Source organism: Mercenaria mercenaria, chromosome 18 (assembly GCF_021730395.1).
Source record: "Mercenaria mercenaria strain notata chromosome 18, MADL_Memer_1, whole genome shotgun sequence".
Taxonomy (NCBI): Eukaryota; Metazoa; Mollusca; class Bivalvia; order Venerida; family Veneridae; genus Mercenaria; species Mercenaria mercenaria.
Window position 1 is genome coordinate 289,402 of NC_069378.1, and position 72,089 is coordinate 361,490.

A 72,089-nucleotide genomic window follows, 5' to 3' on the forward strand; every position below is an offset into this window, starting at 1 on the left:
GAGCTGTAGATTGGAGGGGAAGCACAAAAAATGTACTCTTGGTTCAACAAGAGGCAGAGCAGCCTTCTAGATGACACCCTTGGGTCACTGAACACTATTTATATATAATGTCTTTGTTTTAGATAGTTAATAAATATTTGTCACTGACGTACCGTCATCCTACGAATATAAGACGCACATTTTTTTACGAGATTCTGGTCTCGAAAGACCGATGCGTCCTATATATGGGTATAGAAAAAGACCAAACATTTCCCTCAACTCAAAAATTAATAAGAAAATCGATCTTTGTTTACCCCGCGTACCTCAATATTGAAGAGGATTCAAGGGGAGTCAGTAAATACCAATGACTCGGGCATAGCTAATAGCCGGTATCGGGACCCGGCGTTATAAATTACTTTTGTATAAAATGTAAAATTTAGAGCTCACGTAAAAAAGATAAATAAATGCTGTTTTCATTAAAATATATTTTACAATGCATTTCTATAACTGATTATTAAGTTTTTAACAAGACCTGTGTAAAACTATCCCGGCGCGTTTTCACACATTTTGCATTAAAATACTTGAAACTCCATATCAGCAAAGAGCTGTAAAAATAAATGTGTATTTTTAGTTCTTTGATATCAGTTAGCTCGGAAATCGATTATCTAATCTTCAAACATAATTTTGATAGTTGTCTATAATCCTCTTGTTCATCGAGAAATTCACGCCCGAGGCATTACTTATCTTACACCTACTGTCACAATCTGCAAACAATTAACCGTTTTATTAATCATACCCGGAGGCAATTGTAAAAAGGTGCATGCGAGATTTTAGAATGATCCAATATGATGTTTAAAACAATTTGCAAACCAGTCTTAAAATTACGACATTTTACTGCCACGTGCCAAAGTGTACTTTCGTTTTCACTGGCATCAATATTCATGGAGTGGTCAGATGATGCGGCAGTTTAGTGCTTACACAGAGTTTATGCTTTTTCAATTTAAATACTTGCCACAACATCCAAAAACATCGACAGTGATTAAGCAAAAACCGGCGAGTTCGTAGAAACTGTAGCGAATTTCGGACAAACATAAATTCGGATAAGTGATAAGTGGGTATAAGCATTTTTCCAGAATTCTGCTGATATTTTTTCACTGCGTCCTATACACGAGTGCGACTTATATTCGGCCGTTTACGGTATGTGAAATTGGCTTTCTTTACACTAATAATTTCATTTTATTGGCTTTATTTTAGCTGCATTTCATGTTGAGTGAATTAGGGTTATCAAAGTCTTACTGATTAGACTAGGCTGTAAGTTAAAATTTCAGATTCAGGTCTTGCTAACTGGCCTAGATTTGTTTTCACCATAATATTATTATATCTGCATCACTTGTTTCTTGATGGATAATTGTTCAAAGTAAAATTCGTGTACACCTGTCTTACTTAACCTTTAGCTTACTAAATTTCTAAAATGGATTGGTCCATCATTCAATTTAGGCAGTACCATGGGTTGTTCACCTACCTTACTTAAACACATATAAGCTGCTAATATGTTTTTGCCAGGAGCTGTCAACATTCCAATAAGAATTTGATTCAAAGACTCCAGCTAAATTTGTTTCACTATTTCTGTCTGACACATTGTTGTTTTTTAACAGGAATTTTATTTTCTAGGTTCTGGAGGGGTTGATTTACTAAGAAACTGTACTAGATCTAGATACATTTAAAAAGAAAATGTCTGTCCTGTCTTCAGAAGTTGTATTCCATTGATCTTGTCCAATGAGGGCACATTTTGTCACAAATTGCCATCCAGTTGTCTTTCATGAGCTTTCCATAAACAAATATCCAACTGTGAATTTATGTTTCAAAAGATTTATTTAAGTTTAAATGTGTCTGTTTTGAATTGTTTGTGAGGGGTATACTCATTTGTCCTTGTCCCTCAGTCTGTATTTTGTAAATAGAGGTCATTTTCCTTACCCATGTTTAAGCTGATTTTTCCTAAGGCCAGGGTCACAAAGCATGACTGTTTTTTTATACGCCCGAAGGGACGTATTATGTTATGACGCTGGTGTCCGTCTGTCTGTCTGTCCGTTAGCAATTTCGTGTCCGTTCTGTAACTCTTGAACCCCTTGAAGGATTTCAAGGAAACTTGACACAAATGTTCACCACACTGAGACGACGTGCAGAGCGCATGTTTTGGATGTCTTGCTTCAAGGTCAAGGTCACACTTAGGAGTCAAAGGTCATATCAGTTTGTTTCGTGTCCGCTCTGTAACTCTTGAACCCCTTGAAGGATTTCAAAGAAACTTGACACAAATGTTCACCACACCAAGACAACGTGCAGAGCGCATGTTCCGGACGACTCGCTTCAAGGTCAAGGTCACACTTAGGGGTCAAAAGTCATATCAGTTTGTTTCGTGTCCGCTTTGTAACTCTTGAACTGCTGGAAGGATTTCAAAGAAACTTGGCACAAATGTTCACCACACTGAGACGATGTGCAGAGCGCATGTTCCGGATGACTTGCTTCAAAGTCAAGGTCACACTTAAGGGTCAAAGTGTATATTGCTCTGCATTGCAGTGCTCTTGTTTTTATTTGGCAGATCTCTTTTTTGTTCACTTACAATAATTTTTTTTTGAATTTATTTCCCTTTATGTTACTTATAAATAGCTTATTTTGAAACTTTTTTATTATTGGCCGTAGGAAAAAACCGAGACCACTTTTCTGTGGTACAACATGGATGGTACCTCTAATTTTTAGGTGTATTTTTACATATCTATACCTGATAAGGATTTTTTTGTGGACTTTGAATATTTTTTTGTGGCTTAGATTTGTTTTTTGAGTTTTCCTTTTGTTGTTCCATTCCTTTGGGCTACAGAAGTCAAGTTCTTTAATTTTGCTCCCATCCTATGATGTAATCCTTCGGGCGTATATTGCCCGCTTGGCGAGAGCTCTTGTTTTTGTTGTCTTGGTCATAATTTGATGATATTTTTTTCCATACTAAACATGACATCTGTTACTTATTGTAAAAGGCTGTGAGAATATCATTGCAAGCATAGAGTGCAACAAGCAAAATAATAGCAGACTCAGCTTGATTCAGTTTGTTAATGAGAGGTAATGGAATATACCCCTGCAGAATTCTATTGCATAGTAATGTTAGTACTCCATAATCCCAAATAAGGTTGTTTTAGTCATCTGCACACTAATATAGTTGGTCTAGAATGGACAGACTTCCACAGATTGCTAGTTCTTATAAAGGACCGTCTTTATATAATGTCTGTAACGACTTCTTTTTTAATAACGCTGTTTGCGCTTACACATTATCAAAGAAAAGTGCAAAGACATGTTATTTTTGCAAGAAAAAATATTTAGTCGATAAACACTCATGGTAATGGTGGTGTAGAACCTAAATTATTGTACAACAATTATTTCATGGTGATTATGCCACCTTAATGTCAAACATGGATTTACCTTGAGATGTTTGCAAAATAATGCAGTGAAGGTAAGGAAACTCTGCAGCCCCACCCTTCAAAAAATTATTGAGAATTATTTGCATATATGCATATATATGTATGAGACTTCCATTTGTCCTGCGCTATTTTTCCTGCTTAAAGCAACTGGGTGAAATTTTCACATTGTTATTTCCACCAAGTTTAGCATAGAATATATATGTGACACTGATAAAATTGGTAAAAATAAAAACTTAGATATTGGTAAAATGCAAGAAGAATGTTAAATTTTCTGAATTGTTTCATGACAAAAGTGCTACAATGTTTTACTATCTTCTGCACAATAGTTTTGCTTTATTTATAATAATTAAGGATATTTGCAAAATTCATATGTCAATAGTTTGTACCAGTAGTCACTTTCAGATTACTCACGTTTTATGAATTTTTGAGAAAAATTATTTTTGGCCTAAAATGTGTGGCTCAGTCCCTTTAATGTCTGTATGTATTAGTCTTCACACATTCATTGTAAAGACTGTTACTGAATTTCAAACAAAGAAATCCATTTGTAGAATGAACGTCTTATTCATTCCAGTTGTAACTACCAGGGTCTATGGTTATTAAGGTCTGATGTCATTATCACAGTACAAGAATGGTTCCTAGCCTCAAGTTTTATATACTGAGTTAGGTACTCTGACATTGAATCACCGAGTTGATCTCACATATCTTGCAATTTATGCTTTGAGTGTAACTTATTCAGTATCTTTAAGTATGTTTTGTTAATCCCCCGCCGTGGCGGAGGGATTATAGGAATGGTCTGCGTCCGTCCTTCCGTCCGTCCTTCCGTCCGTAACAAAATCGTGTCCGGTCCATATCTCCTAAACCCCTTGAAGGATTTTCATGAAACTTGGGTCAAATGATCACCTCATCAAGACGATGTGCAGAACCCATGAGTCAGCCTTGTCGGTTCAAGGTCAAGGTCACAACTCAAGGTCAAAGGTTTGAGCCTGCCATTTTGTGTCCGCTCTATATCTCCTAAACCCCTTGAAGGAATTTTATAAAACTTGGGTCAAATGATCACCTCATCAAGACGATGTGCAGAACCCATGAGTCAGCCATGCCGGCTCAAGGTCAAGGTCACAACTCAAGGTCAAAGGTTTGAGCCTTCCATTTTGTGTCCGCTCTATATCTCTTAAACCCCTTGAAGGAATTTTATAAAACTTGGGTCAAATGATCACCTCATCAAGGCGATGTGCAGAACCCATGAGTCAGTCATGCCGGCTCAAGGTCAAGGTCACAACTTAGGGTCAAAGGTTTGAGCCTTCCATTTTGTGTCCGCTCTATATCTCCTAAACCCCCTGAAGGATTTTCATCAAACTTGGGTCAAACGATCACCTCATCAAGGCGATGTGCAGAACTTATGAGTCGGCCATGTCGGCTCAAGGTCAAGGTCACAACTGAAGGTCAAAGGTTTGAGCCTTCCATTTCGTGTCCGCTCTATATCTCCTAAACCCCTTGAAGGAATTTTATAAAACTTGGGTCAAATGATTACCTCATCAGAAAGATGTGCAGAAATTATGAGTCAACCATGCCAGCTCAAGGTCAACGTCACAACTAAGGGTCGAAGGTTTGAGCCTTCCATTTGGTGTCCACTCTGTATCTCCTTAACCCCTTGAAGGATTTTCATCAAACTTGGGTCAAATGATCACCTCATCAAGAACTCATGAGTCAGCCATGTCAACTCAAGGTCAGGGTCACAACTGAAGGTCAAAGGTTTCAGCTCTGTATCTCCTAAACCCCTTGAAGGATTTTCATGAAACTTTGGTCAAATGATCACCTCATCAAGACGTTGTGCAGAATTCATGAGTCAGCCATGTCAGTTCAAGGTCAAGGTCACAGCTAAAATCAAAGGTTTTACCCTTTCACTATCCATAGCAGTGGCGGGGGATTTAGCTGTCATTCAGACTGCCTTGTTTTGATATTTTTATGATTGTGTTCAGAGGAAATAGTTGTACTGCCATGACATATATACTGTGTATAGACTACATTACAGTTTGTGTATTTTAGTTTTAAAGCAATGTGCTGTATTTATTTGAAACTAGATTTTATTAGCTCACCTGTCACATAGTGACAAGGTGAGCTTTTGTGATCACCCTTTGTCCGTCGTCAGTCCGTCCGTCAACAATTTCTTGTCTGCACGATAGAGGTTTCATTTATGATTTTATTTTAACCAAACTTGCACACAACTTGTATCACCATAAGATCTCGGTTCCTTTCTTGAACTGGCCAGATCCCATTATGGGTTCCAGAGTTATGGCCCCTGAAAGGGCCAAAATTAGCTATTTTGACCTTGTCTGCACAATAGCAGCTTTATTTATGATTTGATTTTTACCAAACTGGCACACAACTTGTATCACCATAAGATCTTGGTTCCTTTCTTGAACTGGCCAGATTCCGTTATGGGTTCCAGAGTTATGGCCCCTGAAAGGGCCAGAATTAGCTATTTTGACCTTGTCTGCACAATAGCAGCTTTATTTATGATTTGATTTTTACCAAACTGGCACACAACTTGTATCACCATAAGATCTTGGTTCCTTTCTTGAACTGGCCAGATTCCGTTATGGGTTCCAGAGTTATGGCCCCTGAAAGGGCCAGAATTAGCTATTTTGACCTTGTCTGCACAATAGCAGCTTCATTTATGATTTTATTTTAACCAAACTTGCACACAACTTGTATCGCTATAAGATCTTGGTTCCTTTCTTGAACTGGCTAGATTCCATAATGGGTTCCAGAGTTATGGCCCCTGAAAGGGCCAGAATTAGCTATTTTGACCTTTTCTGCACAATAGCAGCTTCATTTATGATTTAAATTTAATCAAACTTGCACAAAACTTGTGTTGCCATAAGATCTCAGTTCCTTTATTGAACCGGCCAGATCCCCTAATGGGTTCCAGAGTTATGGCCCCTGAAAGGGCCAAAATGAGCTATTTTGACCTTGTCTGCACAATAGCAGCTTCATTTATGATTTGATTTTAACCAAACTTGCACACAACTTGTATCACCACAAGATCTTGCTTCCTTTCTTCAACTGGCCAGATTCCATCATGGGTTCCATAGTTATGGCCCCTTAAAGGTCCAAAATTGGCTATTTTGGCTTTTGCAGCCATATAGAGACTTCATTTATGGTTTTATTTGATACAAACTTCCAAAATATCTTAAACAACAATAAATCCTGGATTCCATGACAAATCAGATCCAATCGTAGGTTCCAGAGTTATTTTATATCTGATTACCTCCCCTGATTGTAATCAAAATGGATTTATATCAGTAAGAACTTATAGGACTTATTTGAAATTTCATTATTGTTATTAGTTGGACTGAGACAATCAGGGTAGGTAACTATGGACTGATTTTATGTCAAATTACCTCCCTTTATTTCAAATTAAAATGGGTATATCTCCATAACTAATGAAGATACTGATCTGAAATATCATTTATGTCAACAGATTTATTTGGCAGATCCGTCTTTTGTTCACTTACAATATTTATTTGTTTTAATTACTTCATTTTTACGTTACTATAAATAGCTTATTTTTAGTAACTTTTTTATTATTGGCCGTAGGGAAAAACCGAGACCACTTTTCTGTGGTACAACATGGATGGTACCTCCAATTTTTAGGTGTATTTTGACATATCTATACCTTGTAAGAATTTTTTTTCTTTTGGGTTAAATTCTTTCCCTTTGTTGTTCCTGTCCTTTGGACTTAGATATTTTTTCCGAGGACCTTCTTGTCCTCAAGTGCAATGATAACAGGTGAGCGATATAGGGCCATCATGGCCCTCTTGTTTTCTGTTATGTTATTGAAGGAGGTTAGATATTTTTGCCAATAAAAAAAGGTATAATTTTAACATTTGATCCACTTCTTCCATAAAAAGGATTTTTCTTGTTGATAATTTTAATTAGAAGACAATGCCATTGATTTTATATTTCATTCTAAAGAACTCTAAAGGTTGTAATAGGTAGTGGTTAATTTTTCAAAATATCTAGATTAGTTGTTTTGATGGGCACATTTTCTTCCCTTGATTTTTTTTTAAAAATCAATTTTTAATTTATTTGTCAGTATTATAATTTTTTCAGGATATCTTAGTATTAAGAATAAAAACAATATTCCCATGCAAAAAAAGAATGTAAAAAGTCTAGAAATAAGTTGTCTTTTCAAAATCATAATTTTGCCTGATTTTGCAATGTGAAAAATACATTTTTTTAACCATAAAACTGACATTATTTAATATAGTTTGGAAATTCCAAAAGATCCTCCTACCGTTTTTACACACCATTAGAATGTTAAATAGTTTCTGTTAGGATGTTTGCAAAAAAAAAAAAAAAAAATTCATGATAAAAACAGATTGGATGGATCACACTGTAAGTTATGTCCAGTTTTAACAATACCGTACAACCTGTAAATCAAGCATCATTAGAAAACAGAGAGATGTTGTTACTTAGTTACACAGAGTCTTCATATATATTTTCTTGTCCATTTGTAATTACAGTCCAACTTCGTTAACTCAAACCCGTCGGGATTGTCAAAATTTGTTTGAGTTGTCGGTAGTTCCAATCATTGAACAATATACACAATACAGGGATTGTGCCGGGAACCGACAGTGAGTTTGAGTATAGGGTGGTATTTGAATTATCCCAGTTCAAGCAAACAAAGTTTGACTGTACATCTGTACTTTTTAAGGTCATATATTTAATGAATATGTAAACTATTGAAGAAACTTTTGGAAACAACATACTACATATAGTTATGGTCTTTTTGAACTGTCTGAATGTCATTTTATCGGGTTTCTCTGTTCAGCAGAAGTAACTGAATATTGGTAAAAATGTTTTGTGAAACTGTTCTGTGAATGTATTTTAAGTTTTAAATGCATACAGAATGAGTATATGTTTTCTTTTAAGGTTGAAAAGCGCTAATGTTTTAGGGTAATAGATTAGCATTAGGTTGTACATGTAGGGTAATATATATATAAGGATAAAGTGGGACAAATGTGTATGTAAGTTTTTTTTTTATAGTCCTGTCTATAAAAAGTATTGCATTTACACTGTTACTTTGGGGGTGCTACGATTATTATACAGGTTCTATAATTATTAATTAAGGCATTAAATACTGTTTTTTAGCTAGACTATTCGAAGAATAGGGGAGCTATCCTACACACCCCGGAGTCGGCGTTAGCGTGGGCGTCACACAAATGTTAAAGTTTGGGTACCACCCCAAATATTTCCAAAGTCCATTGAAATATTGCTTTCATATTTTGCATACTTGTTAACCATCATGACCCCAGTCTGTAAAAAGGAGGAGGCAGCTCTATCAAGCATTTTGACTGAATTATGGCCCCTTTTCGACTTAGAATAAATGTTAAAGTTTGCGTACCACCCCAAATATTTTCAAAGTCCATTGAGATATTACTTTCATATTTTGCATACTTGCTTACCATCATGACCCCAGTCTGTAAAAAGGAGGAGGCAACTATATCAAGCATTTTGAGTTAATTATGGCCCCTTTTTGACTTAAAATATGCTTACTGTAATGTTAAAGTTTTACTCATTGCTTATATTATACTATCAAGCACTGAGAATAGTCGAGCGCGCTGTCCACTGACAGCTGTTGTTATAGAGAAACATTTGAATATATTTTTGTTATTCATGTAAATAAGTGTTTATTATGAGGCTTATTGAATGGGGTATATTTTAATAAATAAATTGTTATTTTCAAACAGTATGACTCTGAAATATGACTAATATGAAATAAAACATTTTCATGAAAAAAAGTGATTTTCTGTTGATAATTCTCTCAAATGGTTGAAAAACATCTTTCTGACTGGTGACAACAGCAAGAATACTTTTTTAGCACAATCTTATTCATTCTTATTTTCAAAATGAAAGAAAAACATGACCATGGCAGTAATATCAAAGATTCAAGAATGTTTAGATGTAGGAAGTGTGCATAACTCACAGTTCCCGATAGTTTCTGAAAATTTTTGCTGTTTTATTTTTATGCCCCTGAAAGTAGGCATATTGACTTGCACCGTCCGTCCGTCCGTGTTAATTCTTGTCTGGGCTGTAACTCTGACATACATAAAGGGATTTTGAAATAACTTGGCATTAATAAATGTTCACCATAATGAGACATCGTGTCCGGGACAAGATCCAGACCCCTAGCTCCAAGGTCAAGGTCACATTTAGAGGCTAAAGGTTAACAGGTCTGTTTCGTGTCCGGTCCATAACTGCCATCATTCAAGGGAGTTTCAAATAACTTGGCATATCATTACTCATTTGAAATGATTTATTTAATTAAACTTTTTTAAACAATAAAGATCAAACACACTTACCTTTCAACATTCTTTAATCTTGTCTTTTGATGACATACATGTCAAGTTTCCCAGATCGTCCGGGAGTCTCACGGATTTTTTGTCCAAGAGCTGTCTGTAAGACAGCGCGCTCGACTTTTCTCAGTGCTTGACTCTGAATTGGAGCTTTGCCAGTAAAAAAAATCCAAGTTAAAAAGGGACATAACTCTGTCAAAATTCAAATCAGAGTTACGAGAATTGTGTGTCCTGGTGTAGACTTTAATAGTAAATAACTATTTTGAGTTTCAAGTCAAAAGCTTTAATAGTAACAGAGATATTTGACTTTATCAAAAAATTTAAACAAAAAATTCTAAGTTAAAAAGGGACATTATTCTGTCAAAATTCAAACAGAGTTATGGGGATTGTTTCTCCTGGTGTAGATTTTGATAGTAAATAACTATTTTGAGTTTCAAGTCAAAAGCATTAATAGTAACAGATATTTGACTTTATCTAAAATTTTAACAAAAAATTCTAAGTCAAAAAGGGGCATAATTCTGTCAAAATTCAAATCAGACTTATGGGGATTGTTTCTCCTGCTGTAGACTTTGATAGTAAATAACTTTTAAGTTTCAAGTCAATAGCTTTGATAGTAACAGAGATATTTGACTTTATCAAAATCTTTAACCAACGGTGATGCCAATGCCGGGGCGAGTACAATAGCTCTACTTTTTCTTTGAAAAGTCAAGCTAAAAACTGACCGGTTTTAATTCTTGACGTAGGGTTATTTAGAGTTTGAGTCATATCTGAATTTTATTGAGCCAAAATTAGCATCTTGAGCATTTGGCTCAAAATGCCCATTTCAGCATTAGCCTTGTATTATTGTTTACATTGCTGCATTGAACGATAGGATTGATCAAAATGAGACAGCAGTGCTGGTAGACGTGTTTTGGAGAAAGAAATTTTTTTTTGCTAATTTCAACTTTTTAAGACTTTTAAGTTGGTTTTATGGGTAACAGTACTGATGTGTCAAATCATAGAAATCTAGGTTTGCTATGACACAGTTACAGTAAAAAGGTGCCAAGTTACTGGAATATCAGTCTGATTACAGTCTGATTAGGGACACAGTTTCTAAATGAACGTTCCAGTTCTACTTTTGAATGGAGGCAAGTCGGTTAGCTAACTAAATGACCAAGCAGCAAAATGGACAAGTGATGTATGATTTACTGTAACAATGTTGTAATGTATTTTATCAATGTGACTGGTAATAATGGCTTTGCGACATCAAGTAATAGTGAGAACTTTATAATTTACCAAATTTCGTTTTTTTTGCTTTTTTGGTTTGTTCTGCTTTAGATTTGTATATCCAATGTTATTTTCAGTGATAATGTGACTGAATCGTTTTAATTTCATGAGGATAAACTTTCATGGTTTTGCATAAGTACAGCTACTTTGCCATTGGAATATAAGTTTGTGAATTCTCATCTTTAAAGGTGGATAATCAGATTTTGGCTAAGTAACGGATTTGTTTTAAACTTTAACATCTGATCATTTACACTCATTTATGTTCAGTTAGCGCTTAATACAAGTTAGGTTTTCACTGGAGATATTTTTAATAATTGGTTTTCCTATTGCAGTTGCCCAACCAAGATCGAGTAATTTTATCATAAGTATAAATGTGATAAACATACTTAACCTAAGAAAATGTATAACTAACCGTTATATTGTATTATATTCGTAAAATAATTGCATTAACAATTACTAATATAGATTGAATTCATTAGAAATGCAAGTTTGAAAAATTATTATTACCTCCCTTTGCCTATCTTGGTTGTGCAACCAAGATAGAATGGAAAAAAAATGAAATTCAGAAGCTACGTGCATTTTAAAACCCACCTTTTGATTCAGATTGTTAAATATTTGGTATATCTATCCAAAGCGAATGTAAAACTCGGAATTATATGGAAATAAAAAGAAATACCAAGCATTTTAAATATTTTCATATTAAAGGGGAGTAATTACAAATTTTTATGAAAATCAATAAAGTATACATTTCTAACAGGGATCTAACTCTAAGTAATGGGTATTTTTGTTTCTTAAATAAAACAGAATATACAAAAAGTAAAAAATGTCACTAAATTTTGCTTAAATGTGATTGACCACCTTTAAATTATAAGATAAGTTGGAATTTTACTGTTTTGTTGGGAGTAAATTTGTGGATTGACACAACTGCAAAAATTAGTGATTCCACAGTATATGCTCTTTTCATTGATAATGCTCTATTTTAAAATGGTTCATTTCGTTAATTTTAGGAAGGGAGACAACTCATGTTGCCTTAACTGGCTTTTTACTATTACTGAGTGACTTCCCTTGAATTATCTCAATGATCCTAAAAAGTTCTCTGTGGGCACATCGAGTAAGCTAAAAAGTTGCAAATAAAATGAGAAAAATACAGTAAAAAATATGTTTGGTTAACTCTACTTATAGTCAGAATTATGAGTAAAAAAAGGTGGTCCGTTAACGAAATTTTGTAATAAACGAAAACAAAATTACATGAACCAAGACACTGAAATACCCCCCACCCCACTCCTAACTATAATTTAGGGATAATACACGTTGTGTGTATTAATGTCTGCATTAAGCAGCTTGGAAGTATGTGACGGAGACCGATGGTCAAGGTCACAACGTATCCAAAGGGCTTCTGCAAACGTTTATACACAAAACAAACGTGTGCTGTCGCTATATTATTTCATAAAAAACATGTGACATGAAGCTGTTAAAAAATGGAATGAATTGGGGGAGAAGCGAGTAAGTACAATGTTTGAAGCAGTGCGTTTTGGGTTGTTAACTGATGCAGCAAAACATACTAGTCTAAGGATTAGATTGCGTTTTTTGTTGTTTTTTTTGCTACAAAAAAAAGCATTTCAAAAATGTGTATTAACAGCATGTGAACTGCCTTGATATCTGGGCAGATTCAAGTGGTTTTTGTACAAAAATAAAAATATATCCAAGTCGCAGGCTATTTGGCGTATCTGAAAATCACTTCCAATGCTGCCAACAGAGAACATTAATTCGAAAACGATGTCATATTCAGTGCAGAAATTTAATGATATTATTGATAAATTTATTTTGTGTACAATTAATGAAGAGCAGTCCCAAAATGTTCTTGTTGATATTTAGGCAGCATTTAGTTGTTAGTACAAATGTTCCGACAGGGACACCGCACTGTGTTATGACATCATTTTAAGCTCGACTATACGAAATATAAGGAGAGCTATCCTACTCACCCCGGCGTCGGCATTGGCGTTTTTCCACGTCCCCACCTTGGTTAAAGTTTTTTAACACTTTCTCTTTTTTCAACTTATCTCTGTAATTACTTAAAAACTTAAAATACTTATTCCTCATCATCATCCACATCATCTGACATACCGGTAAGGGCCATAACTCTGGCACCAATATTTCATGAAGTATCCCCCCTTTTCACTTTGATTTTCAGGTTAAAGTTTTGATGCACTTTCACTCTATCAGACTGTTATTACTGAATGGAGTCGATTCAAACTTAAAATAGTTTAATGAATTATGCCCCTTTTTGCTTAGGGTATACTTCTATAGTGTTTTGATACATTTTATCTTTACCTCTCTTATTACATTAAGTTAATTATTTTGACATAGACTCTTGTGCAATATCTTCATCCACAATTGGAGTCATTTAACACTCCAGTGACAGCTCTAGTTTCCTCAGATGTGCCTAGTTTCACTATCCAGCATCGAAATAGTCGAGCACGCTGTCTCCTGTGACGGCTCTTGTTTTTCGAGCTGTCGCATCGTATTGTCGTGTTATCGCATTGTGTTGTAGTGCTGTCACGGTCGGCAGAACCTCATTAATATCGCACAATAGCCTCGTGTTGAGGTTGACTGTATTAAGGTAGTGCTGCACGTTCGGATCAATATTTTTACTACAATATAGAATTTACACCACTTACTACAAGTGGTATTTTTATGGCTTTATGTTGTTTTTTTTCACTTTCTTCTGTCTTTATAATATTATACTCTTTTCCCTTTCTTTCAGGAATTTTGTTTTTATGATTTTTACCCTTATTTCATGAATCGTATGACAGTAGGAAGAATCAGTACAAATTTAGAATTCACATTGTTAATAGAGTTGTTCCATAAATATTTACTGAGTAAAAATCCGGGCCCAAATTTCATGAAAAAGTTAAAAAAAACTTAAGTTATTACTTAGTTAAGTCTGCTTTCCTTATTTGAGATATTGCTGAAGTTATTGTTATTTAATGTTGATTTTTCCTGTAACAATGTATTTATAGTTAAAAGTATACTATGGTATTAGTATTTGTCAGCAGTAGTTATTCAAGTCACGCAAATATGATATTTCTATTTAAGCACGATATAAGAAACTTAATCCTTACCATGCTAAATTACAATAATGAACTTGTCTATCTTTCACTTTGGAGAGTACTATTAATTATGAAATGGGGTGCATACCAAAAAGTTACTAGCTGAATGGCACAGAGTGCAGATCATGATCAGTCTGCACGGATGTGCAGGCTGATCATTATCTGCACTGATCGCAAAGGAAGAACCAATCGTGTCCTGTATGGTAAGGGTTAAATATTTCCTTCTAAAAGTAGAAGTCTTATTTCTATACTTCTTTTTCTTTAAAGTGACTGGCCTCCAGATCGTTCTACAACAAAAATATACTTTTAAGACATCTTGAAAAAAAAATGCTATATTTCTTATGAAGGCTTCAATACTTAATTACTGACAAACTTTATGTTATGGAAATACATGAGAATTTGCTTTTTTTACTACCTATTACGATGAAAATGGAAAAGCGTTAGTGATTTAGAATTTTGAAAATATTTTAGAAACAAAAGCTCATACTCTAATGTTCATAATCAAAGAAGTATAAAATACATTAAATTTTATAGCTCTTTGTCATAATATGCGAAAGAAAGCACGTATAGAGGAAGTATATACGCTTACTAAATATTTTAGATAACATATTCATATTTCTAAATACTTATTTTATTTACAGACAGTTTCTTGTGCGTAAATATTTCTTTTCTGTACATAGATATATGTAAGCATGATGTTTCATGTACTAAAAAGAAAGTAAATTTATGTGTTCGATGTAGAAAATGTAATGATTTCTAATTATTTTAGATAATATATTCATATTCTGAAATATTACTTTTATTTGACAAATAATAAAGTATTATATAAATTTTCGACTTGTTCTGATTTTCACTTTAATATTATTAAAACTTCATTCAAGTACATCATTTAGCAAACCGCCTGCCTGTAAATGCATCAGATAATGACCAAAGCTGTTAATTATCGATTTTTCCCCACTTGTTACTACAACAACAACAACCTGTGCCACTTTATCGGTTTAGAGAGTTTGTAATGATGTAGCTCTTAGTTGTAAATAAACGCATGACCTATAATGTGGTGAAAATAAATGTATAATGTTCATGTGCTTATCTTTATGATATTTGTCCATGACTGAAGTGAACCACATTTTTCAAGCTAATTTTAAGATATTATATTTGAATTATCTAACATGTTTGGAGTTTAGATGCGAAGGAATTATATCGCGAGGAGCCCAAGTGATATAATAATACGCATCTGAACGACAAACAATGATTTTATTCAAGAGCAAATCACTAAATGAGATATATTATTTTTATTCTAACACGTTACCAAAGATTATAAAGTACATCCTTGACGGCATAAATTGAATATTTGCCCGTTTTCAATCGGTTTCTTTTCCAGCGCGTTGCTATGCTGTTTGACGCTGTGACGTAATAATTGTGACGTCAGAACAATGAATTGTTTAAGAAATAATATATCTCATTTAGAGATTTGTCGCTGAATAAATCCTTGTTTGAAGTTCAGATGCGAAGGAATTATATCACGAGGGCACAGCCCGAGTGATATAATAATACGCATCTGAACGACAATGATTTTATTCAAGAGCAAATAACTAAATGACATATATTATTTCAATTCTTACACGTTACCAAGGACTTTAAAGTACATGCTTGACGGCATTCATTAAATTTTTGCCCGTTTTCAGTTGGTTTCTTTCCCAGTGCGTCGCTATGCCGTTTGACACTATGACGTATAACTGTGATGTCAAAACAGTGAATTGTTGTATAATAATTCACAGTTTTCAGCTTTCTTTGTTTAACAAATAATCAAGGCCTTCGAGTGGTTTATCATCTGATTTATAACGGTTCAGAGTTCAGATGCGTTTAAATTCTGAAGCATCTGAACAATGAACTGTGGTAAATTAGACAATAAATCATAAGAAGGCCTTGATTGTTTTCATTCTGACATGCTCATTGACATATATTAACAAATATTATGCTGGACTTCATTTACCCGAGGAGTATTGTATTGGACGTCATACGGCAATTTGACGTCATAACTGACGTCATAATGCTCTCTTACCGGTCCGCGCGTTAACCGTTGTTTATCGCAGAATATACAGAGCTTGATTTCCTTCTTTGATTAACTGGAAATCAAACAGAGTTATGTTAGAATTAATAGGAAAATGAATCGGATCGTGTTAGAATGTATAATAATTCAGTTTTCAGCCTTCTTTGTTTAATAGGAAAATGAATCGGATCGTGTTAGAATTTCATTTCTATGCGCCGAATCCAGGTTTTATTTAAGAAATAATAGAGCTATATCTCATTTAGTGATTTGTCGCTGAATAAATCATTGTTTGGAGTTCAGATGCGAAGGTATTATATCACGAGGGCTATATACTGAGCCGGATGTAAACAACCCTAGCAGACGTCACACAAGACCCGCATGTTACGTTTCCCACCATTTTGTACATGGTGCACACGAGTGTTCAGGTCATTACATCTGCCGGGAACCAGTTAATAATTGTCATAAAATCAGCTTAACCTCGTTGTTTTGAACGCCTATTCCTTTTGGTTCGATTATACGCACCAGGCAGGCGATTACAGAGGTACAGGCCTGTACGTAAGCTGCCGTCTGCATAAACAAAGAAATGGCGGGAAACGTAATGTGCAAGCTCAACGTAACTTCTGCTACAGTAATTTTTTATCTGGCTCAATATAATAACTCCACACAAACTTTAAAATAGAGGATATTTTATATCATTCGAGTGTCTTTTCATCTTGAATTTATTAATCGTGTTGAATAAAATTATATAATTCGAGATTCTTATTGTATGTTTTTTATAAATTCAATGTAGGTTGTGGCCTGGCAGCCTGAAGTAAGCGGCCAGGTGGTATGATGACCTGGCTTTCTCGGGTATTTATTGTAAAATAATGATGTAGAATTTACGATAAAGAAAACTGTGAATACAAACGTTAGGCCCATTAGTTAGGCCGTCAGGTTATTTTTTTTCAGAATAATTAAATTATTTGATGTATCTCATAGGGCATAAACCAACATGACTTGATTTCTTTGTAGTAAGTCTACTCTGACAGGTTGCGTTCATGATTTAAACAAACTAGGTCGAGTATTACGCAATGTACATCCTATGCACTAAGGTTTAGGCCTTGAGCTTTTAGACTAGAAACTTTTTTAAAGTAGTTATATAATCTGAGGCTATGTAAATATAGTGAACTCCAGGACGGGACCAATTTTGACCACAGGAGTACAATTTGAACAAACATGGCAAATTGGTAACTCGTCCGGGAAATTGATTCTTATCTAGTGCCTAATTGGTACTTCCTTTGCCAAAATATGACTCCTTTGAAGAGGAGAAATGGTACGACCGCTTACACATAGCTTGTAAGTATAAATATAAAACAATATAAAAAAAAAAAACAATCTCGGACAACTGCGTCAGGGAGTCAACGCTTTCGCTCAGTGGTTAATGCATTGGACTTCAAACCCGTGCGACCTGAGCTCGAATCCCGCCTCAGACACTTAGGTTTTTTTCATCATAAAATTCTATCCTCTTCAATTTCTGTTACGCTCTTTAAGTCGTAAGAGCTTACTGACTTTCAAATTAATTAATCTGTAGCTTTTACTTCGACGCTGCACTTCCTACTGCAAAATTTAATTTCATTAGAAGGTCAATGAATGCTCTATTACCATACGGACAGCTCGGTTCAGGGCTGGTATTCATAAAGCTCCTAAGGGAAAATTTTCCTTAATGGACTAAGGGAAAAGTTTCAAAGTGATCTTGTGGACAATCGTCAAGATAATTGGAATGTCTTAACAATATTGTCACATACAGTCTGGCATAGTAATGAAGATTATCAATAAATTTTATAAAGTCTACACTTTTCTTTTGTGCTGTTGTTCAGGAAATTTTACAAAGTTAAGGATTTTCCTAGTTTTCTCCTTAGGAGCTTTATGAATACGGGTCCACCGGTCCAGGTCAACTTTATTAGAAATAAGATTTCGCGAAACCGTCTATCTTTTGAAGACATGAATATTGCCCCTGTACATATGAATATTGCCCTTGTACATATGAATATTGCCCTTGTACGTATGGATATTTAGTATTGCCCTTGTACGCATGAATATTGTCCTAGTACATATGAATATTGCCCTTGTACGTATGGATATTTAGTATTGCCCTTGTATGTATGAATATTTATTATTGCCCTTGTACATATGAATATTGCCCTTGTATGTATGAATATTTAGTATTACCCTTGTACATATGAATATTGCCCTTGTATGTATGAATATTTAGTATTACCCTTGTACACATGAACATTGTCCTAGTACATAAGGAAATAGCCATTTTTCATATGAATATTGCCCCTGTACATGTGAATATTGCCCTTGTACGTATGAATATTTAGTATTGCCCTTGTACATATAAATATTGCCCCTGTACATGTGAATATTGCCCTTGTACGTATTAATATTGTCCTAGTACGTAAGGAAATAGCCTCTTTTCATATGAATATTGCCCTTGTTCAGACGAATATTACCCTTGCTGGATATGTGTAGATACAATAAGGAGTAACCAAATCCTTGGAAAGTGTTTAGTAATAACACAAGTCCAAATTCAGTGACATATTTTAATTATATTCATATATTTATGCAATTTCAATAAATGACTCACACAATTTTTATTTATTATTTATCAGAATATGTGTTACACTGAGAACCTACACTAGGCCATGCATTAAAAAGTTAATGAAATAAAATATTCAAGTATGGACATACACTTCATGAACTATAATTATAGGTTTAAGTTATTAGCTTTGTATCTGGAAATATGCATGAGTTTTTCAGTGGAAATACTGCATGACTCTAGGAGCACAATATTCTTCTGCTAAAGAACGAGTGCATATTTCCCGATACAAAGATAATAATCTTTTTATTACATAAGCATCTACACGTATAAATATAATGTAAATATCATAAATTTGTTCAACAGCCCGACAATACTGAACTTAACAGAAAAAAAACAGTGCAACAACACACACTGAATTATGTCACGCTCCCGATATGAAATTCAGGCGTCAGTGTATGGAAAAATATTGACGTTTCTGGTACCAGTGTAACTTTACGGGAAATAGAAACGAATAAGTAATAATATTTATTATGAAACTGCTTTTGCACAGCCGTGATGAGATAAAACCAATTTATACACTTTCGACAAACCGAAAGAATTCAGTTTATCATAATCATAATGCTTTTTCGTCAGACTGGTCAATACTTGCACTATTTGAAAGCTCAGGTCTGGGTAGCCAAATTATACCTAATGTCTTCATTGCTTATAGTACCAGGATTATAATACTGGAGTCAAAGTAGAGCGTATTTTTTAACTTTTATGTGATAAAACATTCTGATTAAAACTGCCTTTAGTTATAGAACTCGTTGATTAAACAATATTATGCTCGCCAAGTGCTCGAATGCTATCATTCAACTTAACTCGTTCAATAACAACTACTGAAACTGCACCTATTTAAATTGATACTATTTTTATCATTAATATAGACAAAGCAAATATAATGAGCAAACGATTTTCAACGTCAATAAAGCAATATACATAAACAACAATCTTTTATTACAGTATATACAACAGAATGTATGAAATTATATAACTTTATTATTTACCTATAAAACTTCTGTCAAATATATAGAGGATATTTGTTTGTTTTGAGTGAATATGGAATATATCTCACTGAGAAGTGAGAAAATTTCAAATATTTTCACGAGCGCGTAGCGCGAGTGAAAATGTGAAAATTTTCTCAATTCGAGGTGAGATATATTCTATATTCACGAAAAACAAACAAATTTTCTTTTTATTTTATGCTCAATTACGTTGAGATGTGCATTTTGCAACTATTTTAATCTCAGCGCGGGAAACAGACGCGCGTAAACAGACATGACGTCAGACGTGCTGTGACGTTATAAAGACGCATGCAACATAAAGTTCCATTTTGTTTTATTTCTTGCTGCATAACGGTATGAAACTTTCTTTAAGTAAAATAATTTGAATCGAGAAATATACTATAAAGAACAAAGTGCGGCTACAATTTTCATCCTGTTTTAAGCAAATAATTTAAAATTCATACACAATGTAATGAGGGGGCGGAGCTATATCTCTCACAGTGTGAAAATATAGATTTTATATTTTCACAGTGTGAGTGATGAAATATGAAAATATTTAACTGATAGAATACGGTATTTCATTAGCTAGCATAAAATAAATTGCTTGTATTTCACAAGTTAATATGAACAGCCAGAAAAAAATCTGTATTGTACCTTTTGTATTGTATGTTGCCGCAGTACTTTCATTTAATATGCATGACCTGATAGTTAAACAAGAGGGCCAAGATGGCCCTAGGTCGCTCACCTGAGAAACACACTATAATACAACATGTTTGACCTAGTGATTTCACGGAAAAAAATATTCTGACCAATTATCATTAAATTGGAGCAAAAACAAGTATTTTCTTTGATTTGACTTAGTAACCTAGTTTTTGACCCCAGATGACTCATATTCGAACTTTACCTAGATTTTAACAAGGCTATCATTCTAACCAAATTTCATGAAGATCAATTGAAAAATATAGCCTCTATCACATACACATTGAGGCCGACATGGAAGATTGGGCACACCCAAATGTGTAGCCTCTCAAAATAAAGTCGTTATTATTATTATTATACACGGGGGTTTTCTTTGATTTAACCTAGTGACCTACTTTTTGACCCCAGATGACCTATTCAAATTCTACCTAGATTTCATCAAGGCAATCATTCTGACTTACTTTCAGGAAGATCTGTTGAAAAAAAACAGCCTCTATCGCATACACAAGGTTTTTCTTTGATCTGACCTCGTGACCTAGTTTTGACCCCAGATGACCTATTTTGAACTCATCAAGGTTATCATTCTGACCAAAATTCATGAAGATTAATTGAAAAATACAGTTTCTAACACATACACAATGTTTTTCTTTGATTTAACCTAGTGACCTAGTTTTTGACCCCAGATGACATGTTTTCAAACTTTGCTTAGATTTCATCAAGGTTATCATTCTGACCATATTTCATGAAGATCAGTTGAAAAATACAGCCTCTATTGCATACACAAGGTTTTTCTTTGATTTGACCTAGTGACCTAGTTTTTGACCCCAGATGACCCATATTCAAACTTTGCCTAGATTTTATCAAGGTAATGATTCTGACCAAAATTCATGAAGATAAATTGAAAAATACAGCCTCGATCGCATACACAATGTTTTTCTTTGATTTGACCTAGTGACCTAGTTTTTGACTCCAGATGACCCATTTTCAAATTCAGCCAAAATTTTATCAAGGCAATCATTCTCACTAAATTCCATGAAGATCAGTTGAAAAATACAGCCTCTATTGCATACACAAGCTAACTGTTGACAGACAGACGCCGGACATTGAGCGATTTCAAAAACTCACATTGCTCAGGTGAGCTAAAAATAGCAGATATAAAAACTTAACTCCGTTCTATTTTAACGTCAATAAACATTGAAGATTTCGTTCGATAACAAAAAAATAAACAAATTGTTGGATGTATACAATACTAGAAATACATTCTGCATGCCCATAGACAGAATGTCAAGCCCACCAGCACCTTTGGCCTCTAAGTGTGACCTTGACCTTAAACCTAGGGACCTGTTTCTTGCGCATGACACTCAGACTCATAGTGGTTAACATTTGTGTTACATCAAAATCCCTCCATGCATTAGGCAGAAATGCTAAGGACAAAGTTTTTGTTCTTGTATCCTTTGACCTATAAGTGTGACCTTGACCTTAGACCTGGGGACCTGTTTTATGCGCATGTCACACTGTCTCATAACTGTGCGAAATAAAAAAAAATTTCATGCATGAAGAAGAAATGCTCAGGACAAAGTCTTTATTGAATTTGACCTCTGACCTCTAAGTGAGACCTTGACGTTAGACCTAGGGACCTGGTTCTTATGCTTGACACTCCGTCTCATGTTGGTAAACGTCTGTACCAAGTCACATTAAAATCCTTCAATGCATGAAGAAGATACTCTCTAGACAATGTTTGTGGACGCTGACCACCCGCCCACCAGGGGCGTTTCCATAATACGTCGCGTTTTTCAAACGAGTGTATAAAACGGATTGCTTAAATATGCATGATACAAGCTCTACAATGACCTTTGACCCACAAAGTGTGACCTTGACCTTTGAGATAAGCCCGAGGTTTCCATCTTATAGAAGTGAACATTTTATGCCAAAGAAAAACAAGAGTGCCAGGCTGTCACAAAATACGCCCGTCGAAATATTCAGTTATGTAACTTCAAGGGTCATGATCCAAGAGTGTCAGGCGTCACTTGTGCGGCTATCAAACTTGGCCGGGATATACCAGTATTATGCCCAAAACCATTGTTGTCAAGTCTGGTGAAGATCGGATGGAAACTGACTTAGAGGGCGGACAAGGCTAAATTCGCAGTTTTTCGAATAAATCAAGGGCCACAATCCAAGAGTGATTTTGGTGGTTATCGAACTTGGCAGAGATATTCTGCACAAAATGTCAGCAATTTGGTGAAGATCGGACGAAAACTATTCAACTAAGAAAGCACACAAGGCTAAATTGGTAGTTTTTCGAGTAATTCAAGGGCCACAATTCTAGAGAGCCTGGGGCAATTTGGTAGGTTATCGAAATTGGCCGAGACATAATACTCACAAACATTGTCAGCAAGTTTGGTAAAGATTGGATGAGAACTGTTCGACTTAGAGAATGGGCATGCTTTTGGATGCTGCCTGCCCGCCAAGGGTGTTCACATAATACTCCCCGCTCTTTCAGATACGGGCGTATAAAAATAAGTTATTTTACAATAATAAGTATATGCAATTCAAAACTGTGCATAGAAATATAATAAATCTGCTATTTTGTTTTTGTTGCCTAGAGAGTCTATTACAAGTGAAGATTTTGTTGAATTGAACATGTTGAATGTTAGAAATAGAGTTACACAACTAAGATTAAGTCACCTGTATAGAATATTTCACAACAAATATCCACCTTATTTAAATGATAATTTTGTACGAAAGTGCGACAGTATAAAACATAATACAAGATCTAGTGAATGTAATTTTACTGTACCTAGTGTCAACAGCATAAGTAAACAGACTTTTTATTACAGCGGTATAAAGGATTGGAATGAATGAGTTGGGTTTTACGGCGAATCGACACAAAAAGGTCATATATCGCCGAGATGAAGGATTGGAATTCCTTACCTAGTAACATTAAATTAATTGAAAGTTTTCAGAGGTACAAATCTTGGGCCAAAGAGCATCTAATAAAAATCTAGTAGCAGAATGTAACAGTGATTTTGTATACTATTGATCTCTGTTGGAATACATGTGTCTGTGATATTATTTTTTAAGCATACTTTTAATAATTCCGTTTTCCACCTAAGTCTTGACCCCCAGTAATCTGTCCTACATCATTTTATGTGTAAAATGGACCCCATTGGAAATAAGCTCTTAGCTTAATGGGTTATCCATAGGTCCCTAGTATTTTGATAACACATGTAATTTTTAGTAATGACATTTGGTATTATCTTATTGAAAGTACAGTGAAACACCGCTCGCTCGAGGTCGCAAGGGGATGAGCAAAATGCTCGAGTTATCCATGATTTCGAGCGACCCAAACATTGACCAACATACGAAGAAAATTGAAGTTTGTTTTACCAATTGTCATCGAGACCATTTGCAGAGGAAATGGTGACGCGTAATCATAACACACTCGTGACGTTTTCACAAAAACATATTGCAAACGTTATTTATGACAGATCGTAAATGGCACATGTGAAGAAACAGCTAAGACATTTTATTTTCATGTTGTTTTTTATTTTTTTATTTTAAATACTGTAATCGAATTCGCAATTTTCTTCTCCAAATTAAGATCTCATAATTATTGTCTCAATTTTATGAAAAGGCTATCTTATTTCCTTTATTTGCGTGCAAACAACTGTTGATTAAAATATTAAGACCTCATAATTATCCCCTCGATCCCGCAGAAAAAAGTAATAATTAATAACAATTTTGATCAGTAAAATTTTTCTTCCACCTTTCATCAATAATTAATCTCATTATTAGGTCAAATATACCGACAAACATACATTTAAGATAGTCGGGGAATAGACCATGCAATTCTCACGGCGTGCGAAAATTTTAAATTAACCGATACATGGTGTGAAAAAATTTGACACCTCTGCTCGAGTTTGCCATAAGCAACAAAGAGTAAATTAATACACAGGGACCAGGTGTCATGCTCGAGCGATCGAGTTATCGATGCTCGACCCAGCCATGGTTAGTTCACATAGAAAATAGAAGGAAATCGGCCGGGACCACATGAATTGCTCGAGCGAGCCCGGGTGCTCGAGTCATCGATGCTCGAGCGAGCGGTGTTTCACTGTATATGCAAATTGTGATACTGTGCTATTTAATGTAAAGCATTGAGATTTCATTTTAGAAAGTATGTTTTATGAATGACATGTCTGTGATATTTATGTATTGTAATGTGTTCTTTTATGCTGTGACCTAAATGTAAATAAATAAATAAATGAAAACAAAATGGCTGCCATTTTGACCAAATATTTAAATGCTGATAACTTTTTCATTTGAAAATTCTTTCACTTCTTTAAATGATTTAAGAAATCCCAGCAGATAAAATTAACATCAAAACAACATTGCCTTTCATTCTAAATTAAAAGGGGAGATAATCCATTAACAAAGGTGCAAGAGTTATGACCCTTGTATCATATTGTGAGTGATGATGTGGAATAACTATTTTTAGTTTGAATCAAATCCTCTCGATATAAAATTCTACGGATTCATGAAAACTTGCATGCTGCTAGAGTTATGGACCTTGCGTCATAAGGTTCGGGTGATGATGTGGATCAAATATATTATGTTTGAATCAAATCCGTTTATTAATAACTGAGATAGATTGTAAGTAAATAAAAACTTTAACCTGAAATCTGAAGTAAAAGGTGGGGAATAATTCATGAAATATTGATATGAGTGTTTGAGAGCCCTTGATCCATATGATGTAGGTGATGATGTGGAATAACTATTATAATAAGTTTGAAACAAATCAATCAAGTAATTACATAGATAAATATAAAGTGCAATCCTGTTTAAGATTTCGTGTAACCCAGTCCTGAAATCGACTTTTATTTCATAGTGCAAACATTCCAGCAAATGGTTTATGAAATTCAGGTAGAAAATATAGCTTGTACTGTCTTAATTTGGTTTGTCTATGATTTGACATAGTGACCTATTTTTGACCTGAAATAATAGAGTTTCAAATTCTATAGATGAAACAATTTCTGGGAACATTATAAAATAACAAGAGGACCATGATGGTCCTGAATCGATCACCTGTCCCCACATGACCCAGTTTTGAACTGAGTATGACATCGTTTTTTCTATTATTTCACACAGTGACTTAGTTTTTGAGCTCATGTGACCCAGTTTTGAACCTGACCTAGATATCATCAAGAAAAAAATTCTGACCACTTTTCATGAAGATCCATTGAAAAATATGGCCTCTAGAGAGGTCACAAGGTTTTTTATTATTTGACCTACTGACCTAGTTATTGATGACACGTGACCCAGTTTCGAACTTGACCTAGATATCATCAAGGTGAACATTCAGACCAATTTTCATGAAGATCCATTCCAAAGTATGGCCTCTAGAGAGGTCACAAGGTTTTTCTATTTTTAGACCTACTGACCTAGTTTCTGACCACAGCTGACCCAGTTTCGAACTAGATATCATCAAGATGAACATTCAAACCAACTTTCATACAGATCCCATGAAAATATGACCTCTAGCGAGGTCACAAGGTTTTTGTATTATTTGAAGTATGGCTTCTAGAGAGAACACAAGGTTTTTCTATTTTTAGACCTACTGACCTACTGAGTTTTGGATCGCACATGACCCAGTTTCGGACTTGACCTAGATATCATCAAGGTAAACATTCTGACCAATTTTCATGAAGATCCATTCAAAAGTATGGCCTGCAGAGAGGTCACAAGGTTTTTCTATTTTTAGACCTACTGACCTAGTTTCTGACCACAGCTGACCCAGTTTCGAACTTGACCTAGATATCATCAAGATGAACATTCAAACCAACTTTTATACAGATCCCATGAAAAATATGGCCACTAGCGAGGTCACAATGTTTTTGTATTATCTGACCTACTGACCTAGTTATTAAGGACACATAACCCAGTTTTAAACTTGACCTAGATATCATCAAGATAAACATTCTGACCAATTTTCATGAAGATCCATGCACAAGTATGGCTTCTAGAGAGGTCACAAGGTTTTTCTATTTTTAGATCTACTGACCTAGTTTTTGACCGCAGTTGATTCAGTTTCAAACTTGCCCTAGATATCATTAAGATAAACATTCAGACCAACTTTCATACAGATCCCATGAAAAATATGGCCTCTAGAGAGGTCACAAGGTTTTTTTTTAAATTTTTGACCTACTGACCTAGTTTTTGACGGCACATAACCCAGTTTCAAACTTGACCTAGATATCATCACGGTAAACATTCTGACAAACTTTCATAAAGATCCATTGAAAAGTATGGCCTCTAGAGAGGTCACAAGGTTTTTCTATTTTTAGACCTTCTGACAGTTTTGGATCGCATGTGACCCAGTTTCGAACTTTACCTAGATATCATCAAGATGAACATTCTGACCAACTTTCATAAAGATCCCATGAAAAATGTGACCTCTAGAGTGGTCACAAGCAAAAGTTTACGCACGGACGGACAGACGACAGACGCTGCGCGATTACAAAAGCGCACCTTGTCACAAAGTGACATGTGAGCTAAAAATGTGGCCTTTAGAGATTCAACAAGGTTTCCTACGAATCTGACCTAGGTTTATAATTCATATTATAGAGCATTTTTTTAAGGCTATCATTCTGACCAAGTTTCATTGCAACTGTGCCAAAGTTGTTGACGACAGATGAGGACGGGCACAGGACGATCACAAATGCTCACTTGAGCATTTTGTGCTCTCATGTGAGCAAATAACGTGTCATTGTAACAAGGTTACGATCAAAACAGCATTAAATTATTTTGTATTCTGTTCACAAGCAATCAACATAAACATAACTGGTAAAACTCAAAACAGTTCATATATAAAACAAATTACATAAGGCGAACATACCATACATCTACCATAGTCTATCAAATATATATACACTTACTAATTGCTATAATTTAAAAAGGAAAACATTATCTTGCTATAATAGACCTACATGTAATGCAATACTAGTATTTGTAAGCTTATGTTTATTATATAGTCCGTAGTCCCCTTTTCTTGCAATACCAACGTTTGTTGATGAAAAGATTGTTTCTCTTGCAACATCTATTCATTTAATATGTAGAAATAAGTGAAACTTTAGAAATATTTAAGTAGAGATAAAAAAAATTAGTCATTCCATTCATTAAGTAACTCCAATAGTTTTACAACACAACTAGTCTCTACATAGAAAAGTTTCCATCTGTTGTTTAATCAAAGACTGTTTCACAATCATATAAAACAACAAAAGAGGTTACTGTCACAAAATACGCCTGTCAATTCAAGGGCCATAATCTAAGAGTGCCAGGGGCGATTTGGCTGTTCATCGAACTTGGCCGAGATATTATGCCCACAAACATTGTCAGCAAGTTTGGTGAAGATCAGATGAAAACTGTTCGACTTAGAGAGCAGACAAGGCTACATTCACAGATTTTGAGTAATTCAAGGGTCATAATCCAAAAGTGCCCAAGGCGATTTGGCTGGTTATCGAACTTTGCTGATATCTTATGCCCACAAACATTATCTGCAAGTTTGTGGAAGATCGGATTAAAACTGTTCCACTAAAAGAGCGGACAATTTTTTAAGGCTAAATTCGCAGTTTTACGAGTAATTCAAGGGCCATAACCCAAGAGTGCATGAGGCAATTTGGCTGGTTATCGAACTTGGCCGAGATATTATGCCCACAAACATTGTCGCCAAGTTTGGTGAAGATCGGATGAAAACTGACTTAGAGGACAGACAAGGCTAAATTTGCAAATTTCGAGTAATTCAAGGGTCATAATCCAAAAGTGCCCAAGGCGATTTGGCTGGTTATCGAACTTTGCTGATATCTTATGCCCACAAACATTATCTGCAAGTTTGTGGAAGATCGGATTAAAACTGTTCCACTAAAAGAGCGGAAAATTTTTTAAGGCTAAATTCGCAGTTTTACGAGTAATTCAAGGGCCATAACCCAAGAGTGCATGAGGCAATTTGGCTGGTTATCGAACTTGGCAGAGATATTATGCCCACAAACATTGTCGCCAAGTTTGGTGAAGATCGGATGAAAACTGACTAAGAGGACGGACAAGGCTAAATTTGCAAATTTCGAGTAATTCAACGGCCATAACCCAAGAGTGCATGGGGCGATTTTGCTGTTATCGAACTTGGCCGAGATATTATGGCAACAAACATTGTCACCAAGTTTGGATGAAAACTGTTTGACTTAAGAGTGCTTTAGGACACCGACCGCCCACGACGGGTGTTCACATAATACGCCCCGCTTTTTCAGAGACGGGCGTATAAACAAGAGCTGTCCGTAAGACAGCGCGCTCGACTTTTCTCAGTGCTTGACTCTGAATTTGAGCTTCGCCAGTAAAAAAAAAATCCAAGTTAAAAAGGGGCATAACTGTTAAAATTCAAATTATAGTTATGAGAATTGTGTCTCCTGGTGTAGTCTTTGATAGTAAATAACTATTTTGAGTTTTAATAGTAACAGAGATATTAGACTTTATCAAAAATTTTAACAAAAAAATCTAAGTTAAAAGGGGCATAATTCTGTCGAAATTCAATCAGAGTTATGGGGATTGTTTCTCCTGGTGTAGACTTTGATGGTAAATAAGTATTTTAAGTTTCAAGTCAAAAGCTTTAATAGTAACAGAGATATTTGACTTTATCAAAAATTTTAACAAATTTCTAAGTTAAAAAGGGGCATAACAATTCTGTCAAAATTCAATTAAGTGTTATGGGGATTGTTTATCCTGGTGTAGACTTTGATAGTAAATAAGTATTTTAAGTTTCAAGCCAACAGCTTTGATAGTAACAGAGATATTTGACTTTATCAAAAACTTTAACCAAAAATTCTAAGTTAACAAGAGCTCGTCGAACACGAAATGCCCCCATTGATGCATTCAGTAATTGCACAAGGAACAGAAATTATATGCTCACTGTAAACAAAAGTTCTACAATTCTGGTTTAATCTGACCTTGACCTTTAACCTATTAACCTAACAAGAGATTACAGAGCGATCTTGGCGCCATCCACTGAGCCATTTTTTACAGAAATGTGAAAGTAGGTCACTAGGTTAATAACAAGGTCAAAGTTTTTTTCGGTACACAAACCTATGCATGTGGTCCAAATTTGAAGGCTGTAGCTACAGAAATGTGAAAGTAGGTCACTAGGTCAAGATCAAGGTCAACTCATGTCAAGGTTCATCTTGCCACTCAAAACTATACATGTGGTCCAAATTTGAATGATGTAAGTTATGGACATGAAGGTTCTAAGTTTTTCCCTATATAAGTCTATATGAACCATATGACCCCTGGGGCGGGGCTATATTTGACCCTAGAGGGATAATTTGAACAAACTTGGTAGAGAACCACTAAATGATGCTACATTACAAAATACCGAAGCCATAGTCTTTGTGGTTTGGACAAGAAGATTTTCAAAGTTTTTCCCTATATAAGTCTATGTAAACCATGTGACCCCCAGGGCGGAGCCATATTTGACCCTAGGGGAATAATTTGAACAATCTTAGTAGAGGACCACTAGATGATATCAAAGCCCTAGGCCCTGTGGTTTTGGACAAGAGGTTTTTCAAAGTTTTTTCCTATATAAGTCTATATAAACCATGTGACCCCCGGGGTGGGGCCATATTTGACCCCAGGGAAACAATCTGAATAATCTTGGTAGAGGACCACTAGATTTTGCTATATACCAAATATCAAAGCCCTAGGCCCTATGGTATTGGACAAGAAGATCAGAAACCATTTTAACTGTTCCTGGCCAATGTGACCTTGACCTTTGACCTAATGACCTGAAAATCAATAGGGGTCATCTGCTGGTCATGGCCAACCTAACTATCAATTTTCCTGACACTAGGCCCAGGCGTTCTAGAGTTATTGCCTGGATAACCATTTTACTGTTCCTGGTCACTGTGACCTTGACCTTTGACATACTGACCTCAAAATCAATAGGGGTCATCTGCTGGTCATGACCAACCTCCCTATCAACTTTCGTGACCCTAGGCCTAAGCCTTCTTGAGTTATCATCCGGAAACCGTTTTACTGTTCAGGGTCACTGTGACCTTGACCTTTAACATACTGACCTCAAAATCAATAGGGGTCATCTGCTGGTCATTACCAACCTCCCTATCAACTTTCATGATCCTAGGCCCAAGTGTTCTTGAGTTATCATCCGGAAACCGTTTTACTATTCAGGGTCACTGTGACCTTGACCTTTGACATACAGACCTCAAAATCAATAGGGGTCATCTGCTGGTGATGACCAACCTCCCTATCAACTTTCATGAACCTAGGCCCAAGCGTTCTTGAGTTATCATCCGGAAACGGATTGGTCTACATTCCGACCGACCGACCGACAGACCGACCGACATACCGACCGACCGACCTACCGACCGACATCTGCAAAACAATATACCCCTCCTTCTTCGAAGGGGGGCATAAAAAGGGGCATAATTCCGTCAAAATTCAAATCAGAGTTATGGGGATTATTTCTCCTGGTGTAGACTTTGATAGTGAATGAGTATTTTAAGTTTCAAGTCAATAGCTTTGATAGTAACAGAGATATTTGACTTTATCAAAAACTTTAACCAACGACGCCGGGGCGTATGCAATAGCTCTACATTTTCTTCGAAAAGTCGCGCTAAAAAGGGTTCACAGTTTTACTTTTTTATCAAAATTATGAAAAGTCCACTGAGAACTTTACAAGGTTTTCGTACAAATATGTTCTTCTTAGTATAATTTTATTAATATTAATGTCGTCTGCTAGAAACAAATAATTTTCTACAGAGACTACAAGCCAGATCAGATAAGTAGGGATTTTCCCTTTAATAAGAAGACTTATGCATGAAAATATTAAATATTGTAGTATAAGGCTAAGGACTATGCAAACAAATAGTGATTTTGGTGACAACATAAAAACATGTCTCACAATATATTTTTTTTCTTAGAACAAAATGCATTTAATATTTAAACAATTCCATAAAAAAGATTGCAACTTCTTTGCCCTGGTATGTCAAACACAACAAAATTCCTTTGCAACAGGGCCGTTACCATTGCAGGCATTTTAAAACTTTATATCTTAAAATAACACTTAATATTGTTAACATTTAAAATGAAGTCAAATCAAACACTATCTTAAGTTGTCTTTTGACAGCGCGCGTGACTGTTTGAAACCCTTCCAGTTAATACTTACCGTACTTACATACAAAACTTTACTTATTGACTTTTCTTAGTTAGAAAAATGAGCTCAAAGCGATATGTTTATACAAGTGAAAGTCCAACATTTCTTTACCAACTAATTTAAGTAAAACAGTATGATTTGTCCATGGTAATGAAAATTAATAATTCCAAGTAGTTTTTCTCACAGATTTTTGGGTATAATACGATTACAGTCCTGCAAAATTCTTTTGTCTAATTGCCAGAAACAAGCGGTCATGCCATGTATGTAATGGTGGTTGTATTTATGCTGCCTAGCAACCGGAAATACATCTATGCTCTTGAAGTATAAAGGGAAATTGAACCTGAAAAAGACATTGAAAATCATATAATTTACGAGTATTTACAATGATTTGAATGTTTCTCTTACTGCATATAATTATGTAACCACGTAAATAAAAAAAAAAAACTTGACGCAGAGGCCAAAGGTCAAACAATATTCGAAGACGCTAACATGAACCAAGGAAAGCAGCTACAGGAAATATATCTATGGAAACGACAAACACCGGATGTCGACCTAGACGAGAGTTGCCGAAATGTGCCGGACGAGCACTGAACATTGATACAATAGCTATGACTATGCATTAACCGGTACTGAGAAACTGGTGTAGAAACACAATCATGTATTGATTAGTTAATTAAATGTACAGACGATAAATAGTCTCAGTGACGTTTAAATAATGAAACAGATGTGCATTAACTAAAACAATGTTAAGAGATAGATTATACTGAATTAAATCAGTAATTTTCTTAAGAATGGGAAAATCAATTTTGTTGGTAGTAACTGGATTTAACAGAAAGGGTAGTGTTTAAGGTTTTAAATTGTTTTTGAATTTAAACAATCGATCTTTAATGAAATATCTAGAACACCTTAACACGAGATATAAGGTCAGAGAACACTAATTTAAAAAAGGGGAACTTACTGGAAATTAGACCTTTTTAGTGCGTAAAGATCATTTTATTGTAGGGATAACCCATGTTTTTCATAATTATAACATCAGCAGAATCCCAAGGGATTGGTTCAACGGTTGATAACCGAGCCTGTAGGGCTAGGGGTATTCTAAAGATAGTAAAACACGAAAAGAAGATGCGCTAACACTATTCTAACATAAAACACGTAAAAACTGATAAACAATTAAATGTGTGGGAATATCTGTGCTTTTTTTCACGTTCATGTCATTCCCTTTTGAATTATCCGTTTTGGGGCAATAATACGTTTATGCTTTGGGAAGGAACTTGTTTTCTCTCCTGTTAAATCGTCCTTGAAAATTGAAAAGAACAGCAGTTTAATGCCAGAATAATTATACATTTTGACAATATTTGCTACACGTGTTTGGTATTGACAGTTTCATGAAATGGTTTTCACTCTCTATGGCAGGGAATCATACAAATGTATAATTTGAAAGCAAAAAATGCTCAAGTAAAGATTCGCTTCTTAAATGTTCATCGTTCGAGTCTTTTTTAGGTGAAACGTATAGTAAGGCAGCAGCAGCAACGTGATTAAATATATACAGTCATGTTTATATTCATAGAATTTATAATGTTGTAATGTTGAATGGAAGTCTAGGCCGAACACCGCGTGAACGCGGTGACATTTACGTCCATCTTGTTATGTATTGTGGTTTTATAGCAGTAATTCGGTAAAAAATGTGTTTCTGTGGCGTCAAAGACGCCCCTTAATAAATACATCCTATTTCTTTCCATTTTTCGGGCACTTGCACGTTGCTACGCGGTATAGAGCTTGCGCGGTATATACCGTAGCTCACCTGTAAGCTGTATTCGTTGACAATAAAACCGTATATAGCTTACACTGAATATAGCTCACTGTAGATTGTATATGTAGAGATGCTGCATATCCCCGTATATATGGTTCATTTTTAAGCACTTCTTCTCCTTTTACTACTACTACTACTACCACTACTACTACTATTACTGTTGCTGCATTTATTGCTACAACTACTACTACATCTGATACTGCTACTACTGCTTCTACTGTTGCGGCTGCCACTACTACCGCTACTTCTGTTGCTTCTACAACTCCTACTACTGCTACTACTTCTGCTATTGCTCCTGTTGCTGCAACTGCTACTGCTACTTGCTACTACTGCTACAGCTACTTCTACTTCTGCTGCTACTATTACTCCTACTACAGCTACTACTTCTGCTATTGCTTCTGTTGGTGATGCTGCTATTGCTACTGCTATTGTTCTGCTGCTGTCATTACTACTACCACTACGTCTGTTGCTACTACTACTCCTACTGCTACTACTTCTGCAATTGCTTCTGTTGCTGCAGCTGCAGCTGCTACTGTTGCTGCTACTGCTACTACTGCTGCTTCATCTTCCACTCCTGCTACTGTTACTGCAAATACTGCTGCTCCTATCTCTATTACTACTATTGCTACTACGACTGCTTCTCCTACTGCTACTGCTACTACTACAACTACTGCTGCTGCTACGACTGTTCCTACTGCTACTTTTACTACTACTATTCCTACTGCCTCTACTACTGCTGCTGCTACTGCTACTGCTCCTATTGCTTCGACTACTGCTACTGCTGCTGCTGATACTACTTGTCCTACTGCTGCTACTGTTACTACTGCTGCTATTACTACTGCTGCTGCTTCTACTAATAATTCTGCTGCTACTGCAACTACTGCCTCTACTTCTGCTGCTACTGCTACTACTACTACTACTACTTCTGCTGCTACTGCAACTACTTCTACTACTAGTAGTACTCCTGCTGCTACTGCAACTACTACTACTACTTCTACTACTGCTACTGCGACTACTACTACTACTTCTACTCCCTTCTCCTCCCCATCCTCCTCCTCCTACTGCTGCTGCTGCTGCTGCTACTGCTGTTACTGTTTCGACTGCTACTGTTGCTGCTGCTACTAGTCCTACTGCTAATATTGCTGCAGCTGCTCTTACTACTACTATTCCTACCATTACTACTACTGCTGCTACTTCTGCTGCTACTACTACTCCTTCTGCTACTGCTACTACTACAACTACTACAACTACTGCTACTGCTACTACTACTACTGCTACTGCTCCTACTGCTTCTACTGCTCCTACCGCTACTGCTGCTGCTTCTACTACTATTCCTACTGCTACTACTACTGCTGCTACTGCTTCTACATCTGCTGCTACTACTACTACCACTAATTTTACTTCTACTCCTACTACTGCTGCTACTACTACTAAAACTACTACTGCTACAGCTACTACTTCTACTGCTACCAGTACTATTGCTGCTACAACTGCTCCTACTGCTAATACTGTTGCTTCTGCTACTGCTGCTTCATCTTCCACTACTACTGCTGCTACTACTAATATTACTTCTACTCCTACTACTGTTGCTACTACTGCTAAAACTACTACTGCTACTGCTACTACTGCTGCTACTACTAATACTGCTACTGCTTCTACAACTGCTCCTTCTGCTAATACTGCTGCTTCATCTTCCACTACTACTGCTGCTACTACTACTACTTCTCCTACTGCTACTGCTACTACTACTCCTACTGCTACTGCTACAACTGTTCCTACTGCTACTGCTACTATTACTATTCCTACTGCCTCTACTACTACTGCTGCTGCTTCGACTGCTCGTACTGCTACTGCTGCTGCTGATATTATTACTACTATTCCTACTGCGACTACTGCTGCTATTTATTTTGCTGCTGCTTCTACTACTACTTCTGCTGCTACTGCTGCTGTAGCCTGGGAAGCCGTTGATAATAATTGTGCTTTGTCAGAAGAAATAATACATAATATCTATACATTAAAGACCCTACTGCTACTTAAACTACTACTGCTATTGCTACTACTAGTATAAATCTGGTATAACAAGAGCTCGTCGAACACGAAATGCCCCCCTTGATGCATTCAGTAATTGCACAAGGAACAGAAATTATATGCTCACTGTAAACAAAAATTCTACCATTCTGGTTTAATCTGACCTTGACCTTTAACCTATTAACCTAACAAGAGATTACAGATTGATCTTGGCACCATCCACTAAGCCATCCATTTTTGAATGTTCCAAATTTCAAGACTAGCTCAAGGTCAAAATCAAGGTCAACTATGCATGTGGTTCAGATTTGAAGGCTGTAGCTTGAGAAATGTGAAAGTAGGTCACTAGGTCAAAATCAAGGTCAAATTTTATTTCGGAACACAAAACTATGCAAGTCCAAATTTGAAGCCTGTACCTTCAGAAATGTGAAAGTTTTTCCCTATATAAGTCTATATGAACCATTTGACCTCTGAGGCAGGGCCATATTTGACCCGAGAGGGATAACTTGAACAAACTTGGTACAGAACCACTAAATGATGCTAAATTACAAAATACCAAAGCCACAGACTTTGTGGTTTGGACAAGAAGATTTTCAAAGTTTTTCCCTATATAAGTATATGTGAACCATGTGACCCCAAGGGCGGAGCCATATTTGACCCTAGGGGGATAATTTGAATAACCTTAGTAGAGGACCACTAGATGATGTCATATACAAAATATCAAAGCCCTAGGCCCTGTGGTTTTGGACAAGAGGTTTTTCAAAGTTTTTTTCCAATATAAGTCTATATAAACCATGTGACCCTAGGGGTGGGGCCATATTTGACCATAGGGAAATAATCTGAATAATCTTGGTAGAGGACCACTAGATTTTGCTACATACCAAATATCAAAGCAGCCCGCCCGCTTAGCTCAGTAGGTAAGAGCGTTGGTCTACGGATCTCAGGGTCGCGAGTTGTATGTTCTCCGTGACTATTTGATAAACGACATTGTGTCTGAAATCATTAGTCCTCCACCTCTGATTAATCATGTGGGGAAGTTGGCAGTTACTTGCGGAGAACAGGTTTGTACTGGTTCAGAATCCAGGAATACTGGTTAGGTTAACTGCCCGCCGTTACATAACTGAAATACTGTTGAAAAAACGGCGTTAAACCCAAAACAAACAAACAAACAAATATCAAAGCCCTAGGCCCTATGGTTTTGGACAGGAAGATCAGAAACCATTTAACTGTACCTGGCCAATGTGACCTTGACCTCTGACCTAATGACCTCAAAATCAATAGGGGTCATCTGCTGGTCATGGCCAACCTCCCTATCAATTTTCTTGACACTAGGCCCAAGCGTTCTAGAGTTATTGCCTGGAAACCATTTTACTGTTCCTGGTCACTGTGACCTTGACCTTTGACATACTGACCTCAAAATCAATAGGGGTCACCTGCTGGTCATGACCAACCTCCCTATCAACTTTCGTGACCCTAGGCCTAAGCGTTCTTGAGTTAACATCCGGAAACCGTTTTACTGTTCAGGGTCACTGTGACCTTGACCGTTAATATACTGACCTCAAAATCAATAGGGGTCATCCGCTGGTCATTACCAACCTCCCTATCAACTTTCATGACCCTAGGCCCAAGTGTTCTTGAGTTATCATCCGGAAACCGTTTTACTATTCAGGGTCACTGTGACCTTGACCTTTGACATACAGACCTCAAAATCAATAGGGGTCATCTGCTGGTGATGACCAACCTCCCTATCAACTTTCGTGACCCTAGGTCTAAGTGTTCTTGAGTTATCATCCGGAAACCGTTTAACTGTTCAGGGTCACTGTGTCCTTGACCTTCGATATACTGACCTCAAAATCAATAGGGGTCATCCGCTGGTCATTACCAACCTCCCTATCAACTTTCATGATCCTAGGCCCAAGTGTTCTTGAGTTATCACCTGGAAACCGTTTTACTACTCAGGCTCACTGTGACCTTGACCTTTGACATACAGACCTCAAAATCAATAGGGGTCATCTGCTGGTGATGACCAACCTCCCTATCAACTTTCATGATCCTAGGCCCAAGCGTTCTTGAGTTATCATCCGGAAACGGATAGGTCTACATTCCGACCGACCGACCGACCGACCTACCGACCGACATTTGCAAAACAATATACCCCTCCTTTTTCAAAGGGGGGCATAATAATAATAATAAATAATAATACTACCACTGCTGCTGCTACTGCGACTACTACTACTACTACTACTACTTCCACTGCTGCTGCTACTGCTACTACTACTTCTACTACTGCTGCTGCTGCTATTACTACTACTATTCCTACAGCTACTTCTACTGCTTCTTCTTTTGCTGTTACTACTACTCCTACTACATTTACTACTTCTACACCTGCTACTGTGACTACTGCTACTGCTACAGCTGCTGCTACTACTACTGGTTAGACTGCTCCTACTGCTACTGCTGCTGCTACTACTACTAGTCCTACTGCTACTACTGCTGCTGCTGCTGCTGCTATTACTACTACTACTACTGCTTCTACTTCTGCTGCTACTACTATTACTGCTACTACTGCTGCTACTACAACTACTACTCCTGCTACTCCTACTGCTGCTGGTGACTGCTCCTACTGCTAATACTGTTGCGTTTGCTACTACTACTGCTGCTACTGCTACTACTGCACCTATGTGCTGCTAATACGACGATGATGATCGCAAATTTGTTCAATACTGACCATGTTAGCAATATATATCTGAAAATCATGTTAGGGTTATTATAACAGTAGCTCGATCTGTGATGCTGTATTCAGCTCAAGTCGATTTTTACCAGACCTGATTTCAAAAGATTCCAATCAATGGGTAGTTAGTTTCCAGCTAACATATAAAACTTTAACCAAAAATTTCCAAGTCAAAAAAGGGGCATAATTCTGCAAAAAATGCAAAATAGAGTTATGGAACCTGTGCACTGCATGTCAGATCATGACAGTTAACAAGCATGTGAAGTTTCAAAAGAATCAAATTTGTGGGTACTTAGATTCCAGCTTACATACAAAACTTCAACCAAAAATTTCCAAGTCAAAAAAGGGGCATAATTCTGCAAAAAATGCAAAATAGAGTTATGGAACCTGTGCACTGCATGTCAGATCATGACAGTTAACAAGCATGTGAAATTTCAAAAGAATCAAATCAGTGGGTACTTAGATTCCAGCTTACATACAAAACTTTAACCAAAAATTTCTAAGTCACAAAAGGGGCATAATTTTGTAAAACGTGCAAACAGAGTTATAGAACCTATGCAGTGAATGTCAGATAATGACAGTTAACAAGTGTGTGAAGTTTCAAAGCATTCCCATTAAAGGGTACTGAGATTCTAGCAAACCAAATATTTGTGAGTCGAAAAAAATAACTCTGCAAAATACAAAAAAAAAGTTATGGAACCTGTGCACTGTATGTCAGATCATGACAGTTAACAAGCATGTGAAGTTTCAAAAGAATCAAATTTGTGGGTACTTAGATTCCAGCTTACATACAAAACTTTAACCAAAAATTTCTAAGTCAAAAAAGGGGCATAATTTTGTAAAACATGCAAATACAGTTATGGAACCTATGCAGTGAATGTCAGATAATGACAGTTAACAAGTGTGTGAAGTTTCAAAGCATTCCCTTTAGTGGGTGCTGAGATTCCAGCTTATATGCAAAACTTTTACCAAAAATTTCTAAGTCGAAAAAAGAGGCCTAATTCTGTAAAAATGCAAAAAGAGTTATGGAACATGTGCACTGCATGTCAAATCATGACAGTAAACACGTGTGTGAAGTTTCAAAACATTCCCATCAGTGGGTTACACTCAGATTCAAGCTTATATACAAAACTTTAACCAAAATTTTCTACAAGAAGTGTGACGGACGGACGGACGAACGGACAAGGCGGCGACTATATGCTCTCAACCCCACTCCCCATCCGCCTTCTTCCCAACCCTACAGGGAGCATAAACACTCATTCTGTCATTAAACTACACAGGATTTGAGAGTAACCAGGCTGGTAACATTGCCCGATCGGGCTTATGACACAAAAAGTAATATTTCTTGAAAAATAATGAAGATATTTCTTTCAAACTTGGTCCATTTATTAAGCATAACAAATGATACAAATTAGAATAAAAATAACTTGGTTGCCTTCAGATTTGGTATGAATTATTTCCCCTTTTCAGATTTTCATGACGCATAATCTTTGAAGTCCAAAACAACAATGTTCTAATGCTAAGTTTAAAACAAAAAAGGGTTAAATGGCTTTCTAATGCTCTAAATTATTGCGCTAGTACATGGATGTATACATTTTTTACTCTGCTTTCACTAACAATATTATAGAGAAATGTTAGTTCTAAAAAAGTTGCTCATACATCTGCACTAGAAACAAAGTATTTACCCTAAATATATAGAATAAAGGTATTGGCGCACAAGTTTAGAGCAATAGAAAGCCATTTAACCCTTTTCTGTTTTAAACATTGCATTAAAACATTTTTTTTTTGGACTTCAAAAATTATGCATCTTAAAAATCTGAAAAAGGGAAGTAATTCTAACTAAACTGAAGGCAACAAAGTTATTTCTATCTTGATAAGCATTATATGTAATGCTTAATAACTCATCATTTTTTTTCAAAAAATCAGATGAGCTAATAAATGGACCAAGTTTTAAAGAAATATCTTCATTATTTGTCAAGAAATATTACTTTTTGTGTCATAAGCCCGATCGGGCAATGTTACCAGCCTGGTAACTGTGGTCAATTTGGAGACAGAGCTCAATTAACCTTTTTAATGAAACATTTTACAAAGATGGCCCTTTTTAACATGACGTGGCTCAATTCTATAAAATTGTTTTATAATATGAAATAAAGTTTAGAATATAATAAATAAAAGCAAATAAAATGACTTACTTGAGTATAAATCCATGTTATAAGAACGTCCATTTTTTCCTCCAAGAATTCATCCATGTTTATTTTATCACGCGCGACTGTCACTACTCCTGATAATTATACACACGTGTATATACATGTTACACATATGTTATATGTCATCGTGTAATGATTTATAGTAACACATTTTGAATGAATAATGTTTATATACATTGACACTATCAGTCTGAGTTTATTTAGTAACTTAACTTTCAACTTTTGTTCCAAACACAAACCACGAGCTATAATCCTGCGATATAACTCGGAAATTCTGAGATGAGTGTATATATTGTTTAACGTGTTCAAACTCTGTTCTCGGTTCTATCTTATACGACCTGTCTATTGCTACTTTGACTTTGTGTGAAAGTTTCTCCACTACCTTAACGAGATCACGCAATGTTGAAGCAGACATGTTTACATACGACAAATAAACATGTTTGATATTTCCCATTTCAGAAGGCAGCGACATTTCACCTAGATTGATACTCTCCAACTCCACGTGTTCCACTTGACTATTAACTTTCAATTGTGACACTTTAGGTATCCTGTCCAATACTAACGTCCTTAGATCTGAATGCTGACTAAAATCTAAACTGTAACTACACGACATCCAGTGCTCGGTACAAAGTAAGCGCTGCAATCTAATCTCCGTCATTGTTTTTCTGTTTATAATATAATTCAGAAACTCATTCAGTACATCGTGGCTCATCTCGAAATCGTCGATATAAATTGCTTGTAACAGAGAATTATTCTGTAATGTTTCCAACATTTCACGGCTCCAAGAATCACCCTGCGATGTAACAGTGAGACATCTCGGCGACTTGTTAAACAGTTCAGAACGTAGCGTCTGTTCACCGCGACCCCGGCAGTATATTTTATTGATCTGGAACAGTTCGTGCAATGCACAACAACCGATAAATTCACGTAAAAACGACTATAGTATGTGTCGATATTTATTGACGCCATGTTTGTTTTATTGTGTCCCGCGAGCCGTGCTAGATGCTTAAAGTATTTTTCTTCTCCAAAATCTTCACTAAAGAAAAAATCTTGACAGCAAATTTTGAGTTCCTTATCGCTCGTGTTTGCTTTCATACAAGAAATGTACATGTCTTGTATGTCTTTCAGAGGTTCACAGCCCGAACTAAAAATCTCACCAGTCGTAGTTCTGTATTCGCTCGTTCTCGTATCTTCACTGATCACTGACATGAAATTACGAGATATTGAAGAAATGGTCTCTGCATTCATTCCGCTGATGAAAACTAGCACTGTCGACATGTCTAGAATACTTTGCAAACTTTTACATTCCTTCAGAAAGATTTCTTTGACATCACTTTCATTTTGACAGCTAATGTACAATGCACAAAAAAATTCTTGTATTGTTTTGTGCGAGAACGAACATTTAGAAATTTGTTTTGTTAGTGTCTTTTCTGTACTTTGTGTTAATATTCCCGAGTCAAGACTTAATTTCAAATAATTTGGTGACAGATACTTATCAGCCACTGACTTACTGAAAACAAGAGTGCTCTCCTTTGTTTCACTGAATAATGTTTCAAATGCTAATTTTCCTAAAGCTTTCAGATATATGCTGTATTTAGTACAAAGTTCATGTTCACTGAAGCATTGTGGGATATCACTCTGGGAGGGTTCGCACGTTAGTTCCACTTCGGGATGTTTGCTTATCGTTCTTGACAGCAGGAGTTCAATAATGCTTGCATATAGTCCGCACTTTGACTGTCCTAGTGGAATATTGTCACACCATAAACAAATGAGATACATCGTAAGAAGGGGAACGGATTCCAAATCCTCGAGTTTATTTTCTTTGACTTTTTTATTCAACTGTTTGGCCAGGAGTTTTGCTTCAGCAATATCCAGATTCTTTATTTTTGAAATCGCCCTTTCCTCTAATGTCTGTGCTGACTCAGAGGTTAGTTTTACTAGTTCCACTTTCTTACCTATTTCACTAGTTTTAAGATTCAACACACCTAATTTCCAAGGTCTTGTCGTGGTTAGGATTACACATGTTTCACGTGCATTACGATGAGGGTTCGTTTTGGGCACTTTTGCACATTTCTTTTCGGGATGAATCCACTCGTCTAAACCATCTAATATTACAAGATGTCGTTCGCGATGCAAAATCTCCTGAAGTAAATCTTTTGTCACTGCAAAATCCCGAGACAAATTTTGCATAATTTGGTTCATTATCAAATCATCAATGCTACAATCATCAGAAGAATCCCGCAATAACACAAGAAACAAAAACTCAAAACCAAGCATGGCCTTTATCACATCTTCGTTGAAGTACTTTGTGCATTTAGTTTCGGGTCGACGAGCCTGGCACCACGTGATAGCAAGATATTTTGAAAATGCAGTTTTCCCAAATCCAGCATCTGCGGATAAATATATTTCAGAAATTTTTGCAGACTGGAATAAGTCCGACAACGATTTAACTGGAGTTTTAGTCTCTTCCCCAGCTGGCTTTTTCTTTTCAATGAAATTCATTTCAGGCAAAATGTAAAAATCTGCAAGTGGAATGTCGTGCTCCTCGAATAGCGGTGACAGTGGTATTGTACTGTATCTGTTTGAGTAGAAGGTTGCCAAATCGTCTTTCAGCTCTGAAATACAGGGAAAAAACATTTAACATTACAGTAAAACACATTTAAGCTTACATAGTCAATATCTGTAGTAATTACGTGACCGTTCATAAAATTCGGGTCATAGATTTGCCATGTATAAACGGTCTATATTGCACACATGTTAACCGAGTTATAAGAAAATAAATAGAAATTACTGTTAGATATAATTTCTGATGGCATGTTATTGTCCATAAGTATTGACCTGTCACTCATTAATTTTCCTTTTATTTCCGTAAATTAATTCTCGGTGTCCGAACATGAATAGTCATTTTTATGTAATGTAATGCTATCGATGCCTGTTTTATTGTTCATTATTTTATGCATCATATTTTTATGAATTTTGATTGTTTCTCTTGTTGTATTTATTTTCTAGAAACGCTGGTGACAAGTATTTTGTATTTTTGTATATCAAAGATACTTCTAAAACAATTTTTTCCACTTTTTCTACAACGGTTGAATATGATAACATTCGGTAAATGGACCATAAAAAGCAAGACACGTTTGATCCGATAAATGGTTAGTTTGCATAAAAAACTGACTATAAAAAAATCCGGTCAGACGTAGCACTCAAACCCACAACCCTGAGATTTGCAGCTAAACGCTTTGTCCGCACAGCCGTCTGCACATGTGACAAGGAATTATATAATGTGATTTCGAACCCGTGGTAACATGCTGGGAAGTCAGAAACTTTACCACTGCGCAATCGTGTCATCTGTTAACTGTATCTGTTACTTAAGTAATATAGATATTTTCAGAATACAAGTATTGCGTAAATTAACGAAAACGTCCGAAAATATTGGCGAAGATTAATGAGTGCCAGGTCAATACTTACGGACAATATACAACATTTGAATAACAAAAATATTTGTCCTCAGCCTTCGCACTTCTGGCAGTACCTTTGATAACTAATAAATTATATCAGTATGAATACTGCACTTTGATTGGAAGAAAAACTAAACGAAAGTGGCCATACAAAATCAGGTAACTTTATTAAGACTTAAGAAGTAAATTTTTAGCTTTGATTTATAATTATTGCAAAGAAACTAGTATTCAATATAGCCAGTGCACATAGCAAAATCTATGGACCAGTGTTATGTAATAATAAACGTATATCAATCAAGGACAGTGTAGTAAATTTTTGTTTTGTTAAAAAATCACGATCGTATTCATATATAATTATATATATATATATATATATATATTATATGTTATCACAATTAATCAATATCGAATCACATTTTCAGGTGCTGGTTTGTGAGCTTATCCTTACGTATTACATAAAATGTGCGCACTTGTTAGCGTGCATTAGTTTGATTATAACTGTCTTCCGTTTAAGTGTGCAGTGGATTAAACTATTCCGGGAAGGAAATTGACTATTGACCTACATCCAGAACCTATGGACCGAGCCGAAGTCATTTTCCGAGGCTAATTTAGTCTAATTAATTGACCACATTAAAAGTATATACATGTTTTATTATATCAACAAACAGTACGTGATAAAAGTTTTACTGGTGGAAAGTTGAACGTTATCCTGTGATGTCACGCTTTTTTGCAAGTTGACGTAACGTCATTTACGTTTATCATTTAGTTTACCTGACAAAAATGTTACAAGTACTTTAAATCCGTGTTTGATGACATTCACTTTAACTAAAAATACATACAAGAAACGCGGCAATGCCACGAAACCAGGTTTTCAACACTTTTCATAAGAATAAACAAGAGTGCCAGAATGTCACAATATACGCCCGTCATAGCAAATTTCTTTACTCTAGCACCTGTATTTGCAGATGTAATTTTAATTTTGTGGTTGTTTAGTAATCATTGTAATACACCTCAAAATTGGATGTAACATGCATGTTGTACTACAGAAAAGTGGTCTCGATTTTTCCCTACGTCTAGTAATGAAAAAGTTACAATATAAGCTATTTACAGTAACAACAAAGGGAAGTAATTCTAAAGAAGGGAACTGCGCAAGACACTTCGTCTCATGATGGTGTATAATTGTGCCAAGTTACATCAAAATCCCTCTATGCATGAAGAAGATATGCTCCGGACAAAGTTTTCATTCTTGTATCCTTTGACCTCCAAGTGTGACCTTGACCTTAGAACTAGGGACCTGGTTCTTGCGCATGACACTCCGTCTCATGATGGTGAACAATTGTGCCAACTTTCATCAAAATCCCTCAATGCATGTAGAAGATATGCTAACCCTAACCCTAACCTAACCCTAACCCTATTTTTAGTAACAATGACCTTGACCTTGATCCCAGAAACCCCAAAATCAATCCCAAGCTACAACTTTATATAAGTTTTCTATACACCAAGTTTCATCATGATAGCTCATTCCTAAGTTAAGTTATTGACCGGAAACCCTTTTTCTATTTTAAGTAACAGTGACCTTGACCTTGACCCCAGAAACCCCAAAATCAATATCAGCCTTTGTCTTGATATAAGCTACATACATATCAAGTTTTATTCAAATATCTTTACCGAAACAAAAGTTATTGACCGGAAACACCAGTTTGACGCCGCCGCCGCCACCGCCGCCCGCCCGCCCGACCGACATCTACCCCAATCTAATAACTCAGGTTTTCGTTGAAAACCTGGTTAAAAACACTAAAATATACACCTTCGTATGTAAATGACAGATAAAACAAGAATGATATCAACAGTGCATGACAGAATGATAAACAAAATCCACAATAGGGCTTAGCTAAAAAAATAATCGGACATGAAAGTTTTGAATGTTTCATTTCAGATAGACTGAAACTGTAGCAGAAGTTATGCTACAAAATACATAAAGGGGCAACAGCTCCAAATAAACAAGAGGACTCAGAACACGAAATTCCCGATAACTGCACAAGGAATAGAAATTATTGTGTCACTGTGTACTAAAAGTTTGACTTATTGACCAAAACTCAAAATTAAGGGTCATTTACCAGTCATACATGTGACCTAGGTGTCATATGTGATCTCGGACCAAAGCATCATTCTCTAGTTATTTGGCAAAAATGTGACATTGACCTTTGACCTACTGACGTGCTGTCCTCAAAATCAATATGGGTTATCTGCTGGTCATGCTAATCCTAGGCCCTAGCATTCTCAAGTTATCGTCGGAAACGGTTTAACTGTTCCGAATCACTGTGACCTTGACCTTTGACCAACTGACCTTAAAATCAACAGGGGTCATCTGCTGGTCATGATCAACCTTCCTCTTAAGTTCCGTGATTCTAGGCCTATGTGTTCTTACGTTATTGTCCGGAATTCGTTTAACTGTTCTGGGTCACTTTGATCTAGACCACTGGCGACCGTTTACTTTTTATGATCCTTCGCCCAAGCTTTCTCAAGTTATCGTCCGGAAATGGTTTAACTTAATTTATGGTCACTATGACCTTGATCTTTGACCTACTAACTTAAAAAGTAAGGGCATTTTGCTGGTCATGATAAGCCTTTCTAATAAGTTTCATGATCCTAGGCTTAAGCGTTCTTGAGTTATTACCCAGAAACTGTTTAACTGTTCCGGGTCAGTGTGACCTTGACCTTTGATATACTGACCTCTAAATCAATAGAGGTCATCTGCTGGTCATTTTCAACGTTCCTATTAACTTTCCTAACTAGGCCAAAGCATTCTTGGGTTATCATCCCGAAAGTGATTAGTCTGCAAAACAGTCATGATTCTTCGAAGGGGGCATAATTGGTCAGATATAAAAGTCACATTTATATGCTCACGTCCACTTTATGTCGATGAGGTGTAAGCAAGTTTCATTTCAAACGGACTGAAACTATAAGAGTTAAGTACACGACTGTAATATGTCAAGGTTCAAAAAGTCCGTATCTCTAAAAAATATCGGACACGAATGTCCCGAAAATATGCACATGTCCGCTTCATGTTGCTGCCGTATCGATATACCAAGTTTCATTACAGTTGTATGAAAACTGTAGGAGAGCACAGAACATTTTGCTGAACTGAAAAAAAGAACAACAAATACTTAATTAAATAGATTAACTCCTGGAGAAAGAATTAGACATATATTTTGTAAAAGTTCCGAAAATATGTGCATGGCCACTTCGTGCTGATAGTGTTTACCAGGTTTTATTTCAATTAGATGGAAACTGCAGGAGTTGAGTACGTCGAAAAGAAAATGTAACGGACGGACTGACGGACGAACAGATCAAACACCATATGTTTCTCCGTGTCTTCGATAAATTGGATATAAAAAGAGGACCAAGAAACATAAAACAAATAATCAAAACGTGTGTTTTCAGTTGTTATCTTTTTAGTCTGCAGCAGCCGACAATCTATTGACACAGCTTTAATCCAAGAAAAAACCTGTATTTTCATAGTAACACAAAGCGAAAAATAAGGTAACTATAGAAGAAATCTACATACCTTTTCTTTTATTTATAGGCATCAAAATTTTATATTTTATTGATATTTCTCTCGTTTATGGCTAAAATGACACACCAACGTACGCTGTAACCAGCGTCTAATGAAAAATACAGCAGTTCTATAAATAGCGTTGAGTGCAAGTGTCACGATATATTATGGAGCCGCACCATGAGAAAACCAACATAGTGGGTTTGCGACCATCATGGATCCAGACCAGCCTGCACCATGCTGTTTGCTTTCAAAGCCTATTGCAATTAGATAAACCGTTAGCGAACAGCATGGATCATGACAAGACTGCGCGGATGCGCAGGCTGGTCTCGCAAACGCACTATGTTGGTTTTCTCATGGCGCAGCTCTCATATATAAAAAGAAATAAATCACTTCCGTACGTTTTCAAGTATCTCAGTCATACGTACAAGGTTTTGAGTCCTATGAACATTTAATGACCTTCTTTATTCTTGTTTATTTATTTATTTTGCTGGGTTAAACGTCGCACCGACACAATTACTTGTCACAATGTCATGGCGACTTTCCAGCTTTGATGGCAGAGGAAGACCCCATGTGCCCCTCCGTGTATTATTTCATCACGAACGGGAACCTGGGTAGAACCACCGACCTTCCGTAAGCCAGCTGGACAGCTTCGTCACATGAAGAATTCAAAGCCCCGATTGAGGCTCGAACCCAAATCGATGAGAGGCAAGTGAGTTATTTGAAGTCATCGGCCTTAACCTCTCGGCCATGGAGGCTTAAATAAACACTCGATATGAAACACAAGAACTCTAAGGATTTTCGCTTGTTGCTATAACGCTTCAATAAAAGCATTTTCTATAACTAGCATGTTAAGACTAACCTTTCAAAGGAAGGACAAAGCGGTCAAGCGGTGAAATGCCAGACTACGGTCATGAGTTCGAACCACTTCTGGACCAATAGGTATACTAAAAAACCTTTGAAGATGTACCGTTCAATCGTGTAATGTGCTTCGGACCTTGTCGTCTGCTGACTACATTGAATAAATTTAAAACAGAACAAAGGCCTGTTTCCAAAAATTTCGTACGCGTTTCGTTCGATTAAAAAAGACTGTTTTTTTTTTTTTCGTACAAATGTTTTTTTTTTTATTTTGCGATTAACAAAAATACAAGTAAAATAAAACAATGAATAAACCCAGACATAATTATTCATTATCGGAATTTTATTATACCTGTATAATTATAATTTTCATGTCCAATATATTAAGTTAGAATTCATTGTACAAGAGATTGTTAGAAACACCTAAAGATCAACATTCAACTTGAAGCAGATACAAAAGACGCTCCAATTTCAGAAGCTTCTTTATCTTTACAAGGTGTAAAGCACCCATACACGTACGGGACTCTTATCCAAATGTTAGCAATTTTAGTTGGAGGAGCGGGGGCTTGAACTCATGACCACTGGTTTCGTCGTCAGACAATGTTACCACTGTACCACTGCGTCCGCTCTGGTAATTGTTGAGAAACCGTGATACAATTACAATAAAACTGTAGAAATTATGTAAAGTGTTAGTCACCGTGACGCATGAAATATCAATATATTTATTAATGATTACACTTTACTTGAAAGTAAAGACACCGCTTTGCGGTAGCATGCCCAGTTTTATGCAACATTATGGAGATATTTCGAGCGACGTGGCTTTCCGTTAAAGCCGAACTTGTAGAAAACAGATACATCAATACTCAAATTTTCGGATGTTTTTTTTCTTCTTTCAAGTCGTAAGTCGGGAGATGACGTTTATAGTGTTAAGACTATGGAGGTTTTATTTCCTTTATAGCCCTTTATAACGGATACGGACAATGTAATCGTACTATGTACTATGGTCAATATCTGGGGATTTTCTCAAAACACAAAAATTGTAACCACAGGATTTCGTTTTTTAAGACATTAAGATAGTGAAAGTTTTCGCGTAATTATAATTATCAAGGCACAACATATCTTTATATCTGCTGCGAATAAATCTTGTCCTCAAGGAGAAGACAGACGAACACTTTATATCTACATATACATCAGATGAAAAAAAATACCATGTTCAGTTTAATCAAACGTCACATACCTGTAATTTTATTTATTGTCTGCCATTTGATAAAATACCATTTTTTACTTTTGAAATTTTTGAGAATTATTTGACAGTCTATCGGCAAGCAACGCGATTACAGCAAATTTCATCGTAGTGGCAGTAAATACATTTTGAATTAAATTCATTGGATGGTAGCTGTTTTTTGTATAGGTAAAACAATTCTGACCTCAACTCAAATAGATCATTGCTAGGTCTTTTCACTCAAATAAGTATAGTTTATGGCAGAATATTATCTATTAATTTAGATACAGCGACTTTGACAGCTGTAATGTAATTGCAAGCTGGTGTTTTTATAACTATGTTATTTCTCATGCTTGGTGATAATATGTCATTCTAAACTCTTGATCGAAAACCATTTTTCTATTTTCAGTAACAAACAAGCAGCTACCCTATATATATCCAAGCCTTTCTATATTGGAAAGCTACCTATAAACAAAGTTTTGTCATAATATCTCGTTGTCAATTACTGTAATTAAGCTCAATCAATTTAAGCGAATAAGGATTTCTATAATATGTACTCACACCGACGTCTGTGTCGGGTTTGCTCTTTGCTCTCGGTTCAAAGTTTGCCACCTTCTAAATTTTTCTACTTACTGCCCCTATAATCATTAAACCTCATATTGTGTATTAGTGTTGGTTCAATGTTTAAGTCAACCTTCTCAGTGCCTTCTTACTACAATCACTATATTAAAAAAGCAACATTTCTTAAGGACTTGTTAAAGGATAAATATCTCATATGCTCCAACTCTTTACGCCTGTACAACTGACAATGGATTCATCTCGTATCTCAAAAGTGCAAATAGGCAAGTAAGAACAAACAGTAAACCACATTATTTATTTTGTAATAAAGTAAGCTTCTCAAATAAATAGGTACTATTTCTGTGAAATACTAATGTTTTACCAACCGGAGCGGAATATATTGCAAAACTTAACTTTCGTTTTGAACAGGCTCTATATCAAAACTCTCAAAAGTGCTAACGTAAAACAGGTAATCTCTGATAATCGATCTTCATAAATGTCAGTTACAGTCATTTGTGATTAGAACTATAGTGCACGTTTAACTGAAATAAGGTTACAAATTGTTAAAGAAAGTAGTCTTTTTGTTTTGCTACTTAGAGCCTCCTCGGAAGTATCATTAGCCCTTTCCTCCACTTACTTTACTAGCCAACAGAAATATGTGGATCCAGTGTTTACAGGCCGTGTTATAGCTGATATTGTTTCTAAATATCTATTTTCCTCCATCCCTCTGACTCTTACACCCTGACTACCAAAACATGAGACAACAAATAAATAAGTTTTATGTTCTTCTAATTTTTAAGTATTCTCCCAAACACCAAGATCCTTAAACCACCCAATTACACTCCTACACCGACCGTTAGTTATCTTTGTAATTTCTATTCATATTCCTTTCTTTTTTAATTCCTTGTGTATCTTTTAATTGTTTTAGAACACCCCATCCTTTCCCAAACAATTACAAATACGTCAAAGATCAGTGTTTTTGTAAGCATGTACAGCATGCAACTTTACAGGGTTAAACTTTACCTCTGCACAATTTAAAGAAAATGCGCTGTAATTATAATTATACATATTCTCGATAACACTAATTACAATAAGTTACCATGATTCCAATAATATGTTTGAGAAAACCCCTCAAATTTGACCGCTGTACAGAGTAAGTTTACATTTACATTTCCATGTCCGTGTCCGTGATAAAGGTCTTATTGTAATTCTCTACATTTGATAAACCGGAAATAATGACATAACGTCACTTATCCGGATAACATATCTAATAAAACACGATGGGTGGTAATAATTTGACAAGGGCATAGTCAAAATGAAATTATATGTACAACGTATTACCACCCGTGTGTATAAATAGTGTTAAAACACAGTTGTTCTATAAATTAGTTCGATTCTAATATGCCCTTAATCTAAAACAGTAGATAAAATATAGAAGCGCTCTTTCTTGGTCGCAACATAAACGTTGACGTTACCGCACGTTAACGTGACGTCATTCTAGCGTAAGTGTGTTTTAACAGAGACAAGAATATTAGAATTTACCATCTGCACTAAAACATTATGTTTCTTTTTCCGTTAAATGACTTTTTTTAAATATAAAGGAACAAAGAGAAACTACCAAGATATTCATTTTTCAAATTACCAACTTTAAGATGTCATCGTCAAAATCTCAAGTTAAGCCACAAAGCAAAAAAAAAATTGGATTGGCGAGAAACACAATGGCATATTTTTACATTGTTGTGAATTAGTCATACCGCTTCTCAAATAGCTACAAGGTCAGAAAAAGATAGAAACTGGTAAAGTTCTGCATGCCGGGCGTCAGTTATAGTTTCCATACGGCGCTATATTCAGATTTACAACAATATAAAAATATTGAATATTTTGCTATTTTGCGAAATAAAATTTGTTTCTTTTACGCTTTCACACTACTGATAGAAATAGAATAACCACCCAAATCGCATCAATACTTTTATATTTGCAAAAAATGTAAATAGCACGTCGGCTTGAGTTTGATCAGTTGAGAATAAGCCCAGTGTCATAAAATGCTCTCTATATATTTTATCAATATCGTTTTGTCTGTCGTTTTGTCTGTCAGTCAGTCTGTCTGTCTGTCTATATATATAATAGTATGTTCGTATGTCATGTACTACAGATGGAATCTGCGATAGATTGTCCTTGAAATGAAAAAAAAAAAATTCTGTAACAACTAGCGGGAGCTAAAAGAAGCAATGTCAGATTGGGACAGATGTTGTATATTAGGCCTATATGCTTGAAATATACCATGTACAAGTCTTTAACAAAATTCTGTCGAGCATTATTTAAAGGTTTGGACCAAATAAGTTCCATATAAGGAAAAATAAAAAAACAACAACAACAAAAACACCATTCTCAAATTTAAAATGTGTTGGTGTGTGTATATAATCAAAGAGTATCCAAACGTTCTGAAAAAAATGGTAAAGCGTGTATATATCTTTGTATATTTTATATGATTACTTCTTCAGGGAAAACACATTTGAAATAGGACTAATTGTTTTATTGTTCCTGTTTATTGGTAAAACATTCGTGAAAATTTGGTATCCTTCTTCTCGGCCTCTTCGAAAAAATGACCGAAAGGAATGTGAACGTGATTTTAAGATAAACATGTATTCAAGTTCATTCTATTCATTATTTATTTGATTGTTGTTGGCGTAGTTCTAGCTAGTTCAATCCATTGCTAATCAATCATAAGTGCAGCAAAATTTGAATTGTGAGACACATTTTCTGTTTCAAGACAATGCCTGGGTACCGTTGTAAAATTGTTTTAAAAATAAATGACTTTAATTCAGTTAAAAGTTCAGAAAGATGTCGGGGTACTGGCAGAGTTATTTTGTTATTGTAATGTTTGAATGAAATTATTACATTCGAATATGCAAATGATCAATTCTAAGCATGGTTCTACATAAACTAGTTCTGCACAATTTTATAAACCGAAAGTAATGAAGTAACCTCATTGTTCTGGATAACATAAAATATAGGCTAGACTCGTCAGAGCCGCGCCATGAGAAAACCAACATAGTGGCTTTGCGACCAGTATGGATCCAGGCCAGCCTGCGCATCCATGCAGTCTGGTCAGAATCCATGCTGTTCGCTTTTAAAGCCTATTGGAATTGGAACAAGAGGACCAAAATGGCCCTCTATCGCTCACCTGTTATCATTGCACTTAAGGACAAGAAGGTAAAAAGATCATAATCAAGATCAATCAAAAGAATTATGAGAGAATATAGTTGAAATTTTCTTAAAGCTACTTCAAATAAAATTATTTTCAAATCAGGCCAGTAGTTTCCCTTTCAGGGGCCATAACTCTGGAACCCATTATGGGATCTGGTTGGTTCAACAAAGGAACCAAGATCTTATGGTGATACAAGTTGTGTGCAAGTTTGGTTAAAATCAAATCTTAAATGAAGCTGCTATTGTGCAGACAAGGTCAAAATAGCTAATTTTGGCTCTTTCAGGGGCCATAACTCTGGAACCCATAATGGAATCTGGTTCAAGAAAGGAACCAAGACCTTATGGTGACATAAGTTTTGTGCAAGTTTGATTAAATTAAATCATAAATGAAGCTGCTATTGTGCAGACAAGGTCAAAAAAACTAATTCTGGTCCTATCAGGGGCCATAACTCTGGAACCTATAAAGGAATCTGGCCAGTTGAAGAAAGAAACCAAGATCTTGTGGGGATACAAGTTGTATGCAAGTTTGGTTAAAATCAGATCATAAATAAAGCTGCTTTTGTACAGACAAGGTCAAAAAAGCTAATTTTGGCCCTTTCAGGGGCCATAACTCTGGAACCCATTCTAGGATCTGGTTGGTTCAATAAAGGAACCAAGATCTTATGGTGACACAAGTTTTGTGCAAGTTTGGTTAAATTCAAATCATAAATGAAGCTGCTATTGTGCAGACAAGGTCAAAATAGCTTATTCTGGCCCTTTCAAGGGCCATAACTCTGAAACCCCAACTGAAATCTGGCCAGTTCAAGAAAGGAACTAAGATCTTATGGTGATACAAGTTGTATGCAAGTATGGTAAAAATCAAATCATAAATAAAACTGCTATTGTGCAGACAAGGTCAAAATAGCCCATTTTGGCTCTTTATGGGCCATAACTCTGGAACCCATGATGGGATCTGGCCAGTTCAAGAAAAAAACAAGATCTTATGGTGATACAAGTTGTGTGCAAGTTTGGTTAAAATGAAATCATAAATGAAACCACTATCGTGCAGACAAGAAATTGTTGACGCACAAAAATGGCAAATTCTGTCCCTTTAAGGGGCAATAACTATATAACCCATGATGGGATCTGGCCATCTTTTGAAAGGAACTGAGATATCATGCTAATAAAAGTTTTGTACAAGTTTGATCAAAATTGCTTGCAAAATGTGGTCTCTATCTTGTTCACAAGAAATTGTGGACGGACGACGTCTGACGGACGGACGACGGACGAAGGGCGATCACAAAAGCTCATCCTGTCAATATGTGACAGGTGAGCTAAAAACTGTTAGCGAACAGCATGGGGCCTGACTAGACTGCGCGGATGTGCAGGCTGGTCTGGATCTATGCTGGTCGCAAACCCACCATGTTGGTTTCTCACGGCACGGCTCATATTATATGATCGAAAATCTATGTATGAATTATTGGTGTTCATGCGTATCATAAATGAAATTGTCACTATTTTTATAAAAATGTAATTGTTAAAATGTTGACAAATGAAATAATTCCAAAAATGTTTTCAAATCAGATTTTATTTTAGACATATATCATAATATCTAAAAAAGCGCATAGATATATACATTTTACTTGGCTATATACATGTATTCCAATTTACATGTACATAATTCAAAACAGTGATAAGAAGTTTTAATAAAATCTGCAAAGCAGAAAGTTTTCTGTTTGCAAAAATGTTAATCGAATATCTTGTGTTTTATTTTGTATACATACTTCAGTCATGTTACAATTTTCTCTGTAAAGGTCACATGTCCTACTGAATAGACCATCTTTAAAAATACTTCATCTATGTTTGGCTATAAATGTATATGCGCATTTTAATACCAAATAAATAATATGTTATGTCACATTTGTGACTGGAAAAGTGGATCTATTGCCGATACGAAAAAACAAACACAAAATATCCTCGAATTTACTGTCTATCGAAATGTCTTTTAAAGGCGAAATTACAATATTAAAACATCGTGTTTTCGCGGTTTCGCCTTTTGCAGTTGAGAGGGCGAAAACGCGAAAACACGATACAAGATCGCGAAAACACGATAAAAAGTTATCGCGTTTTCATGCTATCAATATCGTGTTTTCGCGTTTTCGCCCTACTTACCACGAAGGCGAAAACACGAAAAGACGATTGCAGATCGAGGGCGAAATCGCGAAAACACGATATTAACAGCGCGAAATCGCGATATTTTTTGCATCGTGTTTTCGCGTTAAAGCATCGTGTTTTCGCGTCAAAATATCGTGTTTTCGCGATTTCGCCCTTAGGACGACAACGCAAAACTGCGATGGCCCCAACGGAACACCATAGTTTTCCGTTAAAAAAATTAGGCCTATTACTTTACAAATCTACTATACAGATGTAGTTCGTCATACGTCATTTACTGCACGAGAGTCATCTTTCATCCCAGGGGTAAGATGGAAGTTCCTAGCACCGGTGAAATCACAAGAAATTCTTGTCAGATATGCAAGAAGACTCCTTCTCGTGTGGCGGTAGCTTTTAGTTCGGTGTGTTAGAGGACAACGATCTAAACTTCATACTGGCACATTTCATCAAGTCACACGCATCACGGAAATAGATGAGAAAAACCCCTTTTTTCGAAAACTAGAATATGTGGTCAACGTACAAAGCTCTCTGTAAAATCTCTGCCGCTTTGTTGGATTTTTACGATGATATGTAGAGAACATGCATTTATTTTTTAGATTAAATTATCTTGTGCACGCGGCATCTTATTTCGAGTGCATGACATCTTATCTCGTGCGTACGGCATCTTATCTTGAACGCTCGACATCTTATCTCAACCGTACAACATACCTTGAGCGCCCGACATTATCTCGAGCGTTCGACATCTTATTTCGAGCACACGACATCTTATCTCGATCGCTCGACAGCTTATCTCATGTGCAAGACATCTTATTTAATGTGTACGACATTTTATCTCGGGCGCTTGACATATTATCTCGTGCACACAACATCTTATCTCAAGCGCTGGACAGCTTATCTCGAACACACAACATTTTATCTCGAGCCCTCGACATCTTATCTATTATCTGTGTGTATTCCGATCATAGGAATGTCGCTGTTTTTGCATTTGTTTCACTTATATTTATAACCGTTTCTTGGCTTCTCAGGGTAATGATTTAAACACACAAACTGATTTAAGGAAGCAGCCACAATTCAATGATGTCTTAAAGGCCTAAATATAAGTCCTTGACAAAATACAGATTTAGTATGTAGACTCCGCTCATATACCGGGTATCGAAGAATTTCCCCGTTTCTCGTCAGTTCATACCTGCATTTTTATAACTTTTCTCACAATGTGCGAATTGATACTATCAGTCAAACAGCGATTCATGCGTTGCTATTCTAACATGCAGTAAGCATCAAATATTATGTTCCTTTAATTTTATAGAATTACCAATTATGTGCACTGCTCTCCAAAAAGATGTGAAACACTTGCACTTGTTGGAAGTTTAAATAGCATCTGAATAGGCGAGATCATCTACTTGTCCGTATGTTTTTTTCTGATGATGTAAATGCACATAAAGGCCCAAATATACATACAGAAAAGATGTCGAGTGCTAGAGATAAGATGTCAAGCGCTCGAGATAAGATACCGTGTGCTCGAGATAAGAGGTCGTGCTTACGAAATAGGATGTCGTGTGCACGAGATAAGATGTCGAGCGCACGCGATAATATGCCGAACGTTCAAAATAAGATGTCATGCTCTCTTATCTATGATGTCATGCGCACGAGATAAAATGTTGTACGCTTGAAATAAAATGTCAAGCGCACGAGATAAGATGTCGAGCGCTCAAGATAGGATGTCATGTGCACGAGAAAAGCTGTCGAGCGCTCGAGATAAGACGCCGAGCGCTCGAGATAAGATATCGTGCGCCGGCTCGAGATAAGTCTTATTTTCAATTTCGTTACATGTAGCACACAGTCTTTCTTTACGTGCTATGTTGTTATGTCTGCCAGTGTCTTTTTTAATAGTGTGTGCACTGACTCTGACTGTAGATAGTATTTGTCTCTTTGACACTTTTCAATGACAGATATTTCTCTATATAATATAATTTCTTAAAACTAAAATACGTATCAAGTTACGAGCATTTAAAGATTGCTGTCTTGACATATTCCACGACTGTATATATTGGTCAATGAATAGAAGTTTAACAATTCTGGAAGCATTTTCAAATGTGAGACTATATTAGCCATTTTGAGTAAATAAGTGACACTAGATTTTAACAATCTTACATTATTTTCATGGAGCTCCTTTAAATCATTGAATGCATTAAATGGCAGGTTATTTGAAGTATTCGCTAACATGTGCAATGATTTCAACACAGGTACAATAAGACATAAGTATAATGGAAATCTGCCAGTTTCAGACAAAACAGAAACAGAAATATTTGAACATTTTTCGGGAACACCTAAAATATAATTTAAAAAAAATTAAATGAGCTTTGTCTACAATGTTTTCTTTACATATTGACAGTACAGTCTCAGTCCGTTTACATTTCGCTAAAAATAGGTTTTGCCATTGAGACAAATAAATAAGTTCTAACAATGGCTCTGCGTTAACAGTTTAGACTTTTTTTTACGATTAAAATACATTAAGTACTGGATTGTTCGGCATCCAATTCAACTGTGCCATTAGCACTATTTAAATATTCTGGTAGAGTGTAGCTTTTAACAGCTCATGAATATTTTGAATAAATTAGGACTCGAAACAACATATTGTCTCACTTTAACACTGGACAGGAATGTTTCTGAAACACTGTAACCGACCTTATAACGTACAGTGCAAATTTCGTGTATATTTTGTAATTCAGATTAAATTGTTCATGAAAGTTTAGATAGTACTACTGATCGATCCATCCATCATTCCATCGATCGCACTGTGAAAAAGGGTCAATATATGGGAATATACGGTCCCGTATATTTAAACAAGAGATCACAGAGTGATCTTGGTGCCCACCAATGTGCCATTTTGAGTGTTCCAAATTTCAAGACTTATTGACTAGCTCAAGGTCAAATTTGCATTTCCGTACAGAACACTGTGCATGTGGTCCAAAGTCAAAAGCTGTAGCTTGAAAAATGTGAAACTAGGTCACTAGATCAATTTCAAGGACAAAGTTCTTTGTACGCAAAACTAATCATGTGCATCAAGTTTGAAGGCTGTAGTCTGAGAAATTTGAAGGTAGGTCACAAGGTCAATCTTAAGGTCAAAGTTTATTTCGGTACACAAAACTATGCAAGTGGTTCAAATTTGAAGGCTGTAGCTTGAGAAATGTGAAAGTAGGTCACTAGGTCAAAATCAAGGTCAAATTTCACTTTAGAACACAAATCTATGCATGTGGTCCAAATTTGAAGCAAAAATGTGAAAGTAGGTCACTAGGTCAATGTCAAGGTCAAAGTTTGTTTCGGTAAACAATCCTATGCATGTGGTCTAAATTTGAAGACTGTAGCTACAGAAATGTGAAAGAAGGTCACTAGGTCAATCTTAAGGTCAAAGTTCATTTCAGTACACAAAACTAAGCAAGTGGTCCAAATTTGATGGCTGTAGCTTGAGAAATGTGAAAGTAGGTCACTAGGTCAAAATCAAGGTCAAATTTTATTTCGGAACACAGAACTATGCATGTGGTACAAATTTGAAGCCTGTACCTTAAAAAATGTGAAAGTAGGTCACTAGGTCAATGTAAAGGTCAAAGTTTGTATCGGTACACAAAACTATGCATGTGATCCAAATTTGAAGGCTGTAGCTTGAGAAATGTGAAAGTAGGTCACTAGGTCAAAATCAAGGTCAAATTTCATTTCGGAACACGAAACTATGCATGTGGTCCAAATTTGAAGCCTGTACCTTCAAAACAGTGAAAGTAGGTCACTAGGTCAATGCCAAGGTCAAAGTTTTAATCAGTGCACAAAACTATGCATGTGGTCCATATTTGAAAGCTGTAGCTACAGAAATGTGAAAGTAGGTCACTAGGTCAAAATCAAGGTCAACTCATGTCAAGGTTCATTTTGCCACTCAAAACCATACATGTGGTCCAAATTTGAATGTTGTAGGTTATTGACAAGAAGATTTTAAAAGCTTTTCCCTATATAAGTCTATATCAACCACGTGACCCCCAGGGCGGGGCCATATTTGACTCTAGGGAAATAATTTCAATAATCTTAGTAGAGAACCACTAGATGATGTCACATACAAAATATCAAAGCCCTAGGCCCTGTGGTTTTGGACAAGAGGTTTTTCCAAGTTTTTCCCTATATAAGTGTATATACACCATGTGACCCACGGGGCGGGGCTATATTAGACCCCCGGGAAATAATTTGAATCATCTTGGTAGAGGACCACTAGAAGATGCTAAATACCAAATATCAAAGCCCTAGACTCTGTGGTTTTGGACAAGAAGATTTTCAAAGTTTTTCCCTATATAAATCTATGTAAATTATAAAAATATACAAAGGGCCATAACTCATTCAAAAATTGTTGAACATGTCTGATTTTCAGGGGGACACAACTAGGGTACCAATACATCATTCTGATCAAGTTTGGTCAAAATCCCCCCAGTAGTTTCTGAGAAGATGCGATAACGAGAAATTGTTAACGGACGGACGGAAGGACGACGGACCACGGACGCAGAGTGATTTGAATAACACACCATCATCAGATGGTGGGCTAAAAATGCGGGAGTATACTTGATGTATATTACAAATACACGGATCTAGTATACGATCCCGTACACGGAACATCTACTATTGGGAAAGTCCATATATTTGTCATGCATATACGGGATCCCGTATACGCCAAAATTTACATACATGTATATTTCCCGTATATTTGAAATATACACTTTAAAAAAAATGTCCATAGAAATGGTGTTTATTCAGTTTATACATAATTTATTTTAGGCCGATTGTGAAGGAAGGTCTACAACTTATATTAATCACTCTCGACATCTCATCCACCGCCACGTGAGAGAAGAGGCCAGTTTCATCTTTTTTTAAGCTGAGCGCCAAGCAAGGGAAATATAGGTACTATATTTCACGTCTTCCGTATGACGCGGCCGGGGATCGAGCCCACGACCTCCCGCACTCAAAGCGGACGTTGTCATTGGTGTTTATTCGTGTCCTGCTTTTAACATGAATTTTATTTTTTGGTATTCGAAGAATCTAAGATTTTTCCCGTATACTTACCGTATTTTAGAATATACAGAACAACTATACGACCCTCTATATTCGGGAAATACGTAGTAAACGGAACCCGTATATCCCAAAATACAGTCTTGGTCTATATCCTGTATACGGATTTATATACGCCATCCATCCACCAATCCATTCATCTATTATTACCGGTCAAAGATGACAGATTAAAGTAAAAACTGGAAAATAGATATGTCATCAAGTAAGTCAGAGAGATAATAGTCATAGATTCTATTCCGGCTATACAGCTGATATCATGTATTGACATACTGCTGTCTGATGGTAGACGAATCCGGATCTTAATGTATAAATCTATCAAGATATATAAACAATGGACATGGCTAGGGGTCCGTTAACTAGGGCTCTAGACCAAGAGTAAGTAATTTAGTATTACTGTATCACTCGTGTGTATGGTAATTGCTTTGTAAAAGCTAAAGCTAGTCGTCATAAAATTGCCTTTATTACATACACTTTTGTTAAATATTTTTACAAATAGCTTTCATATTGCTTTCAGATAAATTGAATATAAAAGTTTAACAAAAATTACTGACAGCCATAGTTGTAAACTCAAAAGTGAAACGAATGAAACGATTTATCAGAACAGTGCAAGTGTAAAAGTAGAAGAAATAAAGATGACTGATGATCATACATGTTTACTGCCGTGGAATTTTGTCAAAATTCTGTCAAAAACAGTCAGGACGACACCCTCTGTTTCCAGCAACAGCATGTGACAGAAAACCTATACGCGCTCACCCAGCAAATCAGTTATACATGTCAAGAGTTCATATTATGGCTTATTTACACGAATAATTGTAAAAGAAATGTCCTTGAATATGAAACAATGACGGTTAAATATGTTATGACCATAACAATTCAACAAAAGATCAGTGAATCCTAAAGCATTTGGGTTTTTGGGTTTTTTTAATTTTAATCCGACATTCCGATACTTCTAGGAATAGTTGGGGGTCAATTGTTGGCCCTTTTTTTGGGCTAAAAAAGGCCCAAAATTTTACCCAAAGAATACAAAATCCCAAAACCGGAAAAGCACTTTGGAAAATTTTAAAAATAGTATTTGGGGTTTCTTTGTTTTTTTTTATCTTTCCCCTTACCCGGTTTAGGGTTTTAAAAAGAAAAAAATAAAAATTGGGGGGGGGAAAAATTGGATTTTTTTTTGGGGCTATTTTACAAAAAACTAAAAGTAAATTAAAGTGTTTTGGAATTAAGAAAAATTTAAAAGACACAATGTACAACCCAGATTTTAATCACTTTTGATAAATGCAAAAGAGGAATTCGGCAGGGTTGGCGGGGTAAATTTTTAATACAATTTTTAAAATATTAAACCTGCAAAAAGTTTAGTAACTGGCAACTGGAAATCGATTACACATTTGTTTTAAATCCAGCTAGTTTAAGTTCGAATGGTGGTTTTTTTGTTTCTATTTTCCGTTTTTGCTGATTTTTTTTTAACCCCTTAAAGGGAAACTCTTTTTTTTGAGGAAAATTTAAAAATTCAGCCTTTGGATTTACAGCTTTTTATCATTTTTAAATTTCATGCTTTTTTTCTACATGTATACAAAAAAGTCTGAGGGTTTATGGGCAATTCTTTGAAAAATCGTTCCCTCTTTAATGTTTGAAAAAAATGAAAAGTGTGGGGGGAAAAAATTTTTAAAAGATAGTTTTGTATTTTTTTCAAAAAATGTTTTACATGCATTAAATAAAAGGGAAAATATTAGAAATTTATCTGTTTTTTAAATTTTTTCTCCCCAATTTGGGGTAATATTTTGTTTAAAAAGTTATGTTACCCCCAAAAAATTTGATAAATTAAACTTAAAAAAAAAAAAAAAAAACCCCCTTTAGTGTATGAACTTTTTTCCGCCTTTTTTCCAGGAACGTGCCCCGTTTGAAAATTTTGATACTGACATTAATTTTTAGATACTAAAAGTTTTTAGGAAAAGGTTTTTTTTATAAAGTTTCCCCATTTAATACCTGATAATCGGATGAAAGGAACTTTTTTCCAAAATATGAAAATTTTAATTTTTTGATTTAAATTTACCAAAGGGAAAATCCCAGTTTGGTAGATTCCCTTTGCCTTTTATTTAAATTTTAACCCTAAAATTTCCCAAAGAATTTTTTTCAAACAATTTTGTATATCCTTGAGTACCAAAGACTATTTTTGGGACGGGGAAAAAAACATATTTTTGGGACAGGAAGAAAATTTTTGCAAGTAAAACCATTACCCAATCCCCGTAACTTACGTTTTTTTATTCGAACATTTTGCTTTTATGCTGCCTTTTTTTGAAAAACAGTACCCCGGGGGAATGAGGAGAAAATAAAGGGGGTTAAATCACTTATAAAAACCATATTATCAAGAAAACCAAAACTTTTTAAAATTATATTTCGACTATATAAAAAAAACCCACGGTTTTTTTGGGAAATTTTGTCACAGATTTGGGAAATTGTTTCCGAAACCATGAGAAAAGTCACAGGCAGGGGCCCCTTACCCCAAATTTTTATTTAAAAAAAAAAAATTATTGTGGGAAAACCAAAAAATTTTTAGCAATCTGTATATGTAGTAAAAATTGGTTTAAGTTTAAACCAAGAATTTTTGGACATTGCCCCTTTGAGTTGGGGAAATGGTCAAAATTGCGCATGCCCAAAGGGAAGTCCCTTTACAAGGACATTTACCGCCCCAATTTTTCCAACGTTTTTTTAAAAAGATATTACTGTTTTTTGGATTTAGTTTTCCCCTTTTTAAAGGGGCCAATTGGTCCCTTTAAAAGAAATTTAACGGGAATACTTTTTAAATTTCTATATGAAAAACTTGCACTTGCTACTGAAAAATTAACACTTGCTACAGTCGTGTTTTTTCCAAACCCTTTGCTACTGAAATTGTAACATTTGTCACTGTAATTTTAACACTTGGTGTTGTAATTTCTCTATTTTACTGTAAATTTACATTTGCCACTGCAATCCAACCCCTGCTACTGAAATTTCAAATCCTCCCTTCGCAATCTAACTCTCCCCCCCTGCAATCAAACACTTCCCAAAGGGCAAAAAAACACGCTACTGCAATCTAACATGTTATGCAATCTAACACTTGCCACTGCAATCTAACACTGTATTGCAATCAAACACTTCCCCGGGCAACCCAAAACCCCTTTGCACCCCAATTAACTCCTGTTTACTGAGTCAAAAACATTTTTCCCACTGCAATCTAAAAACTTGTTTACTGTACATAATCTAACACTGGCTAGTGGTTGCTACTTTTGGTTTATTTTAAAATCTTCCCACTTTTTACTGAAATTTTCCCCCTGCTACTGCATCTAACCCCGCTACTGCAGTCTAAAAAACCTGCTACTGCTGTCAAACCCACTGCCACTGCAATCTAACCCCTGCGTCCCAATTTCAAAACACCTGCTATGCAATCAAAACATTTGCCACTGAAATTTCAAACACCTGTACTGCAATCTAACACCTGCTACTGAAATTGAAAACATTTTGCCCTCCCAATCAAAACACTGCCAGGGCACCCCAACACTTGCCACTGAAAATCAAAAACACTCCCACTGAAATTTTAAAACCCACTTCCACTGAAATTAACCCCCTTCACTGGGGTCTAGAAATTGCCACTGAAATTTCTAACACCTGCCACTGAAAATTCTAAACTTCCCACTGCAATCTAACATCTGCTATTGAAAATTAACACTGCCACAAAAATTTAAACACCTGCTACTGCTTTCTAACCCTGTACTCCCAATGTAACACTTGCCACTGAAAATTCTAACACTGCCACTCCCTTTTTAAACACTTGCCACTCCCAATCAAACATGCAACTGCAATTTTAACCCCTTGCCACTGAAATTTTAACACCTGCTATTGCAATCTAACCCCTGTCCTGAAATTCAAACACCTGCTACTGCAATCTAAACCTGCTACTGAATGCACCACTTGCACTAAAATTTAAACACTCCCACGCACTCAAACCCCTTCCCTTGCAATCTAAAAATCCCAAACTGAAATTTCAAACACTTGCCACTGCAATCAAAAACCTGCAATTGCAATAAAAAACCCCTGCTATTGCAATCAAAACACCTGCAAAATGCAATTTGAAAACACCTGCTACTGCAATTTTTAAACACTTGCCACTCCCAATTAAACACTCCCACTGCAATTTAAACTTGCCACTGAAAACTAACCTGCATTCCCAAATCTAACCCCTGCTACTGCAATCTAACACCGCTACTCCCAATGAAAACATTTGCCATTTCAATTTTAAACGCCCCGGCACCCCTAAAAATTTCCCCACTGCAATCTACATTTCCCCACTGCAATCTAAACTTGCCACTCCCAAATCTAACACCTGCTTTTCCCAATCTAAACACCTGCTATTGCAATAAAAAACCCGGGAACTGAAATCTAACACCTCCCTATTGGCAATTTTAACACTTGCCACTCCCAATCAAACATTTGCCCCTGAAATTTAAAAAACACTTGCCCTCAATCTAACCCGGCTATTGAAATTCAAAACCCTGAACTGCAACTAACACCTGTACTGCAGTCAAGCCTTGCCACGGCAACTAACACCTGCCACTGAAATTTCAAAAAATGCCATTTCCCCAAATTCTAACACTTGCCACTGCAATCTAACCCCTGCTATTGCAATCAAACCCTGCCCTGCAATCTAACCCCTGTATTTGAAATTTGTAACATTCCCACTGCAATCTAACACTGCCCCCTGCACTCAAAAATTTTCCCAAAGGCAATCTAAACACTCCATGTTTTGCCCCTTTTTGCCATGCATCAAAACCCCTTTGCTATTGCAATCAAAAACCTGCTACTGCAATTTTAACCCCTTTGCTACTGCAGCCCAAGCACTTGCCACTGCAATCAAAACCCCTGCCCTGCAATCTAACCCCTTGCCGCTGCAATTAAACCTGCTATTGCAATCTAACCCCCTTTCCCACTCCCAATCTAAAAACCTGCTACTGCAATCTAAAACCTGCAAATGCAGTCAAAGCATTTAAATACTCCCAATCAAACACCTGCCACTTCAATTAACACTCCCCACTGCAATTTAACACTATTGAATCTAACCCTGCTACTGCGGCTAGCACTTTCCCCACTGCAATCTAACACCTCCCCCTGCAATCTAACCCCTGCTACTGAATTTTTTAAAACTTCCCACGGGCAATCAACCCTGCCACTGCTTCTTACACTTGAAATGAAAATTTTTTAACATTTGCTATTGCAACTAAAACCCTTTGCTACTGCAATTAACACCTGTTTATTTCCCGTCTACCCAATTTTACTACTGCAATCTAAACACCTGCCATGCTTCAAATTAAAAAAAAATTTTCCCACTGAAATTTTCAAACACTATTGAAAATTTAACCCCCTGCTACTGCAGTCTGCATTTTCCCAAATGAAAACTAACACCTCCCCAATGAAATCTAACACCTGCTATGCAATTTTAAAACATTTGGGCCACAAAAATCTAACCCCTGCCATTTGCAATTTTACACTTCCCCTTCCCAATCAAACCCCTGCTATTGCAATCAAACCCCTGTACGCAATCTAACCCCTTTGCTACTGCAATTAACACCTGCAAATGCAGTCTAGCCCCCTGTAAATGCAACAAAACCCCTGACACTGCAATCAAAACCACTGCCACTGCAATCTAACACCTCCCAAACGAATCAAAACCCTGCTATTGCAATATAAAAACCTGCTACTGCAATCAAAACCCTGCAAATGAAATTTTAACACCTGCTACTGCAGTTTGTTTTTCCCCACTCTAATTAACACTGCCCTGAAATTTCAAAACACTTGCCACTGCAATTTTTCACCTGCTACTGAAATTTAAAAACACCTCCCCACGGGCGTTTGAAATTGCAACTGCAATCTAACACCTGCCACTGAAATTAACACTGCCACGGGCCAATTTAACACCTCCATTTGCAATTAACCCTGCTATTGAATTTTTCCCCTGCTATGGTTAGCATTTCCCACTGCAATAAAAAACCCTCCCACGCAATCAAACACTGCCACTGCAATTTTTAACACTGCCACTGCAATCTAACCTTGCCACTCCCAACCCAACAACTTCTACTACATCAAAAACCCTGCTTTTTGCAATCAAATTTACCTGCTACCCCAAATTCTAACCCCTGTTTCTGAAATTTTAAACTTGCCACTGCAATCAAAACCCCGGGTTTCTGAAATTCTAGCATTTGGGCCAAATGCAAATAACCCCTTCCCACTGAAAATTTTAAACCCCTGTTTCTGCCGTCTAAAATTCCCACTGCATTTCAAACCCCTTTGCTACTGCAATCTTAATTTGGTACCGTAACTAACACTGCTTGCAGTCAAAAACTTGCCACTGAAAATTCAAAACCATTTGGCCCCCCAATTTTAACACCGGCTACGGCAGTTTCACTTGCCACTGCGGTTAAACACCGCTATTTGCAATTTTAAATTTTGGTACCGAAATTTCTAAAAAAAATGCTACTGCAGTCTAAAACTTGCCACTGCAATCTAAACTTCCCATTGAAATTAACACCTGTACTGAAAATTTACATTTGTTTACCGAAATTTAAAATTTAAAATGCTACTGCAGTCAAAAAACTTGCCATTGAAATCCAAAAAACTTTTAATTAAAATTTCAAAAACCCCGGGTTTTTGCAATCTAATAATGCTACGGAAATCTAAACCCCCTGCTACTGCAATCTTACTTTTGCTACCGTAATTAATAAAAGGGCTATTTGCGGGTCTAAAACTTCCCACTGAAATTTCAAAACTTCTTTCCCAATTAACACTTTTATTGCAATCAAATTAATGTACTGCAATCTAACACCTGTTTACTGCAATCTTAATTTGCTACCGTAATCTAATAATGCAAACTGCAGTCAAACCCTTTTTGCATGAAATTTTTTACACTTCCCCTTGAAATTTCTAACCTGCTACTGCAATTTTTAAATTTGCTACCTTAATCAAATTTCTTTTTTTATTTCCCCCGGGCTAAAAATTGCCACTGAAATTTAACACTTCCCACTCCCAATTTAAAAACCCCTGTACTGAAAATTTTTACTTTTGTTTCCTTTTAATTTTAACAATGTTGTTTTAAATTCTACTCTTACAACTAAAAATTTGGTTTGCCCCGGTCAAGAAACCTATTTAGACACCCAAAAAAAAATTGGGCCCAACATTGCTTTTCATTGGGAAAATATTATTAGCAGTTTGGTTTTTTTAAAATGTGAAACAAAATTTAAAAGGAACATTTTCCCAAAAAATGATTACATAATTTTATTCACCCTTTCAAAAGTTATAGGCCATAAATTTCATATCCCCACGAAAAGGCTAAAATTTAAAAAAAAAATCTTCCTAAAAAATTTTAAATTGCAAAATTCATTAGCAATAGACATTGTGGGGTTTAAAATGTGATGTGGGAAAATGAACTGCAAATGTGCTGTAAACCCTGGGGGCTTTTTCTAAACACATATTTGTATTTTTTCCCACTGTTACAGTAGTTTGACTTGGTTCATGACAGAAGGGTCATTAAAGTATTACATAAAAGTTTTGGGAAATGAAATAAAGTCTTGGTTTTGTTAATATGGGTTGTACAGAAAGTAATGAAATTTGGGACAAATTTAAATACATTTTAAAGTTAGGAATGTTCTCATAAGACTGAAAAGAGTTACTTTAAAAAGCACGAGTAAAGTTTTTTTTATCAAGAGCCCCCAAAATTTACATGTACAAAATAAAAAGGGATTTCTTTTTAAAAAGATAGAAATTCTACAAATTTTCCATAAAACTACATTTCCCTTTCATTTGATACATTTTTTTCTGCCCCCAGGCTTAAATTTAAAAATTTCCGTCCCATTTTAGAAGGCCATGGAAAATTTCCCCCCCCCGATGTGGGGCCCTTTTTACTGAAATTGGAGGCGGGTTTAGATACGAAAATTTCTAGACGTTAACACAAAAAACTTTTTTTAATTTGTAAGAAAAGTTTGGATGATGAAAAAAATTTTTTTACTTTATTGTATTTTTTTAAAAGCATTTTTAAGAGTTTAAGTTATACAATGCTGCGAAAGATTTTTTTTGCCAAAATTGGAACAAATGAATAACTTGGATAGTTTTTTTGGCCCTTTTCCCCCAATAAAAAAAGTTACTAAGCACCGGGCGGGAAACCCGGCTTTTATATTTAAAAAATTTTTACTTTTGTAAATAGATTAAAATTTATTTATTTGGGAAAATTTCCGTCCGTACAATTTTTTTTTTTTTTTTTGGAAATCCCCGTCCGAAATCTGATCGTCACTTTTAAAAATTTTTAAAAAATTTTTTCACAAGGGACTAGGTTTTTTTGTTTTAAATTTTGTTTTGCCCTACGAACCTTTTTTAAAGGGAGTGAGGGTTTTTAATTCAGTGTTTTATTTTTAACCCCTTCAGAACAATGTTTATTATTATTTGTTCTTATAGCTCTACATAGAGCGGATATGTACGGAAACGTTTTTTGACCCCCCTTATATTTAAAATATATAAAACGAATGGGAGGTTTAATCAATTTTAAAAGTATTGGTGAATGTGAAAGTAGTCCTTAAAATTTTTTTTAGGTTTTTTTTTAAATATATAAGTAAGTTTTATTTTAAATAGTTTAGCAATTATCTTTTGTTTTGTTTTTGTTTTACTTTAAAGATAAAAAAGGGAAAAATTTTTCCCCTTTTTAAGTTATTTATTTTTCCCTTTAAATAATTTAATTTTGATCGAAGGGGAATTTGTTTTGTTTAATTTTTCCTCTACGCGCTTTTAAAAAAGTGTTTTTTAAAGGGACAAAAAAAAAAAACAAATTTTCCTGTTTTTAAAGATTTTTAAAAATTATCACATTTTTTATGTAAAAAAAATTTATTTGACAACCTTTTAAAAGAAGGAACAAAAGGGGCAGAAAATGGGGACCCCTTGGGTTTTTCAGATTTAACTCTACGATGTCTGAAAAGATTTTTTAGGTTTTTGTGTTGTCATGTCGGCGGGGCGGGGGAAAACACGTTAAATAAAAAGTAATTTTTTTTTGGGTCGTGTTTTGGTGTAGGCGGGGAAAAAAAAACCACAAACACTCGACGGGATAAGGTTTTTGGGTCTGTTTTCGTTTGGGGCGGTTGAAAAAAACACGAAAACCCCCCCGAAAAAAAAAGGGGTTTGCCAACCGATTATTTTTACCCGCCAAACGAAAACCGACAGTTTAATTTGTCGTGTCGGTGCACTCTAAAACGTCGGTTTTCCCCAAAAAAAAGGGTTGTTTTTTTTTGCGTTTTCCCCCCCGCCGACCGGCCCAAAACGAAAACACGACCCAAAATTTGGTTTTTTTTTTGGTTTTGTGTTTTTTGCCCCGCCAACACGAAATGGCAGGAAAACATCCACGATAGAAACAATGGCAAAAAAGGGTTTTTGAAGCATTTTCTTTCTTTTCGAAAAGAAGAAATTTAGGGAAATTTTTTTTTTATTCACTAAAGCTGCTTAGGAGATTGGATTAAAAAAAAAAATTGCCCAAAAGTTTCGTCTGATGTAAACTATCGTTTTAAGAATACAAAGTGTATGTATAACGGGCCCCGGGTTTAAGAAATATTTCATTGGGGTGCGGTGGGCCTTTTTCCCTCTGGGGCTGCTGGGGAAAAAGCGCGCCCCTGATGGGGTTTAATTTTTTAATTATTTTTAAAACGAAAACTTAACGATGTTTTTTCAGAGATTAAAAAAAAATTTCTTTAAGAAGGGGTTATTTTTCTTAAAAAACATAAAATTCTTTCAAATTTTAAAATTACAAAATACGGCAATTTTTCATCTGTTTCTACATACTTCTGTTTTTAAAAAATTTTTAAAAGTTCGATCAAAAACATTTTAATGATTTTACAAAAAAATAATTTGTGGTTAAAAAATTATAGGGATTTTATTTTGTTTTTATCTTAGAAATTAGAGGGGTTTTATTAAATTTTTCAAGTTATAGGTGCGTAATAAGGGGGGGGTTTTAAAAATACGTTTCCCTAATTTGGGGCATTGTTGTTTTTTTCAAGTGAATTTAAAATTTAAATTTTTTTGTAATGTGAAAGAGGAAAAAAAAAGGGAAAAAAAAAATATCCGGAAAGTGTAATTTTTCAACCATAATTGTTAATTTTCCCCACATTTATGACAGGGTTTGGCCAAATGCTGTACATTATAAGGGAATTTATCAGCCCCTTTTATAAACAAGTTTTTTTATTTTTTTTAAATTTGTTTTTAAAAAATTTTATAATAACTGTTTTTTAAAAGCCTAATTTTTTTTTGATTTTAAACGATTTTTTAAATTTTTAATCATTATCGGAAAAAAAAAAAAAATATGTTTTAAAGATGATTAAAGAAATATATTAAAATGATTATTAAAACGTTATGATTAAATTTAAAACCCATGACCCCCTGTCGGTCACAGAGTTTTTAAAGGTGTTTTCCAAACCCACAGTCGAAAAATAAAAATTATCCCTTAATCAAGTGTTATTTTTGGGCCCCATTTATTTGTCCTGGGGGGTCTTTGGCCCCCGGTTTCGACCTCGGACCAAAAGCGACAACCCCTTGGGCAAATTAAAAAGGCCCTTATGAAATTGCTTTATTTAAAGACTTTTTATTTCAAGTGCCTTCTTTTTTGTATCTGTAAGCGACCCCGCATTACTATTGCAACAAGGGCGCTATCGTTTTTTAAATTTAAAGTCGGTGGAAAGGTTTGGTTTTTTAAATTTTTCATAGACGATTTTCAAAAGGTTTAAAGTCAAAAATTTTCTATTAATCCGCTTTTTGAAGTCGGTTTAACTGTAAAAAAAAGGGTCTGATGATTCTGGCATTTTACATGAGTGATAAAGATTTATTTCAGTTTTTTTAAAAACATGGTAGGGACAACACACATGGGAAACCCAAATTTTTAAATAAACACATATACAATGCTAGGAATTAAAACATATTGAAGCAATACCCATAACTGCTGAAAAAATGTTTCCGGGTGTTTTCTTTCACTAGCTCTACAGAAAAAAAAACGCGAATATGGAAATTTAAAAGGGTCTAATATATCTTAAAAAAAATTTTGGGCAAATTTTTGGGCCAAAATAATTTCTTGTGAAATTACCCCCTTTGTCTCGCTTTCTAAAAAGACCATAAGCCCAATTTCCCCCCTATTGTCGGTTTGATAAATTTTAAAAGGCGGGTTTTTCATCTTTTTCTCCCGGGGCCGTTTCCAAAACAGTGTTTTACAAATTAAAAAAAAAAAAAAGGAAAAAAAAGTTTCACCTTCTGTTTTTCTTTTAAAAATTTAAGGCTCTTTTTATCCTTTCGGGGTTGGGAGTTTTAGAATTTCCCAGGTTTTGGGAAAAAACTTTGTGAAAATCGTCTTTTATTTCGCGAACCCGCTTCTGTTGCTGTGGTGAACTTTATCTTTTTA

The 72,089-nt window shown here is 35.7% G+C and overlaps 2 protein-coding genes across 2 annotated transcripts; both read right to left on the reverse strand.

Annotated features, from left to right (window-relative positions):
- Positions 1 to 18,799: 18,799 nt before the first annotated feature.
- On the reverse strand, positions 18,800 to 43,302 carry LOC123545113 (uncharacterized). Its single transcript, XM_053530628.1, has 2 exons — positions 40,522 to 43,302; positions 18,800 to 32,103 (listed from the first exon to the last, which is right to left on the reverse strand). Exon 1 carries the CDS (start codon positions 43,171 to 43,173, stop codon positions 41,245 to 41,247), a length of 1,929 nt encoding a protein of 642 aa, XP_053386603.1. The 5' UTR covers positions 43,174 to 43,302; the 3' UTR covers positions 18,800 to 32,103; positions 40,522 to 41,244.
- Positions 33,999 to 34,749, reverse strand: LOC123559419 (antifreeze protein Maxi-like). Its single transcript, XM_045351213.2, has 2 exons — positions 34,599 to 34,749; positions 33,999 to 34,357 (listed from the first exon to the last, which is right to left on the reverse strand). The coding sequence occupies exons 1-2, from the start codon at positions 34,747 to 34,749 to the stop codon at positions 33,999 to 34,001; spliced, it is 510 nt and encodes a 169-aa protein (XP_045207148.2).
- Positions 43,303 to 72,089: the final 28,787 nt, after the last annotated feature.

What these genes read in the sequence shown, in the direction of transcription:
- LOC123559419 (XM_045351213.2), bottom strand. Translation starts at nt 34,749, where the DNA reads ATGGTAGGAATAGTAGTAGTAAGAGCAGCTGCAGCAATATTAGCAGTA. An exon ending in GGGAGGAGAAGGGAGTAGAA is followed by an intron (nt 34,358 to 34,598) that starts GTAGTAGTAGTA and finishes TAGTATCAGCAG; the next exon opens with CAGCAGTAGCAGTAGTCGAA.
- LOC123545113 (XM_053530628.1), bottom strand. Translation starts at nt 43,173, where the DNA reads ATGTTTTTTCCCTGTATTTCAGAGCTGAAAGACGATTTGGCAACCTTC.